This window comes from Lontra canadensis, unplaced genomic scaffold (assembly GCF_010015895.1).
Source record: "Lontra canadensis isolate GAN:19392208 unplaced genomic scaffold, GSC_riverotter_1.0 scaffold19, whole genome shotgun sequence".
NCBI lineage: Eukaryota > Metazoa > Chordata > Mammalia > Carnivora > Mustelidae > Lontra > Lontra canadensis.
Window position 1 is genome coordinate 9,344,178 of NW_022631013.1, and position 60,948 is coordinate 9,405,125.

General features: G+C 40.0%; 1 protein-coding gene across 4 annotated transcripts; it reads right to left on the minus strand.

The window, feature by feature from the left end:
- Nucleotides 1–16,970: 16,970 nt before the first annotated feature.
- On the minus strand, nucleotides 16,971–48,973 carry APTX (aprataxin). Of its 4 annotated transcripts, XM_032860358.1 has the most exons (9): nucleotides 48,931–48,973; nucleotides 44,236–44,372; nucleotides 42,853–42,899; nucleotides 42,330–42,632; nucleotides 41,638–41,697; nucleotides 40,601–40,827; nucleotides 34,973–35,076; nucleotides 34,029–34,211; nucleotides 16,971–17,568 (listed from the first exon to the last, which is right to left on the minus strand). In XM_032860358.1, exons 2-8 carry the CDS (start codon nucleotides 44,366–44,368, stop codon nucleotides 34,057–34,059), a joined length of 1,029 nt encoding a protein of 342 aa, XP_032716249.1. In that variant the 5' UTR covers nucleotides 44,369–44,372; nucleotides 48,931–48,973; the 3' UTR covers nucleotides 16,971–17,568; nucleotides 34,029–34,056. The 4 variants fall into 4 exon arrangements, with proteins under 4 accessions (XP_032716249.1, XP_032716248.1, XP_032716250.1 ...); XM_032860357.1 differs by lacking the exon at nucleotides 16,971–17,568 and having other exon boundaries at nucleotides 33,947–34,211; XM_032860359.1 differs by lacking the exons at nucleotides 16,971–17,568; nucleotides 42,330–42,632 and having other exon boundaries at nucleotides 33,947–34,211.
- Between the last annotated feature and the right edge of the window lie 11,975 nt (nucleotides 48,974–60,948).

Sequence of the window (60,948 nt, forward strand, 5' to 3'; positions counted from 1 at the left end):
ACTTATCTTCCATTGCTGCACTGATGACTGGAAAAACGATTATGACAAATATAACAAAGGGCTATTAACGCTCTTAATATATAAGGAACATACAATAATCAGTCCAAAAGACCTTTAAGACCTAAAATACAAATGGACAAAAATCCTTAAGAGAATTTACAGGAAAAAAATATTAATACAGATGTCCAATAATTAATACAAATGACAAATGTCCAAATCTCAATTTGGCTGGGGTAGAAATCAAAATTAAAATTGAGTTACCTGTCTTGGCCAAACTTACGGAGTTTTTTTTTTAACGATCTTTTTTTTTTTTTAAAGTAAGATGGGCACAGTCATATCTACTGAGGGTATACTAATATATCTTCAAAATCTGTAGAAACTTAACAGATAGGAGAGAGGTAATTCTATAACAAGGCTAATTATAGCCAAATGCTATACAGAAATAAATGATGTAGGGATGGGGGTTAATATGTCTTAGCCCACCTCATGTCGAAATAAGTTAAAATAGCTTTTACTTGAAATAAGTACTGTCCCCAGTACTACAAACAGAAAGACTACTGTTTTCCTTATGCTGTTGATCTGCCTGGCCTTTCCATCATAATTCAAGAATGACCTTGTAAGAGAGAGCTAAATCTGGCAAACTACAGTTAATCCTTGCACAACACAGGTTTAAACTGAGGTCCACTTATACAGGGATTTTTTTTTTTCCGATAAATACCATACAGACTATAAATATATTTTTCCTTCCTTAGGACTTCCTTAATGACAATTTCTTTTCTTTAGCTTACTTTATTGTAAGACATCAGAATATAATACATATAACATACAACGTGTATATTAGTAGACTATGTTATCAATAAGGCTTCTAATCAACAGTAGGCAATTAGTAGTTAAGTTTTGGGGGGAGTCAAAATTTATAGGCAGATTTTCGACTCCACAGGTTTTTAGTGCCACAGCTCCTGCATTGTTCAAGGGTCAATTGTATCTAAGAGAAGAGTTTTAGTAGAACATATTTCAGCATTCAGACTGACAACACAGTCCCAATATGTCCCTCCGACACACACACACATACACACACACACACTCTCTCTCACTCACATTCACATTTGCACACACACACATTCACACTTACATACATGCACACATAATTCCTACAACTTTTCCCTTATTTTCAGAACTTTTCGAAACATACCTCCTGTGAATCCTGTAACTTCTTTTCAGCTACTTTCTCTGCCAACTAGTTTTCCTCTGTCCTTTAAACACACCAAAAGGGGGCACCTGTATGGCTCAGTTAGTTAAGTGTCACGTTCCGCTCAGGTCATGATCTCAGGGTTCCTGGATCAACCCCTCCACCACAGGTCCAGCTCCGTATTGAGGGAGGAGTCTCTTCTCTCTCTGCCCCTCCCCCAGCTTGTGTTCTCTCCTCTCTCTCTCTCTCTGTCAGTTAAATTAAATTAACTCAAATCAAATTAAATTAAAAATAAAATAAACACACCAAAAGGTTTGCAGGTTTGGCTTTCTTGTCTTTAAGGTTTGTATCTTCTTGATAAGTAGTCTCAGATTCTACTATTGCTATATTGTATAACTATCTCTACGTTAACTTCCAAATCCCTATCTCCAAACCTGCATGAGCTTTCCTCACTAATACTAGATCAATATTTCTTGTATTTACTTCAAATATAACCTCTAAAATGGAATTTTCCTTTCTTACTCCATCTCACCTACTTTTTGTCCTATATTTATTCACCCACACATTCAGCAAAATAGTTACCAAGCACCATTAACCACTCATTCTTCCAAACTATACACTTGAGAGCCAACCTTCATTCTTCTCAGCCCTTCTTCTGCTTGTGTCAACTGTGTATCCTAACTCAGATCTCTTAGATTGAGCCCATTTCTTTATACCCACTAACACATTAGCCCCATTCATTATAATCTCTCACCACAATGCCTGCTGCTGCAACTGCTTAGACATTTTCCCCGCTAGTGAAGTCAGCCCATTTTCTACATAGTTGGCAGAATTATCCTTCCTAAAAATAAATCAGGTCATGTCACACCCTATTCTGAGAAGCCTTCATAGCACATAGTGGTGGTGGGGTCTGTGAACCAACTGCACTGGAATTAGCTAGGGAACTCATTAAGCTGTCACTTCTTGAGCCCCAGACCTACTGTATCCATCTCCTTAGAGAGAAGGCCTAGGAATCCCCACCTTTAATAAGTTCCCCAGATGATTCTTGTGCCCACTCAAGGTGGAGACACGCTAGCCTGCAGGAAAAAATCCAAACTCCTTAAGCAGAAATACAAGGTCCTTCACCCTCTAGGCCCGGCTGGTCTCAGTTCCCTCCACTCAGTACTGTGCACCCTACACATCAGTCACATTGAACTTCTCACTCCTGTCTAGATTGTGCCCTCCCATACCTCCATGCCTTTCTCTATGCACAGTTCCTCTGTCTCATTCTTCACCTAGCAAAATCTTGGTCTATCTTCTTCAGTGAATCCTTCCCTAACCACCACCCCTTTCTCCATCAGAACTGTCTCTTCCTTCTTTGCTTTTCTGAAGCCCTTTCCTCATACTTTCATCATGGCCAGGCACTAGCCCTGAAATACTGTTTACCTGTTCATCTGGTGGTCTCCCAAATAGACTGTGATCTAATGGTATTATCTGGCAAATTAAAAAAACTTCATAAATGTCTAATGCATTGGTGAATTACTTGATTCCCTCGGTCAACTAATTTATTTATAGTTTATATATTCATTAAATTTATAATTTATAATTTATCTAGTGTTCATTTTGGCAGACTCACTGGATTCAGCTCTGCTTAAAATCCAAAGTTTTATAGGAAGAAACTAAAATTCTCTCACAATCAGGAAAAACAACCATTGTCATTCAAGCCAGGCCTGCCTCTGGAATTTACAGGTTCTAACATTATAACAGGTTAGATTGCGAAAGAACTCCCTGTTTTAGCTGCACACATTCCTCACAGAACCATAATGTGATGTAATGCTCTGTTGTCACTGTAAGGACTAATTTTATGTGTCAATTTAACCTGGGCCTGGGGTGCCCAGACCTTTGGACAAACACTATTTTGGGTATATCTTTGAGAGTATTTCTGGAAGAGATTAACATTTGAAGTAGAAGATGGAGTAAAGAGGCACCTCAGCCCTTCAGGCATCTGCCTTCAGCTCAGGTCATGATCCCAGGGCCCTAGAATCCAGTCCCACATCAGGCTCCTTGCTCAACGGGCTCCCTTCCCCTGCTCTTGCATTCTTGCTCACTCTCTCTCAATCTCTCTCTCTCTCTCAAATAAATAAATAAAATCTTAAAGAAAAAAGAAGAAGAAGAAAATGACGACGACTGAGTAAAGCAGATGGTGCTCCTCCATCTGGCTAGGTCACATTCAATCAACTAAAGAACTACGTAGAACAAGAAGGCTGAATAAGAGGGAACTGCTGCTTCTTTGAGCTGGGACATTGGTCTTTTCGCCCTTTGGACTCAGACCAAAACACTGGCTCCTTTTGGGTCTCAAGCCTGCCTGATTTCAGACTGGAATTTATACCATCAGCTTCCCTGGTTCTCTGGCTTTTGGACTCAGACTGGAACTACATGTGTATCAGCTCTCCTGGGTCTCCAGTTTGCCAACTGCAGATTTTGGGACCACATGACCCAATTCTATATAACAAACCTTATTTGTTTATTTGTTTTTTTTATATACACATCCTATTACTTCTGTTTCTCTGGAGAACCATGGCCAAAACAGTCACCAGGTGGCCATTTGAAAATCGTTTCTATGTTACTCTCCGTTGAAAATCTTGTCCATTGGGGCACCTGGGTGGCTCAGTGGGTTAAAGCCTCTGCCTTTGGCTCAGGTCGTGATCTCAGGGTCCTGGGATCAAGCCCCGCACCGGGCTCTCTGCTCGGCAGGGAGCCTGCTTCCCCTCTCTCTCTCTCTGCCTGTCTCTCTGCCTACTTGTGATCTCTGTCAAATAAATAAATAAAACCTTAAAAAAAAAAAAAAAAAGAAAACCTTGTCCATTAATTTAAGTCCTCCACTGAAACAGTGACAGACATAACTTGAGAATGCTGCTGATGCCCAAATGCTTATCACATCCCCGAGTTCCATACTCTGGGATCCAACTGTCCACTTTACATCTCAACTGAGCTATCTCACAAGTAACTCAAACTGAACATGTCCACAACAGAACTCCTGATTTTGGTCTCCAAAACAGCTTATGCTCAGTCTTCACTGTCTCAAAAAATGGATCATCATTCAACCATATGCTTAAGCTGAAAACCTAGAATAATCTAAATTTCTCTTTTTTTCTTAGTTCCATCATTGCAGCTAATCAGCAAGTCATGGTGATTCTCCTTCAATCAGAACATTTAATAGCACCTCTACCAGCTTTATCCTGAACCAAGCCACCCTCTTCTCTCACTCAGACTTTTGCAGTGGTACCAAGAGGGACTCCAATAGGAGACCTAAATATTCTCCCTGCTTCTACTCTTGCCTCCTGCAGGCTTTTCTCCATATGGAAGTTGCCAGGGGAAATCAGAATTAAACATTAAAAAAGGTAAAAAAATTTTGAAAGTTCAGTTTCCAAAAGTTCCCCAATCATAGTTGTGAAAAAATATACAAATCTCTACAAAGGCAAACATGGCTACCTTCTCTAGCTTCATCTCCTACCAGTCCCCTGCCCACTCACACCACCACTCACACCACTGCTGTATCCCTCCCCAGCTTTGTACAAGTTTCCTCCAGTATTACTAGTTGTTTCTCCAAGATATTGAGTTTTTTCCTACCTCTAGGCCTAGGAACTTGCTTTTTCCTCTCATGAAATGCACTTTGCATGGTTCACTCTTATCATTTGGGGTAACTGCTCTTATGTCACTTCCCCAAACAGACCTCCCCCTGCCTCCCCAGCATTTTCTATCCCATTAGTCCACTATATTTGCCTTCAGAGCACTTATCACTACCCAATGTTACTTTATTTACTGACTTGTTTGTTGACCCTCTCTTAACTAAAAACCTCATGAAGACACAATTTGTTTTTCTTGTACACTTCATATCCACGGTGTCTGGAATACAGCATATTACAATGAGTAAATGAATGGACAGATTCTTCTTAGTATGTCATACTTTAAAAAAATCGGTGTTTGCAAAATGATAACCTATCATTTTGATATGTCTCTAAAGCGATAAGATAAGGGAAAAGAAAGAGAGAGCTAAGTTCTGATAGAAACCTGGCAGGACTGCCCCCCCCACATAAATGATACATATCAGTTATATCTCATCATATATATGATTAGACATATATATGAAAAATTATATAATTCATTGTGTTTCTCTTTTTCCTTAATTTCCAGGAAGCCCAGTTCTAAATTTTGTACTCAATCCCAACAACTTAAATTGGGTTCACTTTCAATTACCTATTACATGCTTTTGATCACTTATCATTATTGCAACATCCCATAGAGCTAGCTATCTTTTATTATAAACCAGTTTAATTCCTTGGTGTAGGCAGACTATAAAAATTAATGCATACATACTCATTTATTGATACAGAGATATTAATAGTTTCTCCAAAAAAAGAAATTGTTTCTCCAAGATGACCAAGCTTCTTGAAAACAAGCCTATATATAATAGCCTTTCCTATGTCCTCAAGCACAATCAAAAGGCAGAGTTTATTATATTTGCTTGATAACATTCTTAATGTATATTGATTTCTTTATTGATTGATCAAGACCAACATCACATTTTGGTTACAAGTGAGTAAGCTAAGTTGCACAGGAAATTGTTATCTCCCTTTCAAAAAGTGGACAAAGGTTTGTTATAAGTGAGAGAGCAGGAGTTATCTGCACAAAAAAGAGAACTTGACTTGGTGAGCTAGATAGGGAGGGTCCACAGGCACAGCTAAGCCTGACACAAAGTTTAGTAGGAGACAATCTAGAAAGGTTGAAAAGTTCTCCAAGAAAATTCCCCTGGAAAAAACTGGTGGAGAGAGTGAATTAAGGGGTAGAAAAAAATCTGAGGATGTCTCAGGACTGCCTTGAAGAAAGGTGAAGGTATTGATCCAAATCTTGCTGAAGAAATAATGAAGAACCCTTGGCAGGGTGGATGGGGTTGAGGGGAGTTGGGATAAATTGGGATTAAAGGGATGGGTGCAGTAGATGACTGTTACTAACACTGATTAAAGACTGCAGGTGGAGACACTAAAGACATCCCTTTCATCTACTTGTGGGCCCCAGACTAAGGTTAGAGAGACAAGATAGGGCAAAAGAAAGGGAGAGCTAAGTTCTGACAGAAACCTGGCAGGACTGCCCCTCACTGTTAATTCTTGACATTCAGCCCAAAGTCCAGCAGAAATGTTAAAGACCAGCACTAACCACGAAGGCCAGCAGCAGGAGTAGATGTTGGCATGATAGATAGAGCAGTTGTCCCCGCTGGCATCTTTCCAGCTGGCTAGGCCCTCTACATCTCCACAAAACTCTTTGGCAGTGGCCACAGTACTAGACAAGAACAAGGTTTTGGATTTCTGTAGGTATTTCCCCACCACTCCCCATATGCCCCGATTCTACAATTTGCATTCCTCACACCAAGTGAGGGCCTTGAGATCCTCCTCATTAAATAAGACAGACAAGCACAATCAAATAAAAACAGTAGACATCCCGCATCCACAGCCTATTTCAGCATCCAGGCCCTCTAATGGACACTTTGCTCAGACATTAACATCTTCATAGGAGCCCAGAAATAGCCAGGACAAAATGTAAAGTTTCCTCTGAAAATTGTGCTAAAATGACTGCATGTTAGTCAGAGGGACTTACATAATAAATCAGGGTCTTTGGACAGTTTTTTTTATGCTCTTGGAGTACAGTTCTCCATTGCTGAGACATTTACCTATTTCAGAAGAGGGAACAGATGGAGGGGCAGTTTCAACACATAAGGGAGAGAACTCTTGCTCAAAGGACCTTTGCCCTAACATTGGACCAGACTTAGAACCAATAACATCTTTAAAACCCCTTGTGATTACTCATTAAGAGATGTACTATTAACCACAGTAAGAAATCAAGCTACACTGATGCGAGAACTGAGAGATTATTCATAAATCTAATAGGTATAGGCAGACCAAATGGAAAACATTCACGATAATCTTGGAAGAAATCACCCACTAACAGCTTCCACTCCCCTCCATATGGCACAGCCATATCCATACAAGATCACCTCCATCTTCAACACACATCTTCATGCATACTTACCCATGTTCCAAGCATGATGTTACAGCACCATCTCATATATGCCTCTCAACAGCCCTGAGAGGTAAATACAACTATTAGCCCATTTCACAGATGAAGAAACTCATCAGGTAAGCCCTCACCTCATTGATAGAGCCAGCATTTAGACCCAAGTGTTCTGTCTCAAGAGCTCCCACTCTCAGTCTCTAGACTATGCAGTCTCCCACAGGATGGCACAGGGCCATTGACAGAAATGTCAAAATGAAGCACATCATCCCATGCAATGGCCTCTGAAGACAAAGATGGTTGCAATTGACCAGGGCAGATTTACATGTCAGAGGCAGAGGAGATGTGTCCTCCTGAAGCTCTGAGGACAATAACTCTGAATACAAGTGGTTTTGTTTGCTAAATTAAACCATATTGTCAGCTAAAATTATAGTAATGCAGCAATCACTTTAACTTTCATCTAGTTTGTATTTGAAGTTTCCTCCTAAAAAACAAACACTTTAAGCTTAAGAAAATACCTTCTAAATGATTTCTGAAGAGATGAAATAATTGTAAGGAATCTGCCAATTGGTCTCAATGCAGAGATATGCTTACACTAAAAATTTTAAGCTCTGGGCCTCAAATCCCTGCAGAATACCACTACACACACACACACACACACACACACACACACACATATTTATCACATAAACATCAAACACATACACAAACTACACAAACAACACACACCACAAGCAAACATATACACACCACATATAGTACACACCACAAACACACACAAAATCCACATACCGCACACATACCACACACTCCACTCACACACCATGGCACACACTTATTCAACACAAAAAAATACACCATAAATAACACACATACACCACACACACATACATAACACATATACACAACACACAAACCACATGCTCATCACATATGTACACATATACCACAAGATACCCATGCCATACAAACCACAGACTCAACATACACACACAGAACACGTACCAACCGTAAAGTTGCATGTGCTGCTTGTGCTTGTGATACTTATTTGTGGTGTGATATTTATTTATGATGAAATTCATTTTCAATTTGAAGAGTACAGCTCTGTAGGGGCAACTGTTTTAAACTTGAGGATAACTTGATTAAATGACAAGTTTAGTTAATTGTTATAGACCAAAATGCAGTTTATATTAGCAAAAAAGAAGTATGGGACTTCAAAAAAACATACCCTTAAGCCTACTAAATCACTGCAATTTTAAAATCTTGAATCTGCCATTAGTGGGGGAAAGGAAATCTATTTTGCAATCTGGCACATTCTTATGATGAGTTTCTTACTGTGACTCATGCCATAGATGCCTCGTGCAAATGTATAAGAAAATAACCAGACTGATATGTGAGGAGAATTTCAATGATGGGAGAAAAGCTGTTTGAGCAAACCAAGCCCTTCCCAGTCTTCCCAGTCTTCCCAGCCGTGGGGCTGTTCTGGCTATACACACCATGCTAAAAAAAGGAAAGTATTCTCAGAAGGTAGGGAAGAACTTCACAGGACACCAGTAGAGGAAAAAAAAAAAAAAAGAGAGAGAGAAGGAGAGAATTCCTAAGTTTGCCCTATGTCCACTGAAAAACACTCTTAAACCTAATAGCCTGCATTCTCTTTTCTTCCCCTAATTCAAAATCTTACAGCTAAAAGCGAGCAGCCTCAACTGCCTTCAAGCTTAAAGCTGGGGAGAGAGAATGAAGGTGAAACAAAAGAAGGAAGTTGAGGAAGTTTAGTTAATGGGAGATTAGGCTGAATGGCTTCCTCCCTGAGTGGGTTTCTCAATGGGGGGGGTGGCAGAGAAGAGGGGGTGAAGAACATATGGCTGAGGAAAGTACGAGATGCACATAACTAAGAAGTTCTTGCCTAATTTTTTCTAACTTTATTATATTTAAATTGAGTTGATTGGGGAGCCTGGGTGGCTCAGTGGGTTAAGCCTCTGCCTTCGGCTCAGGTCATGATCCCAGGGTTCTGGGATCGAGCCCCGCATCAGGCTCTCTGCTCGGCGGGGAGCCTGCTTCCTCCTCTCTCTCTGTCTGCCTCTCTGCCTGCTTGTCATCTCTGTCTGTCAAATAAATAAATAAAATCTTTTAAAAAACTGAGTTGATTAATATATAGTATATCATTCGTTTCAGAGGTAGAGCTCAGTTATTCAGCCATTGCATAGAGTCCTTTCCTAATTCTTGACATAGTATGTGCCAAATAACTTTATTAAGTCCACTTTGCACATTGCTTGGTTTCCATTACAATTTGGGGTTATCCAGGACCATGTAATTATCTCGCCCCATTACTTACCACATTGTGTTAAAGTTGACAGGGGGCAAAACTGTCAAGAACTTTTTTACCTTTTTTTAATCTACTAACACAGAAGAAATCAGATTTATGTTTTTATATAAATGTTGATTAAGATCAGCCTTTAAGGAAGGTCTTAGAAGTTTACAACAAACAATGTTTGAGCCATTCATTAATCTTCTTAACAAAAACCATTATTAAAATAATATAATTTGTTTAAATAATATTTCATAAGTGTTAGAGACAGTAAATTAAACAAAGGGATTATTGTGTGCTACAAGAAAGGAAGAAATTTTTTATTACTAGAAAAATTCTTATCTTGTGCAGAAGGTGCACAACGGTTAGTTCAATCAAAGCAAACGCATTTGTCTTGGAGACGTTTCCTGAATGTTCAAAATCTAACTTACTGATAAGTTGACTTCTGTTCTTTTTTTTTTTTAAGATTTTATTTATTTCTTGCCATTTGCGACGACGCGGATGGAACTAGAGGGTATCATGCTTAGCGAAATAAGTCAATTGGAGAAAGACAACTATCATATGATCTCCCTGATATGAGGGAGAGGAGATGCAACATGGGGGATTAAGGAGGTAGGAGAAGAGTAAATGAAACAAGATGGGATTGGGAAGGAGATAAACCATAAGTGACTCTTAATCTCACAAAACAAACTGAGGGTTGATGGGGAGAGGGGGGTTGGGGGGGGTGGGGTTATGGACACTGGGGAGGGTATGTGCTATGGTGAGTGCTGTGAAGTGTGTAAACCTGGCGATTCACAGACCTGTACCCCTGGGGATAAAAATATATTATGTTTATAAAAAATAAAAATTTTTTTTTAAAAATTAAAAAAAAAAGGATTTTATTTATTTATTTGACAGAGAGAGAGACAGCGAGAGCAGGAACACAGCAGGGGGAGTGGGAGAAGGAGAAGCAGGCTTCCCACCAGCCGGGAGCCCGATGTGGGGCTCGATCCCAGGACCCCGTGATCATGACCCAAGCTGAAGGCATACACCTAATGACTGAGCCACCCAGGTGCCACTGACTTCCATTCTTAAAGTAAAAATTCATATTTTTGTTCCTATAATTTGTTTTCTTTCTAAAGAAGGATTTATGTGATTTTCTTACATACCCCAGTTGACATAATTTGAAAATAACACATTTTCATGGTACAATTTCCATCCTCTAGTAATCCATTACAAAGCATTAAACTTAGGGAGCAATTTCCCTCATTTAACTAAATATACATATGCCTGGAGTACCTGGCTGGCTCAGTCAGTGGAGCTTGTGACTCTTGATCTTGGGGCTGTGAGTTCAAGCCCCATGTTGGTTGTAGAGATTACTTAAATATAAAGTATTTAAAATAGGAGCACTTGGGTAGCTCAGTCTTTAAGCGTCTGCCTTTGGCTCAGGTCATGATCCCAGAGTCCTGGGATCAAGCCCCACATCATGCTCCCTGCTCAACAGCGAGCCTGCTTCTCTCTCTCCCTCTGCCTGCCACCCCCCTTCTTGTACCCTCTCTCTCTGTGTCAAATAAATAAATCAAATATTTAATACATGTGCACACACGCACGTGCACACACATACACACACGCTTGAACAGAAAATAAGAAATCAAGCCCCCAGGGCACCTGGGTGGCTCAGTGGGTTAAAGCCTCTGCCTTTGGCTCAGGTCATGATCTCAGGGTCCTGGAATCGAGCCCTGCATCAGGCTCTCTGCTCAGTGGAGAGCCTGCTTCCTCCCCTCTCTCTCTCTCTCTCTGCCTGTCTCTCTGCCTACTTGTGATCTCTGTCTGTCAAATAAATAAAGTCTTTAAAAAAAAATCAAGCCCCTTATAAAAACAGATTAAAGTTTTAAGATCAAGACAGATCAAGATCAGACAATATTACAGCTATTACTTAACAGTTCCTTAAATATTCTGGCAAATGGGAAGAGTGAGAAGGCAATAAAAAGAAACAAGTATAACTATCAAAAACGAGAAAGAATTTTCACATGAGAATCTATCTAAAAACTTCAGGATAGCAACAAATCAGAACTCATCAGAATATTCACTGAGGAGCTAGTTATGAAACAAATTACCCAAATTACTAACTTTCCTATGTATTAACAAAAAGTCAAAAATGTGATGAAAAATTTAAATCCCACTCCAACAGCAAAAGGATCTCTTTACATATAAAGAATTGTAGGGCTCCTGGGTGGCTCAGTCATTAGGCGTCTGCCTTCGGCTCTGGTCATGATCCCAGCGTCCTGGGATCGAGCCCCGCATCAGGCTCCCTGCTCAGTGGGAGGCCTGCTTCTCCCTCTCCCACTCCCCCTGCTTCTGTTCCCTCTCTTGCTGTGTCTCTCTCTGTCAAGTAAGTAAATAAAATCTTAAAAAAAAAAAAAAAAGAATCATCACAGGACACCTAGGAGGCTCAGTCAGTTAAGCATCTGCCTTCGACTCAGGTCATGCTCCCAGGGTCCTGGGATTGAGTCCCACATTGGGCTCCCTGATCGGCCAGCAGGAGTCTGCTTCTCTTTCTCCCTCCACCTCATACCCCTGCTCATGCTCTGCCTCTGTCTCTTACTCTCTTTGTAAAATAATAAATAATTCTTTAAAAATAAAAATAAAATAAAGAATAATCACTCTGAATAAACTTAAGAAATATGGAGGATATATATTGAGAGAAAATTACAAAATTATGCTTAAGACATAAAGGAAGATTTCAATCAATTTCCAGGAAAGTTCAAGAGTTGTACAACTGAACTCCATCCAGGCCCACTGAGACCCTACCTAAGGCCAAAACCAGTGACTTTGAGATACTCAAGCCTAGAGAACTCGGCTTCTTTCAGGACCCTAGTTATCTGGACAATAAGGACTATGCCAAAAGGCATTACCTGGTCCATTTGTCCATGTTTTAGTGATAATGAGACTTCACTCACTCACACACAGACACACACACACACACACACACACATACACACAACCAGTGGAAGTAAACTGTTTCCATAGGCTGCCTTCCTGGACTAGGACTATGTTACTCTGTATTAGTTGACAGCAGTGCTTGCCACTATAAAGATTAGCCACATTTTTTCAATAGCTGAAGAAATGAAAATAACTTTCTTGCTCATTAAAAAGTCTAATCAACCTGGGATAAGGAGAAAGGACAGGAACCAGGTTGGTGGGGACCCTGTATCATCAATACAAATAAGAGGACTCCTATTTAATATTAATATGAGTTAATCAAACAAGCACTGATTTTTTTATAGACAAAAAAAAAAAAAATCCAAAAAAACAAAAGTAGAGTTTTGACCTCAGAGTCAATCTGTCAGAGAGAGCAACTTCCAGGAAGTGTTGGTAACTTTCCCCTTGGTAGACTTCTGCCTAGAAATCTGCGGGATACCATATTTTTTAGATACCACATTAAAAAGAGTTTCAAGAGCCCATAAAAAAGCCCTAGCAAGCTTATAATAACCTAGTCACTCTCTAATCTATACTAGAATTACGATGAAAATGTACTTAGTTAGGAAATAATTCTGGATAACTTTACTGTTATAAAGGCTTTTCAGAATCTACTTCACTTTTCTTACAAAAACAGTGATCATTAAGTGTGCAAAACCAATATACATTTAGTAGGGTTTTGCCTCCTCTTGTATACGAAGGGGATCCCACAAGATACCTTCTGCCCAGCATTTTCTCCCTACCTTGCATCAATCTCTATAGTCATGCACATGGACGAAGGCATGAACTCCAGAGGACTCTTGTTTAAATGAAAATACATTCACTGGAAAAGTAATGTATCAGTTAACTCTACCACAAAAATGCTGCTGCTGATTTACCCAAAACCAAGAAGAATGCAACAGTAATTATTTATTCTTATGTTCATAAATCTGCAGATCTGCTGGGACAGCTCAGCCTTAGACTGTGAATGTGTGAATTGATTGGGGCAGCTCTGCTCCACATGTCATCATTCTTCTGGGACTACAGAAGAACCCAGGATATGTTTATGGCAACGCAGAAGCACAGGAGGGCAAGCCAAACATGTCAGCATATTTGAAGCCTTTGTTGTCATCATGTTCACTAACATCTCATTGGCCAAAGCAAATTACATGTCCTATCCCAACATCAGTAGGACAGAAAAATATATTCCATCTCTAGCAAGAGGAACCACCACAAAGTCATCTGACAAAGGGCTGACACCCAGGGAGAGTTGGAGAATTGGGAACAACAATGCAATCTTCCAAATGTAACATGAACTCACTCTTAATCAGTAATACAGTAACATTTCAGGGCGCTTGGCTGGCTCAGCCAGTAGAGCATGAGACTCTTGACCTTGGAGTTGTGGGTTCAAGCCCCACACTGGGTGTAGAGATTACTTTAAAATCTAATAAAAAATAATTACTCAGTAACATTTGTTTTCATACTTATCTAGTCATAAATGCAGGACACTAAAGAAATAGAAGGAAGGGAGGAAGTAGGATCTAAAAATGTGTCACAATTCTAGTAGGGGAGGTGCCACAGTGGAGGTCCTTGGGTAGAGAAAATAATAAAGCAGAACACCCTCATGAATGAAATTCACTGATAAAAATTTAAAAATGAAGAAAAATAAGATATGACAGTAGAAAGACAGGTACATGGACGGTGAAAGAAAATTCTAGAGAATGACAAGTTTAAAAAAAACTGCACAGAGAAATGAAAGTGTTCAAGCATAATTTTTTCTCCTTTTGAACCTGGAATTCCTTTTATGGCCATCCCTAATCTATTATCTATGGCTTGTGATTTGTAATCTGAAAGAGTTTGCAATTTATAATCTAAGAATCTCTCTGCAACAATCCTTTCTACAAGAAAATAAAAAAATTCTGTTTGTGTGTGTACACAGAATTTTTCTTTCAAACCAGGCAGATCAGAAACTTCCTAGAATTTAAACCTTGAACGTAGGGACACAAAACTGAAAATGGTAAGAGTTCATTTATTCTTCCTGAAGACGCTGTCTTGTGATTACTGCTTCCCAGGTTCTCAGAGTTGCTCTGTATTCCAGACTCCACCCCCGAAACCTCCTGTTCACATTTCCTTCAACTCTGTGAACCATCCTTTCATCCTATCAATAAACATATTTTTTGCTTCAATGAGTAAAAATTTATTTCTGTTGTTCTCAATCAAAGAATTTTATCAGGTATAGGTCCCTTTCCCATTTTCTATCCTCCAAGGAAATGAGAAAGAAAGAGAGAGAGAGAACACTAAAGATGCCTTAAAGCAAATAACAAGGCATGCCATCATTCAAGAATCCAGTATCTAAAATCATTTCATGAAAATGACTGTTACCACGGCAACCTTTCAGTGTGCATTCAGCGATTTTATGTGCATTCATTAACATTCTAATGTAAACCAAACCGTATTGGCTTATTTGGCCTTGATTCCTTTTTAAATATAGATTGCTTTGTCTCATAAAAGGTATCAGAGCTTCTATTCAAGAGGGCTGGCTGTCCATCAGTAAGGATGAATACCCAACTTTTGTATCAAATGGATGGGACTGGAGGAGATTATGCTGAATGAAATAAGTCAAGCAGAGTCAGTTATCATATGGTTTCACTTACTTGAGGAGCATAAGGAATAACATGGAGGACACTGCGAGAAGGAGAGGAGAAGGGAGTTGGGGGGAATCAGAGGGGAGGATGAACCATGAGAGACTGTGGACTCTGAGAAACAAACAGAGTTTTAGAGGGGAAGGGGGCAGGGGGTTGGATGAGCCTGGTGGTGGGTATTAAGGAGGGCAAGTATTGCATGGAGCACTGGGTGTGATGCATGAACAATGAATCTTGGAACACTGAAAAAATAAAGTGTAAAAAAAAAAAAGATGGTTGTCTGACTAAACAAGTAAATTTACTTAACCCCTAAAATTCTACTGAGATGACATTGTAAAGAAAAGCCCTCCATGTTTACCTCCCACCACCACCACCCCATACACACACACACACATACACACACATACTCATAAAATCTACTACAGTCCCAACTCCTGTCATTGGAATCTGTTCTGCTTATCCAACATGGTCAAAAAGGTTAATATTCCTCCATTAGTTGATAAATTAAATACGATCAAAGTCAAAATCCTGAGGTTTTTTTTTTATTAGTCTCTAACAAGTTGAATAGGATGATCATCTGGAAAAGTGACTATAGACGAGCCAATAAAATGTTGAAGAACAATGATCAGAGAGGCCATTACCATACAGAAAGTCAAAGTGGGCCGCAGCAAAGTAGCCCAAAGAGCCTGGGGAGATAGAGCCATAGGGAGAGGTGTGCCTATTTCTCAACCTGCTGAACCACACCCCAGCGTTTCCTCATTATCAGCATCCAGGACAAGTTCAGCCAAAACTTGAGGCAGCAAATGGTTTCCACAGCCGTATGAAACCAGTGAGCATCTCGGAACTCTCATGTGCCACCTGGTTCTGAGATTCAGCAGCTCACTGACTCAGAGAACAGCTTCATCCTTCCTGAAGAAACCAGTCAGGCAATCAAAGAAAATAAACAAAAGGAAATAAAGAGGTGACTCCGCATATACTGAGATCAACAATCATTTTTACATCTTCAGAGAACTTAGGGAAAATTTTAGAACATAGTGATAAAGAGAAACAGATTTTATACACACACAGTATCCAAAGGATTGAAAGGATGAAACACAAAGAACAAGTCAACTAAAAGCAACAATCCTTCCAATGCCAGCCTCCCACACAATGCAAGACCTGGAAGGGGTGACACCGGGCAGCAAAGAAATGGGAGGCTGCTGCGTATGAAAAGGATGAAAATTCTACAGTGAAGGAAACAGAGATGGAAGCCTATGTCCATTTGTCTCATCTTCAGAGGAGCATCCAACAAGCCTGGCTAGGTGAAACAGAAGTAGAGAGGAGAAAGGAGGAGGAGCGGGGAGAAAAAGAAAAAGAGTGAAAAATAAAGAAACTGCAAAACTATGGTAATGAAAACTGAGGTGTGAGTTTAGTAATAGCTCAATGGAAATGGAATAGGGAGCCCATAACAGACTTGTGTACATAGCAAAATTTAGTTCACCGTACATATGGTACTTCAAATGAATGAGAATGAAGACTAGTTTAAAATGAGTTGGGAGTTCATTAAATAAAAATTTAAAAAATAAAGATAGAGCCCTATGTCACACTAGATCAAAATTTATAAATACCAGATATAATGAAGACCTAAAGTAAAAAAAAAAGGCATAAATGTACCAAAAGAAAATATGAAAACAGCGATGTCTGGGTGGCTCAGTTGGTTAAGCAACTGTCTTTGACTCAGGTCATGATCCCAGAGTCCTAGGTGCGAGTCCCACATTGGGCTCCCAGTTCAGCAGGGAGTCTGCTTCTCCCTCTCACCCTCTCCCCTCTCATACTCTCTTTCTCAAATAAATAAAATGGTTTTTTTTTAAATAAAAGAAAATATGAGAGCATATGGATAAGGAAGGACTATTTAAGCAAAATATGAATTCCAGAAACAATGAATTTTTTTTAAAAAAAGGAATGCATGTTTCAGTGACATAACAATTTTAAACCTCTGTATGATGAGATAGTATACACTAAATTAAAAGATTAAAAGATCTAAATTTGTAAAATATTTGCAATATAAGTAAAAAATAAGAAAGAGAAAGGCAACTCAATTTTTTTCATGTGCAAAAGAACATTGGCAGAGACTGCAGAGACTGTTCGATATCTCCGATTTTCATTCTGTGCTGCTTCTGTACTAATAAAATTTTTAGTTGGATATAGATTTGCCCAAAATAAAGGTTATATTTCACAATCTCCCTTAAAGTTTGGTCACCTGTGGCCTGTGGCTGAATTCTGGCCATGGTAATACAAAAAGAAGAGTCATGAAGGAGATTCCAGGAAACTTCTTCAGAGAGTATTTGTGAGTCCTTAATCCCCTTCTTCATCTTTTCCTCCATCCTCCTGCCCAGAACACAAATGCTTCCATCTTGGACTTGAGGTAAAGGTGAGGAGTTGGATTTGAACAGGAAGGAATTCCCTTTATCCTGTGGAAGAAAGTCAAAAATGGTATGTATGTAGGTAAGTCGCAGTGAGGGGATGGAAAGTTGAACAAGATAATGCTTCACAGCCTCAATTTGTTTGAAGAAGCAGGAGAAAACCTAGCTAAGAGTAAGAGAAGGGAGAACTTAAGGAAAGTGGTATTGGCACGGCACTATTGTTGAAGACAATGAAGAAAGAACCTGAAAACAGCAATGCCACAGAATGGAAGGAGAGCCTGGCAAGAGTTTAAGGCCATAAATGTGTAGTGATAGCCATCTGTAAGGTTTATTATAAAGTCTACTGATTTTTTTCCCCTAACCTTGATTAGCTAATCTTTTTTTTTAAGATTTTATTTATTTATTTATTTATTTGAGAGAAGGCATGCACATGTGCAAGCAATGTGAGAAGTAGAGGGAGAGGGACAAGCAAACTCTGTGCTAAGCGTGGAGCCCAACACAGGGCTTGATCTCACAACTCTTAAGATCATGACCTGAGCAGAAATCAAGAGTTGGAGGTTTAACTGACAAAGCCTCCCAGGTGCCCCCAATCAGTTAATGTGAAGATAGGAGCAAAGAAAGCAAACTGAGGCATCAATTCAGTGTTAGGATATAGGACAGTGGGTTTAGCGTAGAAGTAAAAGGGGTAGTTGTGGGAAAATTATTTTAGAAAATCAAATATGAGGTTCATGGAGAGGAAAGCAAACCTGAGATGGGGATACTAAATTGGGAGGAAGTGAAAGGACCAAAAAACTGAAAATCTATACAATGGTGAAAAACAGATATAGTGGAAATGAAGCTATGAAAAAGCAGGAGGCTGGAGTCAGGGATCAGGATACCTGAGTTTTACTCTATATTGGAGTGTTCTCTATATTCTATAGAGAATATTCTATATTGGATATTCTATAATGTTCTATATTCTATATTCTATAATGGAGGTGAGAGAATGAATATTTATAATGGAGATGTTCTAGAAGAAGGCAAGTTTCAGAATATGACCACGCAAAAGACAGGAAAAACATAACGCAGTGGTAAAAAGCATGGACTTTGAGCCAGGAAGAATTTTAGTTTTATTATTTACCTTCATTTAGCTTTGGTTTCTTTACCACACCTGTTCATTAGATTGTTGTGAGAATTAAAGGAAATTTTAATTTCTTTAACTTAAAGAGCTCTGTTCAGTGCCCAGCACATACTAAGCTCTCAATAACTGATAGTTTAAAAAAAAAAAAAAAGGAGAAAAAAACACATACATCCCCTATTATTCTACCATTAATTAAGATGCATAACCCAGGGGCACCTGGGTGGCTCAGTCAGTTAAGCGTCCAACTCTTGGTTTCAGCTCATGTCATGCATGATCTCAGAGTCCTGAGACCAAGTCCAGCATCTGGCTCTGCACTCAGCATGGATTCTGCTTGACATTCTTTCCCCCTCGTTCTCCCTCCCCGCCACTTGCTTGTACACTCATATGCGCACTTTCTCTCTCTAGAGCAAACAACAAACAAAACCTTTTTTTAAAAAGATGCACAGGGGCGCCTGAGTGGCTCAGTGGGTTGAGGCCTCTGTCTTCGGCTCTGGTCGTGATTCCGGGGTTCTGAGATCGGGTCCCACCTCAGGCTCTCGGCTCGGTGGGGAGCCAGCTTCCCCCCCACCGCCCGGCTGCTTCTCTACTTGTGATCTCTCTGTCAAATAAATAAATAAATAAAATCTTAAAAAAAAAAAAAGATGCACAACACATCATTTGAGTGGAAAAATGTAATACCTATAATACCGATGCTGATATTGCCTATGGGCAACAAACATTTCCAAATTTTACGCAAATGCCTAACAGGAAAGAAGTGAAAAGCCTAATCCAGTTATATGCTCTTCCTTTCCCTTCATTGTAAATGTCTAAGAAAAAAAATGTCTAAGAAAATGAGTACACATAATAGTGATTAGTATTCCAGCAATTAACAAGTCAGCAATTACAGCAAAAACTCAACCCCATCAACTAAGCCAACATTTTGAAGAGGAAAGAAATATTTTTAAATGAAATATATTTTAAATGAAAAAGAACCTATTTCCAGATAACAAGTAAAAAATAATGGTAAGAGGCGCCTGGGTGGCTCAGTGGGTTATGCCTCTGCCTTCAGCTCAGGTCATGATCTCAGGGTCCTGGGATCGAGGCCCACATCGGGCTCTCTGCTCAGTGGGGAGCCTGCTTCCCCCTCTCTCTCTGCCTGCCTCTCTGCCTACCTGTGACCTCTCTCTCTCTCAAATAAATAAATAAAATCTTTTAAAAAAAAATGGTAAGTAAACAAACCAAAGAGCCTGTGTGCTTAGGGATAGCAGAATTTTTCCTGGTAAAGCTGAAAAGGAATGTCAGATTTACCTAGTGCAATCAGTATGTTCAATGTCAGAAAGCTTTCCCTACTCCATATGTCCTTATCACTCCTCCCCCACTCTTTATCATATGAAGTGTGGGAAATGTATACCTATATATAAAAAATATTAAATAAATCAATTCACCAGAAGACCAAGTATAACTGGGTCATGGGCTAAAGGAATGACTGCAGACTTGTTGTCTGTTACTTATGTGTGAGTGCACATGGTTTGATCTGTGACATAACAAACTCCATTTAACTCAAATGGCTTTAAACCACACAGCTGGAGGGCACTACCTGCTGTTCTCTGCCTGGCACATAGTAGGTACTCAACAAATGTTAAAATCCACTGGTTCATTTATGTAGCCAACATCTTTTAAGTCCCTAATATGTTTCAAACACTACTCTAGACATCAGAAATAGAGCAAACACATTTTCAAATTTTTTATTTATTTTGCTGTTTGCATATGAAAGTAATATATGATTACTGCAAAAAGTAAAACAATACAAAGACATGTCAAATTTTCTTTGTGGTAAAATATGGAATCAACTATTTTAAATGTTCCATGAACATATGGGGAATAAAGTGTTTCTTCTCTATTCAAAGGAAGTACGGTCTTTCTCCTGTATTCAAGAGTGTATATGCACACTTGGGTGTATGCGCACACACGCACAAAGTTAACTTGTTACATTGTTCAATTCCTGTATGTCCTTATTTATTTTTTTAACTACTGGAGATGCCCAATTTTCATATGCACATACTAAAATCTCTTACTATAATTATTTTATCTCACTAGTCAATGAGAATTAAGATTAAAGAATCATAAAACAATGAATTGAGATGCAAGAGCTAAAGTAACCCCTTTGTTAAGCACCACATGAATCAGAAAAAACATTAAATGAATCTATCTATATTAGTAGAATGTCTGTAGCTAAATACATTGTGGATTAAATGATAAGATTTTTTTTTGGTTTTTTTTTGGTTTTTTTTTTTCAGAAAAATCCTTTTTCTGTTAACGTCAAATTAAATCCCTCAAGCACAAGAACTATATATCAGATCATTTACCTCTTTTATAATTATTCCCACTGGCTCATTTTTAATGCCGGCTTTTGTATGGTTGAAAACGACTGTGCAATTAGGTTAATTCTGTTTCTGTTAAAAGGACAAAAATTGGGTTTCTCTCAAGAAACAGAAGCCATATGAATACAGTGATGAGAAAGTAAAAAACAGTTCAGAAACACTTTTAACTGTAATACAAAATCCTATTGGGCTAGCCAACAAACACGATTGTGAGAGAAGAGCCTGCCTGCATTGTCCATCTTTAAAGGTCCTTCACTTTTCTTTTGGACAACTCCTCCTCAGATCTTAAATAAGGAGCAGATAATGTGCAAAATACAATTATTTTATGTAGTCCCATCTAGAAAGCAATGAGCTACAGAAGGAGACGCCCAGCTGACAATCTATGCTATTAGTCACATTGGTTTAAAACCTCACAGGTTTTTTGAGGATAAAACAAAAAGAAAACCTTTCCATAAGAAAGAATCCAGAGGGTGGATACTATAATGACAAGTGTGTATAATTATACAAAATGTTCACTTTTCATACAGGCACAACAAATTTCATCTGCACCAGGCCAAATGGCAGCGAGTTTAATCTTGAAGTTGACTATAGCTCCAAACGCCAGTGAAGTGAATTCACCTAAAATCTTCAGATTACTGTCCCACTTAAAAACTTAATAGTTTAGGGGTATCTGGATGGCTCAGTCATTAAGTGGCTGCCTTCAGCTCAGGTCACGATCCTAGGGTTCCAGGATTGAGCCCTGTGTTGGGCTCCCTGCTCAGCAAGAAGCCTGCTTCTTCCTCTCCCACTCCCCCTGCTTATGTTCCCTCTCTAGCTGTGTCTCTCTCTGTCAAATAAATAAAGTCTTTTTTTTTAACTTAATAGTTGATTAATTAATGTGGAAACTATTGCTGTAAGCTCATCTTTAGAAGAGGGACTAAGTTATTTTTCTTGAAATTCTTCTGCATTAAAAATAACTTGTTTTGTCAAGGATGCCTTATTTGGTCCTAGGGTATATATATATTTGGCATCTACTAAAATGAGTATTTTAAGACTGTTCATTGTTGTATATAGTTCCTTTTGTCAGCAAGCAAACAAGAATCCCTATGAAGAGACTGAAATAATTCCACCAACAAGTTTCCTTCAAAAACAACTCTTAGCCATAATCATCATAGTTATTTAGTGACCATCTACCAAGCGCTCTACCCACATTACTTCATGTAACCCTGCAAGGTAGATGGTATCTCAGCTCTTTTATGAAGGGGACTAAAGAAAGAATAACGTAACATGCCATAGGCACCTGAGTTACTGCCTTCACCTCACCAGGCTTGGTCAATCTCAACTTGCCTGCTAACACACCTTGACTGAAATTCAAGGCTCAGGAACCAGTTTAAGGGAGATGTTGTGTGTGGATAACTGAAGGGCACCTGGACATGAGGGAAGAGCTCTGTCTTCAGATTATCCAATCCCTCACCCCACCTTAATTTGTGTCAGAACCATGCTGAGTTGTAGATTCCTCAGCAAAGTGAAACTAAAGCCACCTACCTGATGGCCTTATTGCCAAGGCTGGTGGCTGGCAAAAATGGAGCCTTGGTACAGTTGAGTTAGTGCCTCTATGGCCAGTGGACCATATTACTTAGGATCCAGCAGAAGTGGGGGGAAAAAAAAATCTCATCTTGAGGGGACCAGTTTCTATTTCTCATGGCAAACCTAGCATGGGAACTCCTTTTGTCCCCAGAGACCTCCATGTCCTCACTGCTTACCCACATGCCTGGGCAGCCTGAGGCTCTCTGTGCCCACCTCCTTCTCATGAATAAGTTCCCATCTCTTTCTCAAAAAGTAGATGCCACTCTGGTGTTCCTGCCACCACCAGTAACTGAAAAACAAACTCTTGTGAACTGACAAGCAGGCACAGAAAGGAGGTAAGGGAACTCTACTGATGGTTACACTGGAGTTGGAAAGTTTGGCACATAGAGCCCAAGGAATGCATCCCACCCCTCTCAGCCCCCACAGGTGTCAGAGGGAAAAAAAACAAACAGTTGGACAGGAAGTAGTCTAAACTGCATGGCCTTCTGCTAGCAGTTTTATGCTTTTCCCTTTAAATTTTCTTTAATCACAGATTCTCATTACAGGGATGGAGACATTGGGAGGGAAGGAAGAAAGAAAAACGTCATATAAAAAAAAATTACCCCATCAGGTAATGCTTAAAAATCCTTTAACTAGATAGTCACATTCAAAAAATAAATAAATAAATGAGGAGCACCTTGGTGGCTCAGTTATTAAGCATCTGCCTTTGGCTCGAGTCGTAGTCCTGGGGTCCTGGGATTGAGCTCCCAAGCCCCCACACCAGGCTCCCTGCTCAGCGGGAGGCCTGCTTCTCCCTCTCCCACTCCCCCTGCTTGTGTTCCCTCTCTCATTGTCTCTCTCTCTCAAATAAATAAATAAAATATTTAAAAAATAAATGAATGAATGGATGAATGAATGAATCTAGACACAGACTTTACACCTCTCACAAAAAAATTAATTCAAAGCAGATCACAGACCTATATGGAAAACACAAAACTATAAAACTCCTAGAAGACAACATGAGATAAAATCTAGGGACCTTGGTTTTGGTGATGACTTTACAACACCAAAGGCATAATCCATGAAAAAAATAAATAAGTTGTACTTCATTAAAACTAAAAATCCTTTAACTGGGGACAAAATTTTTTGTTGTACAAATAAAGTTGAAATGTGAATTCCTATCTTGAAAAGATAATGTTGAAGTTTAAAATCATACAAAATAGGGAAGCCTGGGTGGCTCAGTTGGTTAAGCATCTGACTCTTGGTCTCAGCTTAGGTCTTGATCTCAGGGTCATGAGTTCAAGCACACTGGGTCCCATACTAGGCATGGAGACCACTTTAAAAAATAAATAAATAAAATCATACCAAATATAAAAGACTAATCGGGGCACCTGGCTGGTTCAGTTGGTAGAGGATGTGACTCTTGATCTTAGCATCATGAGTTTGAGCCCCATGCTGGGTGTACAGAGTACTTAAAAATAAAAAAACTTTAAAAAATTTTTTAAATAAATAAATAAAATAAAAGACTAATGGCAGATCCTTGTCCAGGTCATATTGTTTCATGGTTGTGGTACAGGTAAGAAGAAAAGAGATGAGAACACCCTAACACAATTACTCATTTGTAAGAGAACAGGAAAAAATATTTGTGAAACATACAAGGTACAAAACCTTATCCTAGGGATACCATGCCATTTCCACTTTACCATCTTGAACACATGCCTTCTCTTAGAGACACAAGGAAACCTGATGGTGTTGAAATTAGATTAAATATTTCCTTGTTATCAATAGCCAAGGCCATCTCCATGAGTATCAGGTCCAACCCAGCATTCAATTCAAAATCTTTCATATTTTTGCTATTTAAAAAATTCAATTAATAAGAAGAAAATAAATGTTTTAATAATAATGTATATGAATTCAGTGTTTGACTCAAAAAATTTAGAAAATATAAAGAGAAAAGAAATAAGGCAAAAAACAAATTATAAAGAGAATCATGGAAGTAACAAATTCAAGAATTATTTTTTTGAAAAATAACAATAATAAATATAAGGAAACATCTAGCAAATGTAATCAGTAAAAGAAATACATAATGTAAAACATAAGAAACAGAATTAAGAACAGAAATCAAAACTTTTAAAAAAAGTGAAGTATGTAACATTTGCTCACATTTATCAAAAACCATTAAAGAGATCAAGTTCCAACCCAGGAAGAAAAACCCTTCTTCAAACTCCCCTCCTCTCATCGGCAGTTTTCCAGACCACTCTAAAGCTCCTACTTCCCAAATGCCTCAAAGTCTTCCCCAAATGTTTACCTCATGTATCTTTTTTTCATATTTCTCCTCCCTCCCTCTTTACCATGCAGGGTTATCAAGGAGAAGTCAGATCACCTTTCCCATTACTTGAATGTTCTACCACAAAGGATATCCTGGCAACTGACCCAGCTCCTAACCATTCTCCCCGATTTCCTGGTCTAATTTGCTCCCCGCTCTTCTCCTGATACTTTATATCAGAAGTCTGGGTTCCAGGCCACAAAGCTTTCACACATGAATCAATCTATAGAACTCACCCCAAACCCCATCCATCAAAAATGTTTCCTGGAGTCCAAGCAACATTGAAAAAGTAGCCCTCAGGGGTGCCTGGGTGGCTCAGGTCATGATCCCAGAGTCCCGGGATGGAGCCCCACTACAGGCCCTGGAGCCTGCTTCTCCCTCATCCCCTCCTCCCCCCGATTATGCTCTCCATCTCACTCTCTAATAAATAGATAAAATCTTAAAAAAAAAAAAAAAAGAGTAGCCCTCAGGATCTAAGAGGTTCATTCCAGGAATTCAAGGATGGCTCAATATTGGAACTTAATAGAACATGCCACATCAACATAACACTCGAGAGAAATTATGGGACCTCAGTGGCTGCTAAAACACATTTGAAAATACAGTTAGGAAGTTCCAGAACAAGAATTTTGAACAAAATGTAGCTGACATCTCTGTGAAAGAAACAGAGATTAAGGTTGGGAGCAAACAGAAAATCTACTTTTCTAGATCTAGTAACAGGGAACTCAGATCCAAAACTTGAATTACCTTCATTTGTGTCATCCTCAGGCCCAAGTGAACCTGTTACAGCTTGGAATTTGGCCTTGCAGGATGTCTTTCTGCCTCTAAAGGGCTGGAGAACTGATCCGACTTATTAAAATTATTAGCCACTTTTTATCAGCTATTAATATAAGTAACTAATGTTGATTGCATTCCCTTGTGATCTATTACTTTAAAAAATAAAATCTGGGGTTTTTTTTCACATTCCCAAACACATATTCACTGAAGCTAATTAGAATTCTGCACAATATAACAAAATTTAAATTACCTACCTTCTCACCATCCAAAACCAACCATTAATTAACATTTTAGTGTATTTTCTCCAAGCATGAATTTGGGAATATAAACACTCTTGGTGTTTAATAAGGATATAAGTTTGTCATAGTATTATAATAATCATTTCTGTGTCCCAAACCCCTCAATGGGACACCAGAGGCTACTCGATTAAAGAAAATTAACAGATTCTCAGGGCAAGAGATTAAACACTTAGCTGCCCAAAGCACCAAGGGCATTAGATGCCTCCCCATGGTAGTAAAGTGACTTTCTGTGTGTGGTTTGGAAAAAAAGCCCTACAAGATGGTTCAAAATAATCAGGGCCTATGAAATGTGCGCGCGCGCACACACACATGCCAGTTGAGAACCTCTGCCCTAGAAAATTCATGGATAATTGGTATGTTGAAAATGTCTGGAGAGAGGGTGCATAGCTTTCACCAAATTCTCTGAATCTGTGACTCCTTCAAAATGTCAGAAGTCCTGGCTTATAAAATTCTTTCCAGCTCTAATATTCTGGCCCTATTTGAGGCTGGGGGATTTATTCTGCCTACTTAGAAGACAAAAGTCTCAGAAGAGCTGGAGGACAGAAGTGAAGCTGGGTTCTTCTATCACAGGGAGGTTCTGAAGGAAGCTGACCCATGGAAAATGCACATATACCCCTTTACCGTATCTGTGTATCAGTTGTCTTGCTTTGACAGTGTTTCCTCTAATATCAAACCATCACAGACTTAACAACTATGTCAGTGTAAAAATAACACCACTTTTCAAGGATATGTCCAGAAGTGTCTGCTCCCAGGGCTGCTCCCGGTTATACTTGTGATGTGAACAAAAGTTACTAATCTTGGGGTCAAATTAAGAAATGGGAGGAAATGAGCTATCATATTTTCAAGGCCTACCATGCATCTGAAATTCCTCAGGACCCTCATTTGATAAATTTCAGATTTGAACCCTGGCTCTAGCTACTTTTAGAGTCTAACTTTGGGGCCAAACAGCCTCCCCTTAATAATCATGTATGTTTTGTATTCTTACCTATACCCTGGTTTTCTCTCAAACATCTCTCTTGATTAGGACATCAGTTAAACACACGTCAACCTTATTAAAAAAAAAAACTTACATATTTTATTTTGAAGCACTGATTCTGAAACATAAAAGAATTAGGTGAAACTAAATTTTGGATTAGAAAACAGATTAAGAATTTAGTGTTCAAATGCTGCCATCTGGTGGCCAAAGATAGTAACCAAAAAAATAAGCCTCTCCTTGAAAATATATGGAATTACCCCAATAGTCCTAATTACCTGGTTTGCTAGCAAAGATTAAAATCTGGAATGTCATGTAGGAAAATATTATCTAGAACGTTATATGAGAAAATATTAACATGTTTATGTTCCCCTAATTCTAATCCATATGAGATACTGTGTCCATAAACAATGGCAACAAGGTTTACTGAATGTTTCTAAAAGTCAAAGATGCAGTTTCACCAGACACACTTGACAATTAAATTCAGCTGCAACAGAGAGGGTTGTTTTCTTCATGCTTTCAATGAAACATGAGGTCTCATCCACTCAAAATTTTATTGGGATTCTATTAAGATCCAGGTACAATGAATTTCATTGAGTACTTGATGGAGAACCAAAAAACAGCATCTGTTCTAGAGAACTTCATGGTCTGGTGAAAAAAAAAAAAATGGGTTCCCAGAAGCCTGTAAGGTTTGGCATCTATGTGGGCTAAATACCTGCCTGCAATGTGCGCCTTTTTCTCATTCACGTTATCAGGACTACGGTCTATCAGCTTCTCAAACAGGTAATTCAGATAGGTATGCCTAAGAGGGTCTCTTCCCTAATGCCTGACCAGCCGGAGGGATCATATTTTAGTATTTGACCTATTTCCTATCCTCATTCTGTCATGAACATTTTCTCTTTTCTGGGTTCTGGAAAGCAAAAATAAGTTTCTTTTCCCTAGTCACTGGGCAATTCTCTAGGTATTTAGTAACCCAGAGAATATTTGTGATAGTGAAATTCCTGTCCATAGTGGATAAGAATCCAGCTGCTCAACTGGCTTTTCAGGCAACCTTCGAAGTCCTCTCCTCTGCCTTGGCCCTGGCCTCCTATCTCCAGAATCCAGCCAACGAAAGGGCAGCAAAGGTGATGGTCTACTGGTGACACACCAAGCAGATGCCCTAGGACGGCAACTCCAACCAGCATTTTAAGAGGACGTCCTATAGTTTCTGGGGAAATTTCTGTAAAAGGTCCTTGGCCAGTAACTAATCATTAAATTTGAAAATACGATCCAGTTTTTCTTCCAATTACAGGTCAGCAGTGGAGGCAGTGGATTGTGTCAACTTTTCAACTTATAGCTGCCACAAGTCCAAGACTGTTTGCCTCCTTTTTAGTCTTAGATCCAACGGCAACAGTGTGGGGCCAAAGAAGCTCCCAGCTATGGGAATTATGCGTGCAGTCCACGAGTGGTAAACGAGTGTTTTGCATACTGCTCCTCCTCCTTCCATGAAATTCTAGTGTGGCCCTCCACCCCTCACCTCAAGATGGTCCTATTACTTGAGATGGCCAGAGTATGCCATCCACCAAAGAGACACAGTGATTATTCTAGGGATGATTATGTGACTTAAGCAAAGAAGTCAGGGTGCTTCCTGTGTTTTGGCAGAAATGTGGAGGGGGGGATGGATGGAGAGGATCAAGCTCAGCCTGCAGCCAGAAGCTATTTGTGCTGCTCCCTGGACAGAGGCAACACAGGAAAGCAGAACTGAGATGAAAAGGGAGTTTAATGGTATCATTTAAACCCCTAGATTCAACTATGCCCTTTGCCTTTCCCATGGGTTCAGAATCAACATAAAGTGGGGGAAATGAAGACTTCTTTAAAAACTTAGTTTACAGGTTAATGCATAAGTGCAAAGAATTTCTTGCACTTTAGAAAGCTCATCTGCCAATTTCAGTCTTAGTGGGGGAAAAAGACCTTGAAGACAGAGCAATGGGAACTAATCACCTGAAGGCTGAGGACTCAAATCTTACACAGAGGACTTTAAATATAATCTAATCCAAGGCTCTGATTTTAAATATATAAAACCAAGGCTGGAAGGGGAAAAGGGCTTGCTTGAGAGAATATTCACCGAGGCTTTACAGATCAGATGGGGTTAGAGTTTGGCAGAGGAGATAGGATTGAGAGCTGGACCACCCCAGTGCCTGCCCCTTTCATGTTCATGCTTGTTTAATCCTCAGTCAACCTGGGAGGTACATATTTTATTTCCATTTGATAGACGATGAAATTGAGGCCAGAGAGGTTAAATGACTTCCCTAGTGCCACATAGCTAACATGGAACACAGCTGAGCCTCAAATATAAGCCTAAGGTGATTTTTTTCATACTCTGCATTTACATGAAAAAAATATTATGAAGCAGGACAGAAGCAAGTGGGACTTAGGAGAGTAGCTAATCCTTATTCTCAAGACGTCACTGTCTATGGCACTTGGCTGGCTCAATCAGTAGAGCATGGGATGGGACTCTTTATCTTGGGATTGTGAGCTCAAGTCCCACGTTGGGGGCAGAATTTACTTAATAAACAAACAAACAAACAAACAAAAGCTGCAAGTGTCTAAGAGGATCTAGGAAGAGTCGAGAGGAGGACTGCAATAAAGGCCAAGATCTGGTTTAAATTGCTAAATGAGCTCCTTAAATCTCCAAGTCCCAGCTGCCTTCTAAAAATTGAAGAAGTTGAAATAGATGGTCTCAAAATAAATTTTTTAAATGGAAAAGGAAAATGAGTTGAGTAGTGAATGGCCCAGAATCTTAGAGGTCTAAACTCCTAAACTCCTTTCCCACTGCTCCACAGCCTCACATTCCCTTCCCTGATGTTTGGGTAGATAGCAGCTGCTGATAAGGGAACACTCTGGCCCTTGAGTGTGGCTCTCATTTGATGAGTCATCTCAACAATGGCCTAAACAATGCTAACAATGCATCAGACCACTAATTAGGATACTCTAAAACCCAAAACCCATTCCTTGATGGTAGAGTTTATTTGCTAAAAATAATAATAATGATAATAATAAATGAAAAGATATAAAGAGTAGATTACTCTAGTTCAGAGAGTCTAATGCAATTTGAGGGCCCTTTTCTCCAGCTCTGACTTAAGATCTGTTATAAACTATTTAAGGTTTACTCTTCATGGTCTCATATAAAGTATTCACTTGCACAGTTTCAGGTTCCAGTTCATCTCAGTCGTCATACTACCTTCTCTTTAAGCAACAAAAGAACTCAATTATAAACTGGCTTCTTGGCTAGGGTTAAAGTAACTGAATAATATTTGACCATTTTATTTTAATAAAACTGCTGCCTTGCCTGGCTATGATGGGAGCTAAGGTAGAAGAGAATAACCCCTAACGGATGAAATACAACTTGGGAGTCCCAAATATGAGTTATATGCATTTGTTCTGCGTTTTCATCCCAGTATGCCCTGTACCTTGAGAAGACTCCATCCAATTGTAACATAATAATACATCTGGCATAAAAGGCAAAGAAAGATCACTTTTTCTAGTGATAATGTAACAAAAGCCCGCTTGAGAGAGGGGGTGGTAAGGGGTCTATATACCTCAATATTTCATGGCCTTTTCCTGGCCCCTCAAAGTCGTTATTCACATTTGCTGTCCCAAAAATTCAATGACTCAAGGTCAGAGTAGCCTGGCTGAACAAAAAATGCAGAGGTGGTCACCTCACTCTTCCAAATTTCCCTTCATTATATCTCACTGTGATATAGTTTCTATTTGGTTGCAGTTTCTTATCAAATATTTTCATTTTGATTTTAATATCAATATGCTAAGCTACATAGCATTGTTGATAAGGTAGAAAATTAAATTGAATGTTCTTGCAATATCTATGTTTAAAAAGTTCACTGGGGACCTTCTCTGAAGTTTAGCTAAATGTTCTACAATTCTCAGGTACACTGGCTGAGGCCTCAATGAAATCTTTGCTGTAGTCAGAGATTATTTACAGAGTCCAGCACAGTTTGGACTGTTAACCTACTGTGTACCCAGGAGATATTACAACTCCCACTATCCTGGGATACGTTCATGAGGTAGCTGATCTATTAATGCAGATTACTGCTTTTAGGAGTGTAGATTCACTGCCTTTTAGATAGCTCACGATAAGTCTGTCAGCCACAGTTCCTGAACCCCTCAGACCCACTGAGGATTTCTCTATTTCCCAAGATTCCTGTCTCCATGTGGTGGCTGAACTAGAGCCAGAAGTCAGAAGCCCTCAGGATGTACATGTGCCAAACGTTGAGGAAGGAGCATTGAGATCAAAGGAGAGCATTCCAGGGACATCCTAGAGATGAGGTCTCTCCCCTAGTCCTCCATAGTGATCCCAGACACCTCCTAAAATCCCAGATGCTTAATGATGACTTTTTTCTCCAGAGCAGAGGTTCTTAAGTTGGGGTCCACAGACCCCTAGGGAATCTATGGAAGAACCTCAAGGGTACATAAGATACGTATACCTACATTATTCTGGGGAGTGAACTTCATAGCCTTCATCATATTTTTTATTCTTATCTACGGAATAATCTTCAGAGCACTGTGGAAATCTTAAAGTTATAGTTACTGAGATAGAAAGAGGCAGTTAGGCCAATTCTGACACAGATTAGCCCTGAATCTCTGATATCCAGCCATATCCAGCATATGTGACTGACTACCATTCCAGGCTCCAGAAAACATCCCTGAAACTGCAAGGACTTAGTGACCATTTCAACTATGGTCTGGTCCCTGAAAGGACCATTTGTACCTGGATATCTCGGAGACATACCCAGAAGAAGAAAAATATATATGCTCTGAGCCTAAGGTTAGATGAGTTCATCACAGATCCCAGGTCACTCACGCCTTTGAGACTGCCCTCTGAGCAGGAGGAAGAAATGGGAGTCACTCAAGAGGAAGAGTCATCAGCTCTAGGCCTTGCCCCTAAAAGCATGGGGCCCGAGGGCCTCTTCCCAATCCCTGTAGAAACAAAGCACTGGTCCCAATAATAAGTCATTCTCCCTTATCTAATGCCCAGGGTTTCCCTGGATCCTGAAATAAAACTGACCCTGCAAAGGGAAGGAAAGCCTACAACTAGCCCAGCAAGGCAACCAGAAAATGGTGTGTCTATCTTCACAGGGCAGAGTCAAATCCAGGAGTTTCAGAAATGCAAGGTGCTATGAAGCCAGAAATTCATTTATACTGTGGTTCTCAAACTTTAGTATGAATAACAGTCATCCTGAATGTTTTTATTGTTTGTTTGTTTGTTTTGACAGAGAGAGAGAGAGAGAATACTTGAGGAGGAGGAGGGGTAGAGGGAGAGGGAGAACAAGACTCCCAAGCAGGTTCCATGCTGAGCACGGAGCCCAATGTGGCCTGAGATCATGAACCAAGAGAAAAATCAGAAGTCAGACACTTAACCAACTGAGCCACTCAGGTACCCACTGAATGTTTGTTTTAGAATACAGGTTCCTAGGCCCAAGGGATTGTGATTCAGGTTGTAAAATGAAACTAGCAATTCTGATCTCAGGCATCCACGGAGTATACCTTTAGGAAGTATTCAAGGTTTCTAGGGGCTTTTAGGCATCAGATGTGAAAAAGGGGCTTTAAAGGAACAGACAATCCTCAGAGAAATCATTGAAATGCCATGGAGAGCTTTTGGTCAGCAAAGGGGGTCTATGGGGGTCTATGGCTCCTACTGGTTAGTATTACATTTCTATTCTTCAACTAATAGGGAAAATGAGTTTGACGCACCAGAACTAAGACCAACTTTGAAGCCCAGCAACCTTTATAGATGATTAAATTTTTATCCTTTAAAGGGTCATCACGAAGGTACCTACCCCACAGAATTACATACAGGGAGAAGTAAATTAAATAATTTGAACAAAGTGTTTAGCATAATGCCCAGACACACAGGAGCTGAGCAAGTGTTACACAGTAATCTAATGTAATCATTAATTACTACTAATTATGACAATATCCATGCTCACCAAGAAACCACTATAACATCTTGTTTGTTTGTGAAAGACTGAGGTTAAATGTGGTCTCTATAGATTGAGGTTTTCTCCAGAGAGATGTTATTATTAAGGGTATTTTTTTTTAACTCAAGAGCAAAAAGAATCACATCCTCAAATAGATCACCAATGTAATTAGAAACATTTTAGAATTCCCTTTACCTTCAGTTCTGACATTAACCAAAAATCAAAATGCTCCAACAGTGCCATCTAAATTTGCTCTGAGTGAAAAATGAAGCTATGGGGTTCTGTGCAACTTTTCAGTCTATAATGACCTCTGCATGCTTCAAACTAAATCTGTGACTGTTACCTGAACTCCCAACAGTTTCAACTACCTAAGAGAGCCGCCCCAAACAAACTTAACTTCCAGATGAAAGATCCAAGCAGATCACCAAGAAGGCTTGACAGCCGAACCTGATGAACATTTGGCCAAGTATTTCCTCACCAGCCAGGAACCCCTGATATTAGAAAACCCCATCTCTCCACCCCTTCACGTAGCCTGTTTGCTTAAAGTGTGTAAGAACTGGTGAGACACAATTCCTGAGAAGGGAGCATTGGTGGTTTTGGATAGAAAGGGCAGAAAAGACAGATGAAGATAGAAAAGACAGAAGCAACTAAGTTTCTCCATGAAGAAAGTAAAGGGAAAGAATATTACAGAATAGATTAGTATCAGAGAACAAGAACAATTTGAGCTTTCAGGATAAATATGAGACCTCTTTAGCTGCTCTGATGAAGGGTACCACATGCCTCTGGGGAGAAAGGATGAAATGCATGGACAGAAATATATAGCCCACCCTCTCCCATATCTTCCATTAGGTCAGTGTGAACATGACTTTGCCCCTCATTAGTCATACTTGACATGGATCCTGGAGACTGGGGGTAAGGCCTGTCCCAGCCACCATCATCAGAGAACACATCCATGACAAACCCAAATTCCTAATTCCTAAACTACTTCAAGCCACCCCATATTGTAGCCACTCAGGAACAGAAGCTTTGTTTTAAAAAAAAAAAAAAAAAAGGCTGCATGTTTTAATTCAAGAAATGAAAGTTCACAGGCAATCCAGAACAGGTGCAAGGAATTTGTTCTAAACAATCAGCCACACCTGCTGCAAAAGTCCAGGCTCCATGGAATCACTTTGGCCAATGCCTCCTGAGATGCTCTTTCAGCTGAGGAATGGAAGGCAGCAGCTGCTGACACTCGTGACAACGGAGAGGCAGCTTCAAGAGCTCAGGCATCCCATCTCGGACACTCACTCTGCCAGTGTCCTGTACCATCTCTATCACAGCTGCAAGCAAAGAAAAACGTTCAAAACCCATCTACTCTGAAAAGCCAATGTAAGATAACCCCCAGAAAAGCAAATCTGACTCCAAATAAAAACATGCCAGGTATCCTAAAGCTAGTAAACTTGAGGTTAAACTCACTGTGGGGAAAATGTGTTTGATCAGATTCTAAATCTGAGCAACCTGTTTTTGAAATAATTACATTCCTTTGGGACACACTGTAAGCAACCCATGTTATTATGTCAAGTGCTTACCACAGTGCTTTATCGCTGGTAAGCCTTTGGTAGCTGCAATCATTAATGTCCCAGCATACTGCAGTTGCACAGTATACACCCTGGAAAATGCCGTCTTCCACATACACACAACCCTCCCCTGTTAATTAACCACTCATGACATGAGGCAGCCCCCAATCTCCTATCCAGCTGATGGCAAAAAAGACAATTGTTGAGAGCTTTCACATCCATGAACTCCAATAATTCTCAGGACAACCTTTAAGTCCCCTGTCTTTACAATAAAACACCTTTCTGGCTCTGACATAACAGCTTTCTAGGTCCACCCCCGCCCCTTCAAGAAGGCTGCTCAAAGCAAAGTGGCAACACTACTCAATTCAAATAATCCAGTTTCTTTTAATGGGTCTCTCTTTCTAGGGACAGAAAGTTGTATGTGGGCTTTTGAGGTCAGATAATTTTCTAGGGAAACAACTAAATCAAATATAAGAATAGCTGAGAAAATGAAACAAATGTGAAAACTAAAGAACTCTGTTTACCTTGTGATTCTAGGAAGTATTCTGTATTGAAAGAATTCCAATGTTTTTTGTTTTTAAGGCAAGGAGAATCAAAATCCTGGCTGATCACATGAAGGTGTACATGGCTAGTTGAGAGAGAAGGAAAATGACCATTAAATCCATTAAAAACGATGGCTTAGTCAAAATGACAAACAATAAAAATATGGATATACAAAATATTGCTAGTGTTTCCATTTAATCCAATTCATTCAATCATTCACTTAAGAACATTTAATGCTCATTAAGTACCTACTAGAGCCAAGCATTATTCTAGCACTGGGAATTTAGCAGTGAACAAAATGAGAAAGGTCTCTGCCCTTATAATTATAGTCTAATAAAGAAAGACAAATTTTGAAAAGAAAAGAAATATATGGGGAAAATTCAAATCATTAACATTGGTTTTCTGGGGGGTTTTTGTGTGTGTGTGTGTGTGTGTGTTTTTAAGATTTTATTTATTTATTTGACACAGAGAGAGAGAGAGAGATCACAAGTAGGCAGAGAGGCGGGCAGGGGGTGGGGGGGAAGCAGGCTTCCCCGCTGAGCAGAGAGCCCAATGCGGGGCTCGATCCCAGGACCCTGAGATCATGACCCGAGCCAAAGGCACAGGCTTTAACCCACTGAGCCACCCAGGCACCCCAATCATTAACATTGTTAAGGAAAAACATAAACCAGGGAAATGGGACACAGAGTGCTCAGGGGTTAGAAGTTACCTCTTCAGCTATAGTGTTTGGGGAAGGCCACTCCAGGCAGTGATTCGAGCTGAGTAAGCAGTCAGGCAAGCAAAGATCTGGAGAAAGAATGTTTTGGGGAGCCAAGTGCAAAGACCCTAAGATAAAAAAGAACTTGCTTCAACTAAGGAACAGAAACGTGATAGGTAAGGCTGGAATGGTTCCAGCTGAGAAACAGAGACAAGGTAGGAGTCAGAACATAAAGAATCTTACAGGCTGGGGCACCTGGGTGGCTCAGTGGGTTAAGCCTCTGCCTTCCGCTCAGGTCATGATCTCAGGGTCCTGGGATCGAGCCCCACATGGGGCTCTCTGCTCGGCAGGGAGCCTGCTTCCCCCCTCTCTCTCTGCCTGCTTCTCTGCCTACTTGCGATCTCTGTCTGTCAAATAAATAAATAAATAAATAAATAAATAAATAAATCCTTAAAAAAAAAATGAATCTTACAGGCTGACAAGAGGTCTACAGTGTATTCTGCTTATATTGTCCCTGATTTGCACTTTTAAAAAATCACTCTGGGCTGCCCTGCAGGGAAAGAACTATAAAGAGGGTAACAATGGATACAGAGACGAGTTAGGAAACTACTACAGAAATAATCACGCCTTAGATTAGAGCTGTAGTGTCTGGAATATAGTTTGCAATGGAACCAAATGGATTTCTTAATGGACTGGATGTTGTTTGGGGGAGGTGCCACTTACAGAGATGCAGAAGCTGAAAGGAAAGCAGGTTTGGGGCAGAAAACCAAGAGTTCTCTTTTGGACTTGTTAAACCCGTAGGATGTCTTTTTGCATAAATTTGACTCTTAGAATCATTCTGTTCTATTCTCCCAATAAATAATCAAAACCAACCAATACATCCAGGAATCCAAAATGGAATGAAGGCAGTAACAAACAATAAACCTAACAGTATTACAAATGAATAAGGGAACCACACTGAAGGAGGTCAGGAAGAAAATAACTTGGGAAATGAACTTTGGAAAACTAGTCTGGATACCATAAAGATGGAAAGAACTATATAGAAATACTGTGAGTAAATGTCTTTCTCACAGGGTTAACAGTTAGCAATTCTGTAACTATTTTATGTGTATACTAAGACCAAACAGGAAAGTGAATTTATTAGAGCTAATGAGAGCCAGATTTTTCATCCTTGGAGAAAGAAACTAAAATAAAGGAAAGGGGGAGACAAGAATGAAATTTGCAGAATTAAACTGGAGTCAGAGATATCAGTATAAATATGTGGTTTTTCCATACACATACACAAGTAGATAAAAAAAACAGGGAAGTGTGGTATCTGTGTGGATTAGGATTCATTCATGTACTTCCTGGCCCTATCTGCCGAAAGGACCTAGAAGCAAAAAATACTCTGGGATCAACCAACTTCTCTCAATATAGAAACCTAGTATCCAAGTCTTGGTTTATAAATATCTCCAATAAAAGGAAAGAAATAAAATAAAAGTTTCATTCCAGGGCTAGAACAGGAAAAATACAGGATAGGCCTGGAACATCTTGTTCCAGAAAATAAAGAAGTGTTCAAAAAATGTTGGGGCCCTGTCAAATGATTCAGGACCCAAATTAAAGGAGCTTCCAAGGACTAAGGTTAGAACAGTTTGAGCAACAAAATGAATAATGATAGGCTAAATTAAAACCTATAGAATATGGGCGCCTGGGTGGCTCAGTGGGTTAAGCCTCTGCCTTCGGCTCAGGTGATGATCTCAGGGTCCTGGGATCGAGCCCCACGTCGGGCTCTCTACTCAGCAGGGAGCCTGCTTCCCCTCCTCTCTCTGCCTGCCTCTCTGCCTACTTGTGATCTCAATCTGTCAAATAAACAAATAAAATCTTAAAAAAAAAAAAAAAACCTATAGAATAAAATAAATATCCGTAAGTCCACATTGACAAATAGCTGAATAAATACATACTGGGGGAAAGGGACAACTCTTTTATACAGAAGAATTCTAATTAATAAATTAAAGAAAATGAGGGAAACATAAAATCACCAGTAGGTGAACACCACAGTAATAACTCTCACAGGCAAGGCCTTCCAATAAATGCTAAAATCACTGGGCAAAAGTCTGGGGAGAAATGAGATACTAGCATAGTCCCTAACTATCCAAGACATTCATCAATAACAAAGGGAAAAATAGTAATTTTGAGGAGAGAAATGTGGCAGACATCACCATAACAAAGTGATCAAGGTTAATACGAGTAATAAGCCATCTCAACTTCACCTACTCCTTGATATGATGTACTGAGAAGGAAGCAACATCACCTCTGTGATATTTGGGGAATAAAAAAAAAAAAGGCATAATCTCAATCTAATCAAGGAAAAATATCAGATAAACCCAAAATGAGAGATATCCTATAAAACCAACCAGTAATCATCAAAAGTGTCAAGGTCATAAAAACTAGGAATGGAGGAAGAAGTGTCACAAGTTAGGGGAAACTAAGGAGAGACAACAAATAAATCCAATGCAGGATCCTGGATTAGATCCTGGAGCAGAAAAACATAAATATTAAAAAATAAAAAAGGTAAAATTCAAATAAGATCTAGAGTTTAATTAGTGGTGATATTATGGAAGATCTTTGTTCTGCTTCACACTTTTTTTGTATTTTCTAAATGGAAAATATATTACCTTTACAAAAAAAAAAATATGTTACCTTTTCCTTTCCATGGTGTTTATTCAAAGTTATAAATAGTGATCGTAAAAGAATATGTAAAACGGCAACTTACTGCTCATTTTGCTTCCCACCCACAGTTGCCATGGCTCTTTTTTAAAATTCTTGGAATAACAGTTTTTATTACATAAAAAAAGTATGGACACTGAGATTACCATGTGAAAAGCACTCTACAGTCAAAGATCTCTTTTAGCCATGGGCTGTGCAGCACTGGAGAAATAGGATTATGATTATGGGTGACTTCTGCCCTAAATTTCTGAATAAGGCTTTAACAATAAAAAGTTATATAGAGTTGATCCTTAACTGACCCCCCACACAATCAAAAATCCAAAAATGTAATTTTTGACTCCCCCAAAACTACTAATATCCTACTGTTGACCAGAAGCCCCACCAATAACATGAACAGTCCATTAACACATATTTTGCATGCTACATATATTATATACTGAAATCTTACAAAAAGTAAGGTAATGAAAAGAAAACATTAAGAAAGTCACAATGAAAAGAAAATACACTTACAGTATTTTACTGTATCAAAAAACATGTGCATATAGGTGGACTGGCAAAATTCAACCCTATGTTGTTCAAGGATCAACTGCATTTTTTAAAATGAGGCCCAACATACATCAACCCTGTGACCTAGCAACTTCATTTCTAGGAATTTACTGAAGACCAAAAAAATGGAAGGATGTGGGGCGCCTGGGTGGCTCAGTGGGTTGAGCCACTGCCTTCGGCTCAGGTCATGGTCTCGAAGTCCTGGGATCGAGCCCCGCGTCGGGCTCTCTGTTCAGCAGGGAGCCTGCTTCCTCCTCTCTCTCTGCCTCTCTCTCGGCCTCTCTCTCTGCCTGCCTCTCTGCCTGCTTGTGATCTCTCTCTGTCAAATAAATAAATAGATAAAATCTTTAAAAAAAAAAAAAAAAAAAAAATGGAAGGATGTGCATGACATACACAGCAACATACATGAATTTCAAAATCATAATGCTCAAAAAGGCCCGACAGAAGAAAAGTATACATTGTATGATTCCACTTATATAAAGTTCTAGAATAGGCAAAACTAACCTATGCAGAAAGAAATCAGAACAACGCTTGAGGGTTGAGGGGAGGATTAACTGAAAAGAAGTGCAAGGGAACTTGGGATATGACAGAAATGTTCTGTATTTTTATCAGAGTGATGTTACATGGTATATATGTTTGTCAAAACTGACCAAACTATAAATCTTGTGAATCTGTTGTATATAAGTTATGCCTCAATTTAAAAAAAAAAGTACTGATGGGGAAAAAATGTGGCACAAAAAATTCATTTGGTTAAAGTGGTCCATCACATAAGTCATAATTACCTGAATAAAACGTGAAGAATCTTGGGCACTTAAAAAAAAAAATAACCAGAAGAAAATTTGACACATGCTACAACAGAGATGAACCTTGAAGACATTATCGTAAATGAAATAAACTGGTCACGAAAAGACAGACACTGTATGATTCCACTTGCATGAAGCACCTAAAGTAGTCAAATTTATAGAAACAGAAAGTAGAATGGTAATTGCCAGAGACTGTAGGGGAATGGGATGTAGTTTAGGAAGATTAAAAAGGTTTGAGAAGCAAATGATGGTGATGGTTGCACAACAATGTAAATGTACTTAATGCCAAAGAACCGTATACTTAAAAATGGTTAAAATGGTAAATTTTGTTAGGTATATTTTATCACCAGAAAAACAAACGAACAAATACAAGATAAAAACTCCAAAATCCAATTAGTCTGCTTATCTTGTTGCTTAGCTCTAAAGAGCTATGGAGATCTGCCTTGCTTGCATTCTTTAAAAAGACTCAGTTATTCCTTTCTGAGTCCTTCTGGGTATGAGCCAAAGGCAAACAGGCTCTATATTTTTCTCTCATTTTATTTTAAACCCTAGGTCTACTGAGCTGTCAAGACAAAAATCAGTGATGTTTGTCTCCTTCAAAGCAATGGTCCTTAATCGTTTAGGGTTTACAGATGCTTCTGAAAAATCTAATAAAAGTCACAGGCACGAAAAATTACAGGCAAGTCAGACAGAAGGATGGAAGTTTCAGCCCACCTTCCTTGGAAACATCCCACCCTAGTTCCCTGGGCCTCAGCACTATCAGCACAGGCTGATATATCAGCACAGGACTATCAGGCTGAATCCATCTGTCTGGCCAGGCAGAACAAGAATGCGCTAGCACTACCCACAACACTTACCTCATGCTGGGAATGGCATGGTAACCCAATCGGAAGCGGAGTTTGCTGGACCCAGCAAAATCTGTGATCATCTTTTCCCCCACAGTGTGCATGTGTTTGAGAAGCTCAAGGTGTTCCCTGGTCACAACCTTCAGACTGGAAATGGCAGCCCACGGTAAGACCAGCCAGTGGTGACGAGCCTTGGGATATTTATCCTTAATCACCACCACCTGCTCATCTTTGTAAACCTAGAAGAGGGGCATAAGAGAAGGAAACAGACATCTACCACACATCTTCTGCACGCCAGGAGCTGTCATATTCACTAACTCACTTAATTTCCAACACAGTCTTATGTAAAAGGTTTCCATATCACAGTTTTATCAGATGAGAGCTGACACTTGGATGAGTGTCTTGCAAAGTCACAGCTAACAAAGTGGGAAGTCTACGATTGTAAACCAGGTCTAGTTGACTCCAGAGTGTGTGTTTTCAATCACCACACTACAAAGAATACACAGAAAACGCACAGTACAAAATAGTTCCTAAGGATCTGCTGTAACGTCCTTGCAAGCATTAATTCAAATGCACCCTTCTCCACTCTAACCCAGTAGACCATTTGTCACATCATGTGTTCCAAGAAGCCCTATCAGATCTGGCTCCTTGTCACCCAGGATGTAATTTAAGAACTCAAACACCCCTCCCAGGATGATGCCTGACTATTAATCCCAGGGCAGCCCAGCAACTACAGTCACAATATATTACCTGACACTCCCTTGAAAGAAACCCCACTAAGGTTAACACAACTTCCCTTAATAGTACCCAGAAGTTTAGAAGGAACAAAGAAGAGGAGATATTCATTTGAAGAACTTAGTTTCTCTTCAAAGAATCCAGTTGCTAACTTACTAATAATGGGAAAAACCACTTGTTCTCAGAAAATAGCCAAATAAAACGAACCTCATTCAGAAGGACTGATATCCTTTGCTTTCATTTGTAGTTATGACCTCTGTGGATTAGCCACTTAAAACATGAAGTGTATTTCAATGCCAAAATGTTATTCTGACCTGCATTTTGGGATCCTGCATAGAAATTTTCAAGCCTTGACTCCAGTGGCCCAATGATTCCTGAAACAAAAAGGGGCAATACAAATTGCAAATGTCAAGTTATATTCAGGATTAGTTAATATTGTACATCAGCAAAGCCCAACTGAACTTAGTAATGAGATTAGGTTTTAAGAATTAAGCTATATCCCCTTTACTCAATCACTTGCCTTTATAATCTAAACCAGCTCCATTTTCTTCCTATACAGGATTCACAGTTGTGTGTCTAGACAAAGGCTGGAGATGCCAGAGTGTCAACTGCATCTTCTTTGCCCTCTCCCACTCCACCTACAGCCTAACTACACTTCCACTTTGACATGAGGATGTGAATCACATGATCTATGAACAGCATTCCAATGCTAACCTTCTACAGATAAACATATGACTGACCCATTTCAGCAGTTCAGTGGTAACTACACCGCCATTATCTCTACCTTCAAGTGGCTTACCTCAGGAATTCAACAGTAAAGTACACAAAGGGACCTTCACTCAAGTGACTGGTGACACAAACAAGTGACTCTTTCATCATGGTTAATAAGCCTTGTCATAGTTAATAACCTCTTACGCATACCTGGGCTTTACAGTGTACAAAACAATCAGGTAGTCATCACATCTCATTTAATCTCCACATCATCCATCAAGCACACGGCCCTCACCTTTTTGGTAGATACATCTTTCCCCTTTTTTGAGGGCAGAGCAGATTGGCTAGGATCACTCCCAGGTTCCAGTCCTGTACAGGACTCCGCTTCCTGGGCAGCATCTCTTTCTATAGAATCACTGCTGCCTGACCTCTTTCTCTTCCTGGGTGTTTCCAGGCCAGGGCTCTCTGCCTCTTCCTCAAATTCTACAATATATGGATAAAGTTCATTCACCATGTGGAGAACCTGGCCAGGCTGCAGCTTCACCTCTTGGTCCTTCCCAATTATGACTGAGTCAATGCTGGTGGGATTGACCCCTACCTATAGAATAATCAAAAAATAATCACAATGATAGCAATAATACCACTAGCAGCATAGCCAATGCTATGTTAACCACTTACAGCACGCCAAGCACCATGCTTAATGCTCACTTCCACACATGACAGAGAAGCTTTTATTGGCTGGCACAAACACTCTAAAATCAACAGCATAAGAAAATCATCAAGTATAAAATGGAAATCCAAATTACAAATACACATACCTGCTTTACCTTGACGTATCCTTTGTTACACTCTGCTTTCAACTGTACTGAAAGAGATATAAAAAAAGTTAAACCTAAATGCCACAAAGAACCAAGCACTTGCTCCTATTCTCCCTACAGTATAATGAAGCCTCATTCCAGGAGGCAACTTGACTGGGGCTTCCTCAAAGGCCTATGAGCAAAACTGCCTGTTATACAGGTGGCTGGGCTCCAAATCCTTCCATAAAATGTCAACAGCACACATACTCCTTTAGCTCTTGCTAATATCCCTATGAAGCAGCTTCACAGAATCCTCACAAGTCTGGCTATTCCAGCACCCTTAACCCACTCAGGATAACAAACTCTATAGTCAGGAAAGAAACCCAGTTCTCTCTCAGACTCTTGGTGCATGATTACATCAGGCTTCCACTATTTAATACAACTATAAGATGCCTTCAATAGAGAAAGCCAAAGGATCCATTCCTGGAAAAGAGAAGTTCAGCTGGCCTTAGTAGGCACAGTGATTATTCTAGAAAGAGGATTGCAGGAACAGAACAGTCTGAGCATATATGGGAAGAAATAACATTAAACACTTGTGTTCAGAGAAGTGAACAAAATTTCTAGGGGGAGACAGGGTGCAGAGACACCACAGCTGCTATCTGGGAAGGACAGGCAGAAGACAGGATGACACACAAGTCCTTACAGTTGCTGTTATGAAAAGGGGACAGAGAGTGAAAAGCAGTGTCTGCTTCTGTATCTTGGACCTAGACAGCTCAATATGGCTCCCCCCCCCCCATTTAGATTAACTCATGTGGGAAAAACCAGTACTACAGACTCCAAGCACTGAGAAACCCTGTTATGGGGAACACACATGTGGGGGCCTGGTAGCAGTGAGCATGTCCAGAGTTTACATGTGAAAAATGAGGTATGTGGTAAGGCTTTTTCCTAAGGACCTTCATTTCATCAAATCCCAGGAAAGGCAAATTCAAGAGCTAGATGCCAAAGTCTTAAAAAGATAACCCCCTCTGTGTGAGCCATCATGTAAAGGATGGAACTACCCCATCACTTCTCAGACATGGTTTCAGGCTGGAGGTCCCAGAATTCAACTGTCTCACTGCCCAGTGAGAGGAATCTTCCTGGGCAAAGCAGAGTACAGGATTCAGGTCCACCACCCCATAGTAAAAGGAAGGAACCTGCCTATTCCCAACACTGAATATTAACCACTTCCAGGGGGGAGAATCAGGGGTGAATGGGTCCCTGGTGTTAGCTAACAGAATGGTTTCTGAGTTTTGTTTATGGCAGACAAAAAGATCCTACCAATAGCATCCAAGAAATGTGCATCTTTGGTTATCATTATCCTGAGGAAAAAAACACAGTAATCTGCGCATTGCTATGACCAATTACCTTGTTGTCGAGAACATTTCTTGTCAACGATCTTGGTCTCTGGACCACGCCCAACCATGACTGCTTCCAAATGTGGAAGTTTGATTCGCTGGTGCCGGTTATCCTGTCTCACCAACCAGCACACCCGCATCATTACTCTGAGAGAAAAAAAAAACACAAGAGAATCACTGGAAAAATTAGCACAAGTCCTCCAGAGCCATACTCCAGCACTACCACACATGCCATCTACCAGCGACTTCACCTAGGTCTCAATTTTCTCACCTGTAGAATATGACAATGACAGGACTCATGAGGCTCTTATGAGAATTAAATAAGATAATGTATATATTTACCTCTGTGCCTAAATCAGGCTAAGCAATTAAAAAATTTTTTAAAGATTTTATTTATTTGTCAGTGAGAGAGAGAAAGCGCACAGGCAGAGGGAGAAGCAGGCTCCCCACTGAGCAAGGAGCCTGATGTGGAACTCAATCCCAGGACCCTGGGATCATGACCTGAGCCGAAGGCAGACACCCAACCAACTGAGCCACCCAGGCGTCCCAGTAATCAAATATTTATGTTTATTGATATACTCTATGTGCTGACCATTAGCCTACACGCTGAGGATAAAAGAATAATTAAACAACGTTCCTATCCTTGAGGGACCTGGAGTTTAGTGGGACAGATAGACTCAAATATCAATTATTATAACATAATGTGATAAGCACCATAATAAGGGATTAATTAAATATGGTATTAGCTCAGGGAAAGGAATAACTGACTCTTGTAAGGAATATCAAAAACAGCTTAATAGGAAGGGATATTTATGCTGAGTTTTAAAGCGTGAGAAAGAGTTTGCCTGGCAGAAAATTAAAGTCATAGGAATAGAGGATGTTCTTCAGTCCACGGGCATCTTTATGTGTATCAGGTTTTCCTCCTTAATCATTGTAACATACCAGTATTAGAATAATAATTTTACTGCCATCTACCAGAAGGCTGTCACAAAAAATATATAAACCTACAATGTCTAAAGTGTAAATGTGGCCCCTCTGTGCAATACAAACCTGTACGATAGTGAAGGAACCGGTTTTCTTTTGAAAACCACCTTTAGGGGCACCTGGGTGGCTCAGCTGGTTAATTAAGCATTGACTCTGGATTTCAGCTCAGGTCACGATCTCAGGGCCAAAAATGGAGCACTGTGTCTGGCTCTGTGCTCAGTGAGGCATCTGCTTAAGATTCCACCCCTTAAGGGGTGCCTGGGTGGCTCAGTGGGTTAAGCCTCTGCCTTTGGCTCAGGTCATGATCTCAGGGTCCTCAGATCGAGCCCAGTATCAGGCTCTCTGCTCAGCAAGGAGCCCGCTTCCCCCCTCTCTCTGCCTCCCTCTCTGTCTACTTGTGATCTCTCTCTGTCAAATAAATAAATAAAATCTTAAAAAAAAAAAAAAGATTCCACCCCTTAAAGATTCCACCCATCCTGCTCACCACCCCCTCTGCATGTGCGTGTGAGCATTCTCTATCTAAAATAAATAATTAAGTCCTGAAAGAAAGGAAGAAAACAACCTTGATGGCCACATAGGGTATCAGTAGAAGGGAAAGAGACAAGAAATTTGGGAGAGAGATGAGACCTAACAAAGGCAGGGCAAAGGGAATGGAGAGGAAGAAGAAGAAACTGTGACTATAGACTTAATTACCAACTATATTTGGGGAATGACAAAGGAGTAAAGGCGGAAATAAATCAAGACTTCTAATTCGGAAACAGCCATTAACCACAATGAAATACACAAGAAAACATAATTTGAAGTTAAATAGCAGATGAAGAAGGGATGATTTCTCATTGAAACACAATTAGATTAAGATATATAGGTCGAGGTAGGATATATGGGCAGAAAGCTCAGGGAGAGGAATAGGCTAAGTATATATATATATATATATTTGAGAGGCATCAACATGTCAGAGAAGGTGAGGCAAAGAGAGAGCATGAGATCACCCAGAGAGGGAGAGCAGGGAATTACGGGCAGGGACAGGACTAGGATCTTTGGGATGCCTCCAGAAACATATTGCTCAAGTCTCTAACACCCTCTCTTTGAGAAATGTGCTCTGTAGGCAAGGCAGCACTTATCAGGCCTCTGGACAAGCGCTGTGTCCAAAGGGAAGAAAAAAAAGGAACAAGATTTTTAAAAATCAGAATTTCATTACCATCTGCAAAGAAAGGATAATGCAAAGGAGAGAGCAAATGAGTGCTGAGGAGGTGCAAAGTTACAGAAAATTCCACCAGTCAGCAAAGGGTTTGGAAACCACCCAAATAAAAAGGTGGAGAGGACTGATAAGAAAATAAGTGGGAGGGGACATTCCATTTTTAAAAGCACAGGCGCCAGGGATACCTGGCTGGCTCAGTCGGAAGAGCATGTGACTCTTGATCTCTGGGTCATGAGTTCATGCCCCAAGTTGGGTGTGGAGATTACTTAAATGAATAAAACTTTAAAAAAAAAAAAAAGCACAAATGAAAACACAGATTTCAGCAATAAGCCATGGGTGAAGGGTAGAAAGCAGACCTTGTTAGTTGACCTAGAGGAGCTGCCCCAGAGAATCACCAGAAAATGGCAGAGGTATTGAAACACCAGGCTGAAAAGTTTCGACTTAACATTATCAACAAGGAGACAACTGCCAAATTATTGAGCTGCCTACTGAAGTGAAACAACAGCTGTGCGTAGGCAGACTGGAGTGGAGAAGCCTAGAGTCAGAGTCACAAAGCTGTCAACATAATGACCACAGTGAGGTCCAAAAGTTCAGGTCTTTGTGAAGGAGTGGATACAAGAAGCATGAAAAGTCAGCTGTAAACCTAAAATCTTAAACCTGGAGCCTCAAATGATGATGATACTATAGGCAAGTCCCACTTTTAAATGCTATGTGTTCAGAGGAGCATCTGTCTGCACTTGCTGGAAACTGATGAATGAGCAAGCAATGGGCTGAGAAGTGAAGTATGTCTTCATCAGGCTTTGGGAAATAAGTCATGGTGACTGACTACTCACAGTAATAACAAAAGAAATGTGGAGAGAGCACAGTTTGAGAGCAGGGACAGGAAGGAATCTGATGGGCAGCTGAGAGCATGGCTGGCTGTTGCAGGCTAATAGGAACTACGCCTCCTGACCTATACACACACTCATTCCCATCAAAGTTCTCAAGTTATGATGTTCCCATTTACTACTTCTTGACAAGCTAAAGCAGTGACTGCACAATGCTTACACAACTAACCTTAAGCAACATTTTGGCCCATTTTAGCCTCCAGTTCCAATTTCTAGGAATGAAGCATTTTAGAATATGGGGAGTACATAATGATAGGTGCTCCTGAATCTTTAAAATAGTCCATCCAATAAAACTCCATAAACTGCAAGTACTATGAAAGAAGGCAAGCCCATTTTTTTGCTTACCAATGTATCTCCAGAACTTAATATTTGTCATGCAAGAATAATATATATTTGCAAGTAGGTCACCAAATGATAATCCTATTCAGGTTCTTGTCCCTTCCTTCTCTTTCCCCTGCTTTGGCTCCACTTCCATGTGGTCCTTTGCTCCTCTCTTTGGGCAATCCCATCCTCACATCTATGAGGATAAATCCTAACTCTCTGTTTTCCAACTCCCTACTTTACATTCCAGAGTTCCAGGGATTGGTCAGGAAAAAAATCTGGTTATATATTAAGGAAGCAAAGTGATCTGATAAGCCACACAAGCCCATAAATTTAACATGGAACTGTGCTGTCCAGTAGAACTTTTTGCAATAATGGAAGTGTTGTAAACCTGCATTGTCTAATAACGTAGCTACCAAGTGACTATCAAGCACCCAAAATGTAGCCAGGTCAATAGAGGAACTAAAGTTCTTAGATTTTTTTTAAACCTACATTTAAAAAGCTACATGTGGCTGATGGCTACCATGATATCCAACCCAGCCCCAGAAATTTGCCCAGCCTGGTAAGTCCCAAATTCCTCAGGCTTGAGGTGAAGACCCTCATACTCTAACCCCACAAAGGTTACTTATGTCACCTTCTACTTCCCTTCATAGAACTAACCCACCCTCCCCTCCCCCCAGACTCACATAACTTTATTTTTACGCGCAAATACAACCCTCAAGCTATGAGGTACTGAGTCATGTCTCCCAAGTCATTCTTAATATGAGGGCATTGGGTTATACCCTTTCCCCCTTCCTAGAATCCCAAATCCTTCTCAATTTCCAAGTCCCACCTCCTCCAGGGAGGCCTTCACTGAACTATCTTGTCTTCTCTACATGCCATAGGGTGTGGTCAATTTATCTTCACAGTTCCCTGAGAATTAAATGTGGATGTAATTCTACTCTCCAAATGAAATTATAATCTCCTTGTAAACAGCTTGCATCACTACCCATCTATACAGAAACCTCAGGTCCCTCATCTTTTTTCTGCTTGCGTTGTGACCAAGCCTGGGGCTGGGGGGGCGGAGGAGTGAGGGGCACGTGAACGAACGTGAGGTGGGACGGCGACCAACGAGAGGGCCTCCGAAAAACGGCCCATGGGAGCTTGAGCAAAGTGAGACGCCTGGAGCCCAAGGACTGTAAAGCCAGGCCGGAAAAAAGCCATAAAAGCGTCATTCAAGGAACATCATTCAAGGGTAGTAACGGCCCCGCTCCAGGGCCCACAACTACGGTTTTCCACCCTGCAAGTAGAGGAGGTAGGCCGAGAAGCGCCTTACCTCGACACGGCGGACACAGACAAACCCAGGTCACTCTTCGAAGCCTCACCACTTCCGGCGCTGCGTGATGACGTCACGCGCAAGCCAGCGATCGACCAGTGACATCACCAGTACCCGTCCAAAGATTGGCTGAAAGGGTCTCTCCCAATGCCCGGATCGGGAAGCGTCGGCGCCAATTGGTCCCTCCGGTCCTAGCGGTTTCCCGCAACGATCCCATTGGGGACGAGCACTGCTTCTCTCCATACGAGAGCCTCTTCACTAACACCTCTGTGTCTGAATCCGGAGAGACTTCCGGCAACTATCCTCTCTGTGGCCGTTTCTAGGCAACTGTGCAGCGCCTTAGCACTCCCTTTGTTAGTAGAAGCTCGCTACCTTTAAAGCCATCTTTTCCGCTGTAGAAAGTACCTGCTGTGGCATTGTTTTCCTGCCCTCTTTCAAAACTGTAATCGACTTTCTCTTTTCTCTAGGGAGAAATGTCTGGAGAGGCTTGCTGTGAGGAAACCTGATAAGGTTGTTTTAATGCTGTCTTTACTAAACGAACTGGCTGACAAGCAGTTAGGGAGGAGAGAAGCAGCAGGCTGCTGGGACGAGATGGGTTTACAGATTTTTATAGCCATTCCGGGATGTTCCGTAAGAGTCATGTATTGCAGTTATTCTAAGGCATTTTGGCGGATAGAAAAATTCCTATCTTTGGGTGAAGGCATAGTTTATAATTTTTCTCTAAATAAAGACCGAACCTTAAGGAGTCAACATTTCTTGATCAAGACGGAATATTATTTCCTTTCATAGAAAAGCAGTTAACGGTATGATAGAGATACCAGAGCTATCAAAATAGGGTGAGAGAATCTTCCAGGAAACACAGAAAAGAGACAGATGCAGGTTTATAATAGGGTCACACCAGGAAGTAGGGGGGCACAGGAAGCATGTTAGCGACCCCACAGCCCTCATGGTGGTGGAATGTGATTCACACTACTGAAGGTAAAATGAGATGGCTCTGGTCACCTGACCAGTTCCCTCAGAATTAAGCTTCTCTTAGCCTTTGCTAAGACCTGACCTGCCTTAGTGTGTCTCGCATTCAAAATTGGATTGGATTACTCTATTTGGATTATTTACTATATATTGTGCAAAATTGTGCAGAGTTTCCATGCCCAGCCTACTAGGTCTAGCCCTTTGTCTATAGCATATTACTGGCCAGAGAAACAGGGTCACATGGCATGAAGGCACGACAAACACTTAAGAGTTTCACAGACCCCAGAACCAAAAATGTATCACAAACAGATGCATAGAAATTAATAAAAAGTCGTTTGTGCCATTATCTAATGTGGCCCTCAAAATATAATTCTTGGATCAGTAGCAGTAGCCTCACAACACCTAGGAACTCATTAGGAATGCAATTTCTAACTTTGCTGGGTGTGGCCCAGCAATCTGGTTTTTCTTTTTCTTTTTTAAGATTTTATTTATTTATTTGAGAGAGAGAGAGAGACCATGAGAGGGAAGAGATCAGAGGGAGAAGCAGACTCCACCCACCCCCAGCAGGGAGCCTGATGTGGGGACTCCATCCTGAGACTCCAGGATCATGACCTGAGCTGAAGGCAGTTGCTTAACCAACTGAGCCACCCAGGTGCCCCAGCAATCTGTTTTAATAAGCCCACCAGGTTATTGTGATACATGATCAAGTTAGAGATTCAAGTTAGGAAGGCAAAGACTTCAAACTGTACATCATGATAAATGTGTTTTGTTGGCCTGCTCAGGGCTTTTGGGGGCTTTTATTACTTTTTCAAATTTAAAACAAATTGTGTTTATTTGTGACAAAATACACATAAAACTTATAAACCATTTTTAAGTATACAGCTCCGTAGTGTTAAGTATATCCACATTGTACTGTATCTATCTCCAGAAAGTTTAATCTTGCAAAACTGAAACTATGTGTTAATTTTCTATTTCCTCTTCCTCCAGCCCCTGACAATCACCAATTTACTTTCAGTTTCCATGAGTTTGACCACTCTAGATAATGCACGTAAGTGAAATCATGTAGTAGTTGTCTGTGACTGGCTTATTTCATTTAACATAATGTCCTCCAATTTCATTACCTGTAATGTGTCAAAAACTTTCATTTTAAGGTTAAATAACACTCTATTGCATGTATATACCACACTTTGTTTAAAATTGATTTGTCTGCCAGTGGATCTTTGGATTGCTCCCATCTTACTGCTATTATGAATAACGCTGCTATGAACATTATTGTGCAAATACCCCTTCAAGATCCTATCTTCAATTCTTTTGGATATATACCCAAAAGTGGGACTGGTGGATCATATGATAATTCTATTTTTATATTTGAGGAGCCACCTGCTGTTTTCCATAGCAGCTGCATCATTTTACATAGGACACAAGGGTTCCAATTTCTCTACATCCTTGATAATACTTGTTATTTTCTGGTTTGGGGTTTGTTGTTGTTTTTAACAGCAGTCATCCTAATGGGTGTGAGGTGGTATCTCATTGAAGTCTTGATTTGTATTTCTCTAATGATTAGTAATGTTGAGCACTTTTTCATATGTTTGTTGGCATTTTGTATATTTTCTTTGGAGAAATGTCTGTTCAAATCATTTGCCCATTTTTTTCTTTCTGGGCCCCCATTTTTATTTTTTTTTATTTTTTTATTTTTTAAAAGATTTTATTCATTTATTTGACAGAGAGAGATCACAAGCAGGCAGAGAGGCAGGCAGAGAGAGAGGAGGAAGCAGGCTCGCTGCTGAGCAGAGAGCCCGATGCAGGGCTCGATCCCAGGACCCTGAGATCATGACCTGAGCCGAAGGCAATGGCTTAACCCACTGAGCCACCCAGGTGCCCCTGGGCCCCCATTTTTAAATCAAGTTATTTTGTTGTTGTTGCATTGTAGAAGTTCTTTTTATATTCTAGATATTAATCCATTGTCAGATATATAATTTGCAAGTATTTTTTCCCATTTCATAGATTGCCTTTTCATTCCATTAATTGTGCCCTTTGATGCACAAAGATTTTTAATTTTGGTGTTGTCCAATGATCTATTTTTACTTTAGCTGCCTGTGCTTTTGCTATCATTTCCAAGAAATCATTAGAAGCTTTTCCCCAGTTTTATAGTTTTAGGTCTTATATTTGGATCTTTAATCCATTTGATCATTTTTTATATGGTGTAAGGTAAGAGTCCAATGTCATCATTTTGCATGTGGATATCCAGTTTTCCTAACACCATCTGTTGAAAACATTGTATTTTCCCTATTGCATGGTCTTGAAATCTTTGTTGAAAATCATTTGACCATATATGCAAGGGTTTATTTCTGGCTTCTCTATTCAATTCCATTACTCTGTATGTCTGCCCTTATACCATTACCACCTGTTTTGATTACTGTGGCTTCATAATAATTTCTGAAATCAGGAGTTATGAGACTTCAAACTTTGCCCTTCTACAAGATTGTTTTGGTTATTCTGCTCAGGAGGTTTTAATTGTTTTTTAATTCCAATGGAAATTAGAAGATCGCATATGAAAATCAGGATTCTTGGTCTTTTTTAAAAAATCAACAAATCCAGCAAATTTTGGGAACAAATAGCCATTGTGAGTGACTGTCCTGTGCTCTCCAGGCTACTATGTCCACCCACTAACTTATATAACCTGTCTGGTCCCTGAGGGCTCTTCTTTCTTTGAGACTTTGAGAATCCCCGTCTAAGGGAACAGTAGTTGGAGCCAGAGGACCAACCTGGGGAGACTGCAGTGATTAGGTCCAGAGATTAGCTCAGAAAGAAAAGTACAGAATCCTAGGAGAGGGTAGAGCTAGGAAATTTCATTTTGTTTTTAGGGGTTTGGGGGGAGGGCAGAGGGTTGATAGGGTGACAGGAAGGTTGGGAGGACTGTGAGAAAAGACCTGTGTAAGAAAGGAAAATTTAAAAAGCCCAGAAAGTTCAAAAGGAAACAGATAGGTGAAGGCTTGGGAGAAGAATATTCCAAATCTATGATCTACACTGAAAAAGGAGCAATACACAAAAGCCCTACAGTGGACCTCAAGCACATTCTTTCGGGTATGATACAAGTCCTGTGGAGCTGAAAAGTCGACAGTGAAAGGAAATGGTGAGATCTGAGCAAGGGTCAGATAGTAAACCATTTAGGAACTGTATGTGGGTTCATCTTATAGCTAATGAAAAAGCCCTGAAGATTTAACCCGGGGAATAATATTATTTGATTTTTGATTCATTGGAGGCTGTGGCTGCTGTGAGGAAGAATGGATGGGTGGGGAAGGGCAAGAACAGAAAGGGTGAGAGCAGTTAGGTGTCTACTGATACAGTGCAAAGGATGTTGGCAGCCTGGACAAGAGACAAAAGGTAGATAATTCAAGAGATATTTTGGAGGCAGCATCAACTGGACAAGACATATTCTTCTCTGTAGGGAGACCTAGGTGGAATGCCAAATAATAAAAATCCCTTAATGGGGAAAGGAACAAAACCTAGTGAGCTATAAATTTAGTTGCATGTTTCATATGTCCAAAATCTTCTCAGGTGGCACAGTTGGTTCAGCAGTTGCCTTTAGCTCAGTTCATGATCCCAGGGTCCTGCTTCTCCCTCTGCCTGCTGCTCCCCCTGCTTATGCTTTCGTGCTCTCTTTCTCTCTCCCTGACAAATAAATAATCTTTAAAAAGAAAAAAGAAAAACAAAAACAAAATCTTCTCACTGTAGACACCCACAACTCTACCTGCAGTTTTCCTCTGGACCCAAGAGCCTTTCCCCAGTGAAAACACACCACAAATGAGGGGAATCTATGAGCCTGGGAGCATTTGAGAAATGATGTAAAGAAGTGGATGAGTAAACTTGTTTCCTCACCTCCGGGTGAAACAACTTTGAAGTATGTATCACACTGTCTCCCAGAGGTTCTCTGATAATGCTAAGCCTCGGTTGCCCTGAGTGGTAGCGTACACTACCACTGAGTTGGTTTCCTTCCCACCCCAGTCTTGCTTCTCCACACCCTACAGGAGCTTCTTTGGATCATCTCCCAAATGACATACTGAAATCATTGCCTTAGTGTCTGTTTCTGGGGGAATTCAACCCCATAAACTCCTCCTGACTATTTTCTAAAGGTACCATTTTATTTCTCTTTTTAGATAAATTAATAATTCCTCCTGCTTCCCAACTTTTTTAATGTCAAAGCACAGAGATTAAATCATATTCACAGAACACTGGGGTAAACTTATGAGGAACTAGATTTAAAAAAATTATTACATTTTCTTTATAATTAACTATGGTAAGAAAAATTAAAAACAGTATTTGGAAAAATCGGGGTGCCTGGGTGGCTCAGTGGATTAAAGCCTCTGCCTTCAGCTCAGGTCATGATCCCAGGGTCCTGGGATCGAGCCCCACATCAGGCTCTCTGCTCAGCGGGGAGCCTGCTTCCCCCTCTCTCTCTGCCTGTCTTTCTGCCTACTTGTGATCTCTATCAAGTAAATAAATAAAATCTTTAAAAAAATAGTACTGATTTTGGCTAAATATTCAAATAAAATATCTTAAAATTTTTTCATTAGAAACTTGAGCATGTCTCTATGAATAATAGTTTTTACTCTTTTTTTAAAAAGATTTATTTATTTGAGAGAGAGTATGTGTGTGCAAGTAGGGGGAAGGGCAGAGGGAGAGAGAGAATCTCACACAGACTCCACACTGAGCACAGAGATGGATGCGGGGCTCAATCCCACAACCCTGAAGTCATGACCTGAGTCACACACTTAACCAACTGAACCACTCAGGCAGCCCTGTAAATATTACCTTTTTAACATTGGATTTCATAATGAAATAAAATATATATTTTCTGATTAAAATTTCTTAAGCATAATCTTTCAAGTTCTTGGTCGTCACACCTATAACTGGCAGACCAGTAGAGAAGTTCTGTCCTATACATCACAGTGTAAACATGCTAATGCATCCATAAACTATACCCTATAATTTACTTTAAGATGTTCCACCTATAATTTAAACCTTATTGTTTCCAACTCCTGCTTTTGGGACTGGTTAACTTCCTACTATGGGCTCATTTCAGGGCTTAACTCGCTCAAGCTTCTATTTCCAAGAATTCAGGAAATAGTCACCAAAATCCCAAATAGTGACATTCATACCACTGATGGTTTATGTTAGAACTTTTATTTCAATTCAGCAATTCTAATTTGCGTAAATCATAGATGTGCTGGTCTCTCCTTAAATTTCTTATATAAACAGGGGTGCCTGAGTGGCTCAGTGGGTTGAGCCTCTGCCTTCGGCTCAGGTCGTGATCTCGGGGTCCTGGGATCGAGCCCCGCATCAGGCTCTCTGCTCAGCAGGGAGCCTGCTTACCCCTTCTCTCTGCCTGCCTCTCTGCCTGCTTGTGATCTCTGTGTGTCAAATAAATAAATAAAATCTTTAAAAAAAAAGATTTAAAAAAAATTTCTTATAAACAGATTAAGAAGGTCACAGGAAGTTTTCACTTGTTCTGCCTTGCCACCCACCATCTCTTCATTCCCAGCCTTGGACTAGCAATACTGAACTGCTTACCCTTAACTCCCTCTTCCCCAGTATTGAGATAGATGACTGTCTCTCCTTTTCTCCACTTACTTAATATTTTTGAGTACCTGCTATTGGTAGGTACAGTTTCAGTTATGAGAAATACAGAAATGAACAAAATAAATACCCCTTTTCAGTCTAGTGGAAGGAAAGCCAACAATAACACACAAAGGTATGTTACATGGTGATTTAAGTGTTATTAAAAAAATACAACTTACACCATGCTGACTAAAAGAATCCTACTCAAAAGCATTCATTCTGATACCATTTATGTTACTTTCTAGAACAAGAAAAACTAAAATCTACAGTGGAAAAAAAATCATAACAGTACTTGCCTCTCTAAAAGCAGGACCAGGGATTGACTGAAAAATGCACTTGAAAGAACTTTCTTGGTGATGGTGATATTCTGTATCTTGATAAGGGTTTAAGTGATATATGATATATGTGTTTGTCAAAACTCATCAAAATGGTACAGTTAAAACTTGTGCATTCATTTTTTCCTATCTAAACTTTACCTTAAAAACTTTAAACAAATATTGAACTCCAGTTAATTAGATGCAAGCTGAAATGGTGAAACGCAAAATGTACTGATATCTGCACTTTATTGAATTGCATCTAAAAAATAGATGAATAGAGAGATGAAGAAAAATGAAATAGAGCAAGCAGAGTAAAACACCAGTTCTAGAATCTAGTAGTAGTTATATGGGATGAGCTAAGCCCTGGCCCAACTGCAGTACTCAAATGCATTCCTGACATTCATGCTATTTTCTGGAATGTTCTTTTCTCCCAGATTCACTCTTGCCCTTCTAATACATTCACAATGCATCTATAGAATATATTTCAAAACACAAATCTGACCATGTCACTCCCCTGATTAAATCCTTTCATGGGCCTCCACTGCTCATCCAATTAAGATCAAACTCACTGTTCTGTCTTATTTTTACAGAAGACCTAATCTCATCTACCACTCTCCCCTTGCCTATCAACATACCCAAACATAGGGGCTCTCTTTCAATTTCTTGAACCCCTTCAGTCAAGGTTCTTGAAAACTAGTAGAGTAAAAACTACTCCAGAAAACTTAAAGATGGTGGGACTGCCCTGGCTACCATTCCCAAACCATATGAATCCTGTACTATCCAGGCCCTCAACCTCATAATGACAGAGAGTTAACCATAACTCCCAGAACAGAAGGACCTGAGCTCTTGGCATTGTCAAAATCAGCTCTTCCCACTAGTAAGAGGGATGGTGGCTGTAGGAACCCATGCAGACACATGCATCCCACATTTTTCCAGTGTCTTGGCCCCCAGCCAGATGAAAGCAGAGAAGTTCTAGCTCTCCATTGGCTGGTACATTTATTCATTCATTCAACAAGTATTTCTGAGCACCTTCAACTTGTCTGACATTGTTTTAGGTACTATGGCTACCATAGCGAACAAAAAGTTCCTGCTTGTAAAGAGCTTACAATCTAGTAAGGGGAGGGGCAGATCATAAAGAAGTATACAGGTCATGTGAGGATAAATGCCATAAAGAGAAAGCAGTATAGAAAGTTATGAGGGTATTTTGTGTATTATGAAAGGCCTTTTTTGAGCACAGACTTAAAAGAAGAAGTCACGTGGCTGTCTAGGTGAAATGGGAAATCATTGAAGGATTTTAATCAGAGTAGTGACCCTTTTTTTGGAGCTCTGCCACCACCAACATATATTTAAGTGACATAGCTACTACATTCTACTACTCCTACTACATATATTTAAGTGATTTAGCTACTACATTCTCTCTCCCAGATTACTGTCCTAAGTCTGGCAGTGCCATTGCTGTTGAAACAAGAATAAGGTAAGGTGGCATATCAGAAAATGAAGAGGAAAATTGTGATAAAGACATTGCTGTGACTCTGTAGATAGAAAGCTGCACACAGAGACTAAGTTCTTGCTCTGAACACCTTTACAAGGTCAGTGACATCAGGAATGAGAGGTGGTGACATCCTCCAGGAGGACCCTTACGCCAGGCCCTACCCCCAAACCTCCAACTCTGCCAGCTAAAATGACTAAACACCAACCTGTGAGCTCAACTCAACCCCATTCACCCTAGGGGCTATAAAGAGCCCTGAGACACTGCCTGCTAGGTCAGCACTGCGTCTCTTTTAATGCCCATGCTTCTGAACCTATGACTGGGTCTTCTGAGGCTCAGCACAGAAACCAATGGCAAGGTGCACCCTGGCATCATCACAAGCCCTACCTCTCCTTAAAGGAAGGTCTGGATGTTGGAGTCTAGATTTAAGCCAGTAGCACTCTCAAGGTCACCTGCAAACTGACCTCTCAGTTTGATGAGTATAGTACTTTCCTAACCCAACACTACCACTACCACCACCAGCAAGTGTGTATACACACACATAAAATGCCTCTGGCCTCACTCTCACACTTGGAGAAAACATAGGAAATTTAATGTTAAAATACTGAAATGGCAGGGCACCTGGGTGGTATAATCTGTTAAGTGTCTGACTCTTGGTTTCAGCGCAGATCATGATCTCAGAGTTCTGGGATGGAGCCCCGGGTCAGGCTCTGCGCGCAGCGTGGAGTCTGCTTGAGATTCTCTCTCTCTCTTTGCCTTTCCGGCTTGTGCTGTCTCTCTCTAAAATAAATAAAATCTTCTTTAAAAATGCTAAAATGGCAGTTTAACCCAAGAGTAGAAGAATTACTTCATAACTCTATTGCTAGATACATACAAAAGGGGTACAGAGCTGGGGAGCAGGATTTTAAGTCTTGGAAATTAGAGGGACCTTTCTAGAGAGTCTTCACACTGGGTCTTCTCCATTTGACATTCACTCAACAAATACTTTTGGCTCTCTGCTATATGCCAGTAACTGTGCTAGGTGCAGGAAATAAAACATTGTGAAGCCATGATCACTGAGACAGCACCCACCCCAGCTCAGTAACCCACTGCATCTGTTTTGGGTGTACTGCCATCCAGCTGTAAGAGGCATCCTTGTGAACTGGCCACCCTGTCAATGATGCTGTCAAGGACACTGCTCCTGATGTAACACACTGTTCTCTTAAGAGCAGCCCCTGGAAACAGTCCAATCTGATCTCTATTCAGGGAACAGTTTTACTTTTGCAGAGTAATGGGTTTGTTTTTTCACAATGGACACCATGAATTGTGGGACCAATGAGACTGTCAGTTTAGAGATAAATTCATGGCCCAGCTGTAGCAAATGTGAAGGTCATTCCTACATGCATTTTTAGCTTTGTCCCTCGCTCTGTTTTGTCTCTATCCATGTATTTATTTCTTCATTCTCTGCACTTTTAATTTATGGCATCATGTATGTGTGTGTGTGTGTGTGTGTGTGTGTGTGTGTGATATTTTTGTTGTTTTGGGGTTCTTCTTGTATCCTTAAAAATGGCTATGAACCCTTCCAGATGAAGACATTACCATCCATGTTTATAATACACTATACACATATACATATATGCTGTGTTAGAGATGGGTCCACAGCATGATGTGGGAACATGAGAGGGCTTATAATTCTCTTAAGAACATGAGAGAAGACCTTGCATAAGGAACATGCTTGTTTGAGTTGAGTCTTTTCTTTGTTCTTTGTTTTGTTAAGGATGTTACAGTTTATTGACAATGTGACAACCATTAAACAAAATTAAGTTGCTGCCAAGTACAAGACTTAAAAAAAAATCTCTCACAGAGTAGATTTTTATGTCGTTTCATGGTTTCATGGGATACTATAGAAATTGTTCACAACAAACTGAGGCTACTTCCACAAGTTTTATTAGTTTTTTTTTTCTGACAAAAAGATTAAGGGGACAAACAATTCACATCTACATCAGAATTTATGTGCAGAAAAGGAAATTCAGATGGAATATCAAAATAAAATTGAAAATTATTTTATTACAAAGGCAGGTGATGGACTCAAATGTTTACCATACACACACACACACACACACACACACACACAATGTCATCAACTGGCAAATAAAGGAGGACAAACAAGATTTAGGAGTTAAAATGACCAAGATCAAGAGTCTCAGTTTGGATGTTAAGAATTGGGGATATTAAGAATCATTTAGTTCAGTTGTATACCTGTGCAGCAATATTCTTCCTTAATTCTTCATTCCATTTTGCATGTAGACCCCTGGCTTTTTACTTTCCCTGGATTGTGTGGCTGCCTGTGTGAGAACAGGGTGAGAAAAAGAAGAGTTGCTGACACATTGTTTTAAGTGTGCTGGATCAGCAGATTATTGTTAAATATACTCAGTTTGAGCTCTCTTTTTTCTTTTCTTAAAAAAAAAAAAGAGGTCTGTCAATATAAAAACTCATATTGACCACTGCATACAGAAGACCTCAAAAAAGAAATGTCAGGATCATATGGATGAAGTATTCCACAATTAAAAAAAAAAAAAGCTATAAACATGTTTATATCCTTTCATTCTTCAGCGGTGTGAAAAATTACAACCATCTTCCTTCACTTTAGAAAAAGAGACCAAAAAGAAAAGGTAAACCAGACAGACTCATGATCTCTTTCAATTACCTACAAGGCCTGGCACTTTAAAGGGGACACTATTCTGTCTTTGCATTGGGGAAAATTACTGACTTTTAACTTAGAGGGACTAAAGAGAATGCATTACTCTTTTTGCCCATCTTCTTTTCTATTACAGGTTTTTAAAAACCTCAAAAGTAAAATTACCGGAAAATTTCTCACTGCTAAGAACATAGGCTACTCTGAACTCAGCAATTAGTCACGCTGACGCTTCCTCGAGGAGGGCAGACACAGAAATGCCACCGTAGCGCTAAGTTGGATGCTCCACAAGGGCAGGCATACTTCTGCTTTTTCACAGTGTTAGATATTCAGCACCTGGCTTAATGTCTGGCACAATGCATATTCATTCATTGATTCAGTAAATATTTATTGAGTAAGTACTCTGTGCCAGGCAGTGTTCCAGATGCCTGGGATATATCATAAAACAAAGATTCCTGCCCAAGTGAAATTTTAGTTCAACTGGGAAAGGGGTACAGAGAGAAGAGACAATAGGTAAATACTGTGTTTTACCAGGAGTGCAATGGAAACAAGAAAAAGTAAAGCCAGTAAAGGGGGTTTGGGAGTGCGGAGAAGGAAGGGCAGATTGCAATTTTGAATAGGGTAGACACTGTAGGACTCACTGAGAAGGTAACATTAAAACAAGCCTTGAGGGAAGTAAAATGCTCAATAAACATTTGTTGATTAAATAAAGGAATTAGAGGGACGCCTGGGTGGCTCAGTAGGCTAAGCTTTTAAGCATGTGCCTTCAGTTCGGGTCCTGATCCCAGTATCCTGGAATGTAGTCCCAGATCAGGCTCCTTGCTCAGCGGGGAGCCTGCTTCTTACTCTCCCTCTGCCTGCCACTCCCCCTGCTTGTGCTCACTCTCTTTCTCTGACAAATAAATAAATAATATCTTTAACAAATAAAGGAATAAAGGAATTAGAGCAAA

Excerpts from the sequence above, each read along its gene's own strand:
- APTX (XM_032860358.1), bottom strand. The coding sequence starts at position 44,368 with ATGATGCGGGTGTGCTGGTTGGTGAGACAGGATAACCGGCACCAGCGA. Across the intron at positions 40,828-41,637 it reads TGCAGGATCCCAAAATGCAG|GTTTACAAAGATGAGCAGGT; the intron begins GTCAGAATAACA and ends CCCCTCTTCTAG. Across the intron at positions 35,077-40,600 it reads CATGCCATTCCCAGCATGAG|CCATGTACACCTTCATGTGA; the intron begins GTAAGTGTTGTG and ends TCTCTCAACTAG.